Source organism: Carassius auratus, chromosome 18 (assembly GCF_003368295.1).
Source record: "Carassius auratus strain Wakin chromosome 18, ASM336829v1, whole genome shotgun sequence".
In the NCBI taxonomy this organism is placed as follows: Eukaryota; Metazoa; Chordata; class Actinopteri; order Cypriniformes; family Cyprinidae; genus Carassius; species Carassius auratus.
The window spans coordinates 1,721,135-1,793,223 of NC_039260.1; the positions used below are offsets into that span (position 1 = coordinate 1,721,135).

General features: G+C 34.4%; 3 protein-coding genes across 5 annotated transcripts in view; 2 read left to right on the forward strand and 1 right to left on the reverse strand.

Annotated features, from left to right (window-relative positions):
• Positions 1-5,222: 5,222 nt before the first annotated feature.
• LOC113118101 (xaa-Pro dipeptidase-like) lies at positions 5,223-58,025 on the forward strand. The gene is made up of 15 exons (XM_026287012.1): positions 5,223-5,317; positions 7,078-7,264; positions 10,129-10,256; positions 13,491-13,554; positions 21,422-21,469; positions 22,404-22,465; positions 22,757-22,801; positions 25,304-25,379; positions 31,642-31,688; positions 52,006-52,074; positions 52,833-52,910; positions 53,752-53,900; positions 54,888-55,072; positions 56,360-56,551; positions 57,532-58,025. Exons 1-15 carry the CDS (start codon positions 5,301-5,303, stop codon positions 57,673-57,675), a joined length of 1,491 nt encoding a protein of 496 aa, XP_026142797.1. The 5' UTR covers positions 5,223-5,300; the 3' UTR covers positions 57,676-58,025.
• Positions 58,026-67,303: 9,278 nt separating this feature from the next.
• LOC113118762 (calcium homeostasis modulator protein 6) lies at positions 67,304-69,998 on the reverse strand. Its single transcript, XM_026288180.1, has 2 exons — positions 69,122-69,998; positions 67,304-67,847 (listed from the first exon to the last, which is right to left on the reverse strand). The coding sequence occupies exons 1-2, from the start codon at positions 69,584-69,586 to the stop codon at positions 67,716-67,718; spliced, it is 597 nt and encodes a 198-aa protein (XP_026143965.1). The 5' UTR covers positions 69,587-69,998; the 3' UTR covers positions 67,304-67,715.
• Positions 69,999-71,598: 1,600 nt separating this feature from the next.
• Positions 71,599-72,089, forward strand: part of LOC113118102 (neuroplastin-like) — a 33,665-nt gene continuing 33,174 nt past the window's right edge. For 2 of the 3 annotated variants that reach the window (XM_026287014.1, XM_026287015.1), the window contains exon 1: positions 71,599-72,005. In XM_026287014.1, the coding sequence (XP_026142799.1) occupies positions 71,939-72,005 (67 nt within the window). In that variant the 5' untranslated portion in view covers positions 71,599-71,938. The remainder of the gene's footprint in view (positions 72,006-72,089) is intronic. The other variant, XM_026287013.1, reaches the window with a different exon arrangement.

The following is a 72,089-nucleotide window of genomic DNA, read 5'->3' on the forward strand; positions in this document are numbered from 1 at the left end:
TTTTTTTGATTGTGATTTTCTAAGGAAATATTTTTCATATTTGGTCAAATATTTCCATTTAATCAATACAAATAAATATAGACAAAACAAACACATTTTCAAAACATATTTTGAAGGTGCTGCTGTCACTTTGTAACAATTGTGCCACATGCATTCATTAAATTGTTACAAAAATATAAAACGATAAAAAAAATGTATCGTTCATTTTAACAAAAGCAAAGTGCAGTGTAAGTTTCTGAAAGCATAATATTATGTGTCTGGTCTATGAGCACACAGTGTTTCTTTATAAAGTGACACTGCCAACTACAGGCCTGGCATGAATAATACAGTGTTTTTAGTCATTATTTTGTCAATGTTGCCATCTGACCACAAAACCTTGCAAAAGTGCAGAATTAAAAATGTTCCATTGTCATATAAACCATGAATCACTTAAAAAAAAAATCGAACTGAAGTCAAACAAATGATGTTTCCAAGGTCTCTGAGTGATGTGAATCTCCCAAAGTTAAGCTTTTCCTTTGCATTTCTGAAAAGTTTTGACTTCAGATGACAAAAATGAATCCGTTCAAAATGATCTGTGAACATGACAAAAAATGCCAGTTTTATTCACCAGTAAAGAAACACTACGTGCTTATAGACCCAACCTGTAATACCCATGCACACGACGTCACTATTTCACAAACTGGTGATTTTGGAGTTTACATGGAGACAATAATGGTACTGTTTCCAAAACCTGCACTTAGAAACCTGTTCTCTAAAGATAGCATTTTTAGGCTCGCAAAAAGGCTTCGTTGTCATAAATAAATGGCCAATCCGGATTTAATTGGAAATGGTGTCCTGTAAATGTCCCATAGTTTATAAAAGTGCCCTTTTTTGAAGTAAAACACCACACAGTGCAATGCAACATTTCATGCTTTAATCTGAATATGTTCGAACTGAAGTGCCACAAAAAAAAAAAGTAATGTATAGCTCAAACCACGTCGCTGATTGTCAACATTTTATGACATGACTGTAAATTCGATATACTTTCTGCTGGTTTAAGACCTTTTTTTTTTAAGAAAACACTATTAAAGTAAAGTCTTGCCCTTCTCATTGAACATCACATTACTGATGTAAAAAAGGCTGTTCCTTGTCTTTCAAGAAACTCTTTCAGTGCATCGTTTCCTCAGGTCTCTGTCTCTTACAGATGCTGCTGAAATCAGGCTTCAGGCAGACAAATCTACAGCTGTTTTCATGAATCCTCACAGCAGAAACACAGCTGTGCGCTGTGATCCAGAAGCTTTCAAACACCAGACTGATGCTCCTCACAGCAATATCACATGTTTCTATCCTTTTGTCTCTCTATGAGCGTCCAGAGGAGACAGGACTCTTATGCTGCTGAAGATGCTTTAATATCAAAGCAGTCCTTGAGACTCTATTTCAAAGGCAGCATGGCCCTCGTGAGCCGCACTCAACCAGACTGTGTGTGTGTGTGTGTGTGTGTGTGTGTGTGTGTGTGTGTTCTAGTTTTTCTCCAGCAGTTTCCTTGTGATGATGTCTGTTAATAAACATGTTCACGCAGCCATGGGACAGATTGCATAACATCACTGCATCGCTAAAACGAAATTTGGTGTAGAGACAATTTTCACTCAGAAATTGCTGGTAAATTTTACTAACAATTACATAGAAAGGTGCAAGCAACGCATTGAATTATTATTTTCTCCTATAAATGAGTTTTAGAATAAATTTTGTTTTATTTACAACTTTGAAAAATATTTTTTTTTTTACAGTGCACTGACCAAAAAATTGGTTTGGAAACAATTTTCACTCAGAAACTGCTAAATTTCACAATTTATTACAAAGAAATGGCAAGTAACACATTCAATTAAATAAAAAAGTTTGAAGTAGAAATTAATGTCTTGTGAATTTATAAGATTTTCCAAAATGTAAAATAGTTGCAAATTGCCATGAGATGTGGATTACCTATAAACCGAATTTTATTTTTTTATTTTTTCAAATAATAATAATTAAAATGAGGATCGGGTCTCTAAAACTTGTGTTGTACTAACTTTAAACCAAATTCATACTTTTATTTTTTTTTATTTTATTTTTTTCAAATGATGACCTTTCTAAGATTCTGTTGGATTATCTCTAGACCCAAAAATAATTTACAATTTTTTCTAATTTATTTATTTATTTATTTATTTGTTTTTTAAACTAAGTTATCTAAAGATACATTTATTTAACCCCAAATAATAGCCCACACAAGCACTTGTGCTTATATCATGAATTCTAGTGAGGTTTACGCTTAAAACAATGAAAAATTATCATATTAAATAAATCTTTCAATACACAGACACAGTCCAGCAAATATTAAGGCTAGTTTTTAGCCTTTTACTGTTACTTTATCTTGTAGATACACTAAAGAAGACTATTCTACACGAGGCAATATAATCATAGAAATAATCAAGAAAATCATATTCTGTAGAAACAGCCTCTAATAAAGTCTTTTGCATATTGCTCAGTATGCAGTTTACAAAACTATAATGTATTATGCATACTGAAATCAAAACGGCATACTTTGTGTATTCAATGTTGTATATATATATACTGTATATTGCAGAAACAGTGTGGTAGAGCTCAAAGTGTCATCAGTCAGGCTGTATGAGGCTCAGCAGGTGCCGATGACTTTAAGTGAAGCAGAGAAAGAAGTTTATGATGATGAAAGTGCAGCTGGCATCAGGAACACAGCCATGTGCAGAGATGATAAAAGCAGTTTGTTGTGAGCTCATGCACTCAGAGTTCAGAGTTCAGAGTTCAGAGTGTGCTTGGCGTTTTCTAATGCACTGCAGGGTTTAAGCCATAACCTGGTTTGGGTTTGTATCAACCAATATGTGCTTCTCATTGGCTGCTACTGACGACTAATAAATGTGACAGTGGGGAAATTTTTACTGTACTCAAAAAAAAATAAAGAAATTAAAAAATAATAATAATAATTATATATATATATATATATATATATATATATATATATATATATATATATATATATATATATATATATATATATATATATTTATATATATAGACAGTTTTCAAATAAAACATTAACATATATTATGCAATTAGGTTTGTATTTATTATCATGTCATTAAAAAATTACACAAATTATACATTCTTATTATGCAATCTAAAAAATAAAAAATAAATTTGAACAAAACTGAGAAAAAATATGTTTTTAGGAATACTTAAAAAAAAAATTATTTAATGCTTTCTCATGTAACACAATAATGGCTTTAAACAATCTTTTGTGGGTATTTTCTCAGTCAGAGCTATTGATGCATGATAAATTAATTGATACATTGTATAATTAATTGAGTATGTATATATATATATATATATATATATATATATATATATATATATATATATATATATATATATATATATATATATATATATATATATATATATATATATATATATATATATATATATATATATATATATATATAAGATATATATAACAGGGTCACTATTGAGTTCATGTCTAAAAGACTAAAAGCAGAATAAGGCGGTGATCATTACAGCTTTAAAACAGCATACAGTGCTTGATATAAAACAGGGAAGTGATGGACAGTGGCTTGATTACAGACAGACCTAGAGAAAGATGCTCAGATTTAACGTAGAGAAAGAAAGAAGCTAATCAGCAAAATTATGTGGATGAAATTACAACACCAAAGCCACAGGGTTCCTTAAAAACCAGCAGAAAGAAGTCTTTACATGCATATAAGGGTAACTGGATTGCAATTCATCCCTGATGGAGTCATGCGGTTATCTGTCACGAGAAACATTAGACAAAGGAGAGCAGAATGAGCTCGAAAGCATCCGTTTCTTAGACTTTTATTAGACTGGTAATACAACATCCACAGGGACTGTGATACAAACGCAATTGTGTTTTTTACTGCTGTTACCGTGTTATTATTTTAGAGTTTAGGGCTGAACAAAACCGATGATAAGATCCACAAATCTAGCCCTGACGAAAAGGGACACATCCTGAAAGGATTAAATGATAAAAAAAGAGCAAAGGATTGTACTGCAAGGCAGCGTGTGCCGTCTTTTAATTTCCTTGAGGAGAAAAACTTGTAATGATGTTGCTGAAAATACCTCTCTCGGGCTCAAAGTGCCATCGCTGTGTGACGTTCAGAGGAATTATGAAGCAATGAAAGATGAAAATCTCATTTTAACAGATGGGTTTTCTCTCCTTTTCCTTTAATGGCTCAGTTTATAAACGCTTCAGAATGTTTTACACACAACAAAAGACAGAGTACTCAATGTTCATTTTAAATACCACTTCAACAAAGACAACTTATCAAAAATGTCCATGTCGAAGGTCATCCGAGTCGTTTTCAGATGCACGTCTACAGTGGTTTCACAATTTTGCCTTCCTCAAAAAAAAAAAAAAATGTTTCCAAAACTGTTTTAATATCAAATGTGCACTGACAACGTCAACATGAAATGCATTCATAATTCATTTCAGCCTTTATATATATTGTTTCTGTACTCTTTATTAAGTTAAGCAGTATTCTTTTTATTAGAATAAAAAAATAAAACCAGAAACGTACTACATAGAAAATGATTTTAATGTCATGTTGACTGTAAGATATTGTGGTGCTGGTTAAGCAAGTAGGAACTGAAAATATAAGATTAATATAAATGCATTTTCATTTTTTTCCATTTGTACACACATCATTATTATATGAGCACTTGAAATCCCACTTACAGAAACATATATTCAATTAATTATTTAGATTAAAAATTACAGACCACACTGTAAATATCATCTAATTTACACACAGTTTGATACAAAAATGTGAATGCATTGACTTGCATATTGTATAAAATTAAATAAAAACAATATAATGACATTTTGTGGGGATGCATGAGAAAATGAATCTAAAATTCTATTGGAGATATGTCTAATCGGATGAGAAATATAGATTTTACATGGTCGGAATAGGCTACATACAGTAAGATAAACATAATAACGTCGTCATTACTTTTATGAGTTTTTCTTTTTTTGCATGCTATAGTTGCTAAGTAGTGTGATAAAAGTGTGATAAATTACACATAGAACATTCCTTCCACTAAACATGATGAACGTAAATAATAAATGACAAAGTTTTCAGTATGTTTTATGGATCATATCAGTGCAGTGACGTCACTAGTCAGCAGTGGATTCGTGTCGGTCACGTGGTCGAGTGAAGATCAGCTGCTCGTGATCACATGACTCGATCTCTCAGCTGAGCAGCAGCAGCAGCAGCATGGCATCTTCAAAGCAGTGAGATTCTTCTGTTTTATTATACTGAAGATTTATGTTCTTAACCTTAATCGCGAAACAGTTCTTATTAATAAACGCGCGCAGAGGTGTTTCGTATCGCTGCGCATGCGTGGACGCGCTGTGTTTGACGCGTGCTCATAGTCTGATGTTTTGCACAAGTTTGTGTATTTTGTCTTTTTTGATTTGTGTTTATGCGGATAAAATTGTTTTGTGTGGTGTAAATTCCATTACAAAAGCGTACGTGGCGATGTTAGATAGCTAGGTGAAAGTTGATCAAGTATGTCTGAAGTTTAAGGTTACTGAATAGTGAAAGTACTACATTAAATGTGTCTAAATTAGTGTCTTTTTACAGTTATTTTAAACCGTCTTGTGGTGTTTGTACAGTACATTTGTATTTAAGTATAGATATTTCATATAATCTATTAAGATATTGATTAAAGAAGTTATATAAGCCTCAAATATTGCATATCCTGAAGGATTCATGTCAATAACAATCCCATGGTACTGAATTGAAAGCATAGTCTTATAATACAAAACATCATTTGTATGACATCGATACCATGTCCAGAAACCCCTACTTCTAGTTTGCACACTTAATTTAATTCTTCGTAAGTTTAACTGGAGGTTAATTTAGTGCTGTTTATTGCACTTTATGTTTATTGCACTTTTATGTTGCAATTTATTCTCAAAATAATTGTGTAACTCACTATTATATGTGATTTCTGATTGGTCGTTTATGAAATTCAATGATCGAATTTGCATAATAATAGTTATTATTGCAATGGTTGAAATTGAAATCACCAAAGTATTACTCAACTCAAATATTATATCTCATGTTTGACTATTTATTTATTTATTTTGCTAAATAGCTGCATAATAAGCAGGAGAATGTGGCATATGCTGGTGGTTTATTTTGCAGTAATGACCGTCTCACTGTACATTACCTCTGAATTATAGCAGTTTTTATCAGGATGGGTGTAATGTGCAGTGACATGAATCTGGGTGACCTTTGACCACGTACAGACGCCCCTGATGGCTGTTAATCTTTACACACTCTATCGGTGATAAAGCACTCTGCTGATAAAGCAATGTGAGCGTGATTTGAATGTTATGATATCTTATGAGATAGTTACGTCTCAGGGTGTAAAAAGGGTTAAATGAAAAGCAGTCAGAATGGATATCCTCGCCCTCATACAAGATTAGGATGAGTTTGTTTCTTCATCAGATTTGGAGAATGGATGCATTGCAGTGAATGGGTGCCATCAGAATGAGAGTCCAAACAGCTGATAAAAACATCACATTAATCCACACGACTCCAGTACATCGGCACCCATTCACTGCAGCGCATCCACTGGCGATGCAATGCTTAATTTCTCCAAGTTATAGAAACAAAGTGCTGCTATTCAGAAAAGGTTTCAGCAAATGTATTTTTTTTTTTTTTGTGAGCTAAATTTTGCAAAGTTTTCAGCTGTTCTTGCACCGAGATCAGCAGAGCGAATCCTTCCTGTCATCATGTGATCAAATCCAGCTCTTGCATAACATCTGTGTGACTCACAGAGAATTAGTTTCAACTCAGCAGATTTTTTGAAAAAAAATTTATCAAGATGTATGTGCTTATTTGTAATTAGAAAATGATCGACCATTAACACAGTTTGTGTGTATGTTAAATAAAAAGAAAAGGGAAAGAGCAATATAGTCTGCAGTCACAGTGTTTTATGTGTGTGTTGTGAGTAACGTATGTATTGCGTCGTCTGTGACAGGAAGGCAGTGTATTGGCTGGGAAACGATACTCTGAGGGTTTCAGCCGCCCTGTTTGCACAGAACCGAGATCGTTTGTGTCGAGGCCTGAAAGCTGTGAAGGATGTTCCAGCTGGATCTGTGGTGCTTCTTCAGGGAGGAGAACAGAAGCAGAGATACTGCACCGACACCGACGAGCTCTTCAGACAGGTGCTGCACGCAGACGACACGTCAAAAACAGTTCCACACTTACCATGTTTTTCCGGACTATAAGTCGCACTTTTTTTCATAGTTTGGCTGGTCCTGTGACTTATAGTCAGGTGCGACATTTTATCAAAATTAATTTGACATGAACCGAGAGAAATGAACCAAGAGAAATGAACAAATAGAAAACATTACCGTCTCCAGTCGCCAGAGGGCGCTCTATGCTGCTCAGTTCTCCTGTAGTCTACACTGAAGACATAGAGCGCCCTCTCGTGGCTGGAGACGGTAATGTTTTCTATTTGTTCTAAATAAATGTGACTTATATATGTTTTTTTTCCTCATAATGACGTATTTTTGGACTGATGCGACTTATACTCAGGTGCGACTTATAGTCCGAAAAATACTGTAAAGCGACTGAAATCAAATTCAGGAAGATTTTTGAAAGCCCAACAAAGTTTTGGTAACACTTTGCAGTAATGTTCCTTTTGCTAACATGAACTAACAATTAAAAAGAAAGCATTTAAATAAGCATTTAGTAATCTTATTGAATGTTTTTATATTATATTATATTATATTTTTAATTAAGTTAATTGTAATCTTCACAGCAATTAAAATATGAAATTATATTGTACAAATTTTCACTGCATTTAATGAAATCATATAGTACTCGGACCAGGGCTATTATAATTCATTGACCTAAAATTCTATTAATTAAAATAAATATAAATATATTCACACATTGAAATGCAACTCAATTTCTAATCTTTATTTAATGTGTTTTTTTTTTTCTGGATTTTTTGGTTGATATTCTGTTTCTATATGTTAAAATAAACCCACCATAAAATTACAGACCCTTCATTTCTTTGCAAGTGGGCAAACTTACAAAATCAGCAGGGGATCAAATAAATATTTTCCCCACTTTACAAATAAATACACACACAAATAAATAAATAAATATGTACCACACAATGTACTATGTATACAAAAAATTACAAATGCACAACAAAATCGCTAAAATTACATAATAGATGCACTTTTTCTGTGCACCGTCACTACATTACCAAATAAAATATTGCATGCATTGTGCATCATTGTGTATCATGTCGGTGACCTATTTTTTTGTTTCTAAATGATTATTGAGTGCTCGTCTTTCCATTATACTCGTTTGTAAGTGGTGCTCTTGTTTATGCTATGCTAAATGGTAATTTGTGTTGGCAAGAGGCGCGTGAGTTCAGACCTTTTATTTCAGCGCTACGGTTGGGTGTCTGATAGAGCCCCCTAATTTACTGCATTTACATAAGTTGATTGAACATAATGAGCAGCGTGTTTCTCATTCATTAGCTGCAAAAAACAGGCACATCCTGTGTTGTTTGGCAGAGATTGCGCGCCGGTATCTCATGGAGCGAGTCTTGCGATTTAGTTTTGTGATGTTTACTGCTTGAGGGCTTCCTACTTTCATCATGATTTAACTGTAAATAATTCATAACCATTAATTTGCTTGTGTTGTGTTGTGGTTTGTCTTCTTTTTGAAGTGTTAACGTGCACGTTTGTGAATTGAATAAAATGCATGGCACTTTTCTCATTTGTCCTTGTTAAGAAGTGCGTGCGAGTTTGCGCGTGGTGGTTTTATTTTACTGCTTCATTATGCAATCTGTACTGAATGCACGTGAACTCTGCAATGCACTCAAGACAGTAAAATGAGTCGAGCGTGATCGACTCGTCCTCCGTGGATTAGATAGTGTTTGCTTATCTGATCGTGTTAGAAAGCCAAGCGTTCAGCCTCGGCTGGAGATCTCACTGCAGAGAAGACTGACTACGAACAACCTTCTTTTTATTCACGAGTCTGAATATGAATTATATTTGCTGCTTCCTACAAGTTGAGACTGGAATGACAAGATACCGTTACTGAAATGCAATTAAAAGAAATTCAACACAGCCACTCAACAGAGAACGAGGATCCACTTTTCACGTTTTAAATCTATTATTATTTACATTTTTCAATTTTCTTTTTTTTTTATTTTAAAAATATTTTTTTTAAGTTATAAAAAGAAAATTAAAAATAAAAAAAATAAATCATTAAAAAATAATAATATAATCATTACAGTTTGTTTTTACATTAATTTTTTTGTTTTAGAATTTTTTTTTTTTTACTATTACATACTTTTATTTTTAATTCATTTTAAAATTAATTTAAAATTATTAAATTACAAAAAAATAATATTTTATATTTAAAATATTTTTTTACATTTTTATAAAAATATTTATTTATTTTAATATGCGTACACTGGCATTTATTTATATAATCTCTTTTTAAATTATTATAATATTTAATATCTTAATTATTAATGTCTGGAAAATATTTGTAAAACATTAAATGTGTTCTTTAAACATCTACTCTTATGGCACTTATAAGACAATTCTTTGAACTTTTCTTGACATAATTGTATAAATCTTATTTACTTGTTAGTTAGCTCAGCGAGATTCTCTTCAAACTGTCTCTCGATCATGACAGTATTTGACCTGAAAGGAAAACTGACAGTAGAAGTCTTAAAAAGGACTTTGCAATGTGTGGAGTTTGTCGCATTATGAATTGCATTCTGGCAATTTTTTTATGGCACAGAAATGCATAAAATGATGCTTGCATAGTACATATTTACATACTTGCCTAGTGTATGTTTCAAAGCACAGAAAGCAGCTTTCGTAAGGAAAGTCTCAGGGATATGACATGATCAACATCAGTATTAATAACACTGAATCCTCTCTGTTCTGAGTTCATTGCAGGAACACAGTCACAGAAACACGGTTTCTCATGATGGATAGTGTGTGTGCATGGACGTATGGATGTAGCACTAACTCATGTTGTTCTGCAGGAGTCGTTCTTCCACTGGACCTTCGGTGTGACAGAAGCCGACTGCTACGGCGCCATCGATGTCAACTCCAAGAAATCCATCCTGTTTGTTCCCAAGCTGCCGGAGAGCTACGCCACATGGATGGGCGAGTGAGTGTCTCTCATCATCTCACACTCTCTCTGACGTCATCCTCACTGACGTCTGCTGATATGATTGCGTTGAAATTCTCTGGAATCAGCAAACGTTTCCTTCTGAGACCCTCAGTGATAGAGTTTTGTAAATTACAAAGGAACATTCCTGGCTTAATAAGTGAAAAGTGTCATTGTTGATAACATTTTATTTTATTTTATTTTATTATTTTTATAAAACAAAAAATAAAAAAAAGTTGTGGCTAACCTATATAGTAAATATATGTAAATTTTAATGTTTATATGTATATTTTAATAATAATATTATTATAATATATAATGATTTTTTTGTATTTTACATAGTATTTGAAATTAATATATGTAATATATAAAAACAAAAAAATCTAAAAATTAAAAAAATCTATATACACACACAAACATATTTTATATTTTTATATAATAAAATCTAATATTTTATTTTTGTTTTATATATATATATATATATATATAACAAAATATTTTATAACACACACACACACACATAAATATATATATAATTTTTATGACTATATTATAATATGCTTATGACTTATTTTACATAATATAATACATTTATATTTTACATTGTATATTCTTATATTATTACAATTATAAAATAATAATATTTCTATTATTAATGATTATTTATATATTATATATACACACACATTATTTACCTGTCCACATTGCATTGTGATATTAACATGAGAATCCTTTGGCAATCCTCCTCATAATGTGAGAAGAGGTAGACATGAAAGATTTCGGGCCGTGTGAAAGTCTTGTGGTTATGATGTGCTTCTGAAGCAGAGATCTGCTTTCAGACGGACCGTACAGTCAGAGCTTTGAAATCTTCTTCCTGTTCATGGATAATCTGCTCTAATCTAACACACTCACGCCGGTGGTTTCCTCACTTCATCTGCTGCTGAAGGGTCTATGACATGCAGTTATTGGTGTTTTCTTGACATCACAGTGTGTCATGATGTGCAATATTTAATGTCCTTTGAATTGTGAAAATGCGGATGGAATCAGTCATAAAAATGGAATTTACTCTAAAACAAGGAATGTCTCAGAATTTCGGAAAGTTTTTTTTTTGCCTTCACTTGTCTGCCAGAAAAATAAGCAACTTAAAAAAAAAAGAAAATCTAAATATAATAAATAAATAAAAAATACTGTTGTTGTAAGAATAAATAATAAATTTGTTTTTATCAGTTGAGTTAATTACATGTGTCTGATTGATAACATTTAATTAAACCGATAAAAATGCAATCCAGAAATATTAAAAAGGGATAAGCAGGATTTGGTAAAAATAAGGCCCTATTTATATTTATTTATTTATTATTATTATTTTTTTACTTTTGATAAATCGCTCTTAAATTGTAGTAAAAAATTAATAACACAATAATAATAATGTTTTTTCAGTGCATTTATTTTCTGCATAGGGATAAATGCTAATAATTATAAAATTAATATTTATACATTGCGATTTAAGCACTCACAGTTTTTAATAATTGTCTAATGAGGAAATGAATTATCTACTTTGTCAATGACTTGGCCTACAGTTATTGAATCAGCCATGACTTTAAAATACATTAAATACATTCTGATTATTATCAATGTTCAAAACAGTTTTTCTGGAAAACTTGCTACATTTTATAAAGACTCTTTGAATTGAATGGAAAATTCAAAAGAACAGCATTTATTTGAAATAATCTTTTGTAACATTATAAATGTCCTTACTAATGCATCCTTACTGAATAAAAGTATTAATATATTTAAAAATAAAAATCTTTTTGTTACTGGATAGTTACTGGATTAATTGAGTTTCTCTGTGGAGAATATGAATGGGTTATTAGCATAATTAATTTCTGGAAACTTGTCAGTACTTTCTCTCAGCATACGGCAAAACTGAGTGTGTTTGATAACTTTATAGCAATGTTTCTATATTACCACAGCTCTGAAAGTTATTGATGTGCAATTTGGAAATGAGATTGGAGTGTGTTTGCATGAATACTTCACTTCCAAGAACCACAAACACTCGACATCAAGAGTCCATTTACTTGATTATCTGAGGACTGCAGAAACAAAACTGAAGTCCAGTATTTGTCCAACATTCATGCTGATGATTAATCAACGATTGATTAATTATCGATAAGAGATGCAATCGATTGAAGCTGTCGATTGAATTCAACTTGTTAATTTTTGGCCACTGTCCATGTTTCATGAACCTGTTCCCTAGAAAACCCATGATTTAACTCAAACGAGGGAACAAAATAAGTCAGAGGAAAGATTTCTTAATTCATGGCCACGAAATCTTCATTTCCCCTTCATGTTTACAATAGTAGGAGGATGCAAAAGTGGTGATTAAAAGTGAATAACAATAAAATAAACCTGTGAAATTAGGTGTGAGGTCGAGAATTTGGGAAAAGAGACCATAAATATAATTCAATGCGGCACAGAAACCTAGTTTGGGATCATTTTATTTTAAATGCCATAAATCTCAATTGCAAATAGTTTTAAAATACAACATTAAGCACCATGATACCATTTAAAGAGGTGCGTCCAGTGGTCTCATGATGAGATATAACACAGCCAACAAAGTAAAGTAATCCCAAAAGTATCTACGGCGCGCTCGCTTCATTTTATCAAATATGACCCTGGACCACGTAAGGGTCAGTTTTTTTTTTTATTGGGATTTATACACAATCTGAAAGCAGAATAAATGCACTTTCAATTGATGTATGGTTTGTTAAGGTAGGACAATATTTGCCGAGATACAACTATTTGAAAATCTGGAATCGAAATATTGGGAAAATTGCATTTAAATTGTCCAAATGACTTCTTAGCATTGCATATTACGAATCAAAAAATAAGTTTTGATATATTTACAGTAGGAAATTACAAAATATTTTCATGCAACATGATCTTTACTTAATATCCTAATGGTTTTTGGCATAAAATCTATAATTTTGACCCATGCAGTGTATTTTGCTCCAAATATACCTGTGCTGCTTATGACAAGTTTTGTGGTCCAGGGTCACAAATGATGATAATCGCATCGATTCATTTTGCATTCTGCTACGAGGCTTTATTTAGACTGAAACCTCGGGTGAGGAAACTGGATTAATCTGAGCATAATGACAAGAAGGATGTAAATAAAGTGCATCCACTCCACGGGACGTTCTCATTAAAGCTCTTTCTGTCCGTCTGTCTCGACAGGATCTACCCACGTGAACACTTCAAGGAGAAATACGCCGTCGATGAGGTGCATTACACCACTGACGTGAGTGCACTTTCACTTTAAAACATTTAAAGCATTTATTAGTGTGCAGCTTGTTCAGTTGCACTGGTTAGGTTTGTCTTATATTGGCTTAAATAATGCAAATGAGTGTTTATATTGTGATAATGAAACTCCTTTTTTTTGATGCCTTTATTTCATGAAAAGAGTGTTTGTGTTCAGATTTAACTGAATATTTATATTAAAATATTTTGATGCATATTGTTTTTAAATAATAATTTTCATTACCCTAAAATGTATGTGGACTTGGGCTGTTGATTGATTTAACATTTTGAATCTAATTAATTAATCGCATCGAATTTGGTTTAGAAATTACCCGCAAAAGAGCATTCGAAACCATTATTGTGTTACATGAGAAAAGCGTTAGATAAATACAACTAAATATATTTTCAGATTCTTTATTAATATGGAAATATGAAATTTTATTTTAATAAAATTATACTCTAAATAATGAACTAAAACTGCCATTAGGTGGCAATTAGTTTCTTAATAAGCCATTGATTGATTCATTCATTCATTCGATTTGTTCAAACACTGATTCATTCAGGAGTGAAGTAAATGACTCTCTTTATGAATGGATCATTGTTTCCCAATTTTTTTGTGTGTGTTTTTTTTTTAACTCATTTAATTCAGAAATAGATTTTTTGTTGGAATTTTTGATATTTTGCAGCATATTTTCTGAAATTGGGCTCTTGGTTTGCTCTAGTTCATACAGTTTAAACTTTAGTTGCTGTCCTCCAACTTTTATCTGAGCTCATTGCACTGCGTTAGATTTTGGCCAGAATTAGAGGAATTTTGCTGCCTTTTGTAAAGTCCTGAAGGACTAAAATGCTGTCTAGAAAGCTCACTTGGAAGCGTAGCTGTTGACAAGCTAACAGAAATAGAAAACAACTATGAGGGCGTTTAAAACCCTGAATTATTCATAATGTGGAGGACTGGCCCATGGCTATAAGCGCAGATATGCCAGCTAATAACTTACAATTGTACTTAAACTTAAACTGCTGCTGCATCTTAACATGCAGCGTGTGTCTGATACCGCTGGAGAAAAAATAATTAGCTTTCCAGAGTCTGCAGGGATCTAAAGTGATATATGCTCTCATTTCATTTATTCTGATGATCTTCTCATTGCCTTTAGGATTTTAAAATGTGAATTTCCTGTACATGTTTTCACTGAAGTGTGAAATCAAACGCATTGACCCAGGCTCTTAATGCATCGTGTTGCCTTCTTGAGCATCAGTGAATGTTTTCACCTTTTCTAATAGTTGTGTATGTGTAAATATTGATCTCAAAATCATAGTCACTTTTGGAAAGGGTTCAAATATGCAGAAGATGCTGGAAAACCAATGAATATGCATGAGCTGGATCATCCAGGAAATTAAACATAGTAAGATTCATTGAACGCGGTCATTTTTTATAAATTCAGTTATTTTGTCTTGTGGTGTATATGTAAACATCTGAAATAGCTTATTTTGGACAGTACTAAATACATATCCAATTTTCATCATCTTTCTTATTTTGTTTTAATTATTAAGCACATTCTGCAAGGGGTGTGTAAACTTATGAGCACAACTGTAAAAGATGCCAGGGATGCAATGCATGCTGGTCCGGTGGCGCTCATCCCAAGTTGATCATCAAGAGCATAAAAAGATGCACATAAAAGCGACCGGCTCACTCTGTGATAGAGATTTGTGTGTCGAGTTTGACTTCAGCATAACAAAATGTTTTTGTGTTTTCATTGCTCGTTTTTCACGCATCTGCACAAATGCATCACAGTTCCTCCTCGGCTCTTTTCTTCTCGCTCTTTGTGTGCGTGAGCGTTAATGACCTTCTCCTGAGGTTCCTCTCAGCGCTGCTTAAACAGATCATTTGAGAAGGCAAACAGAGCTGCTGGGAGCAGAAACAGAGGGAGATATCTGTAATCTTACAAAACAAATGAAATCTCCAAGGCAAATGCACAAAATGCACACCCACAAACAGACGCGTTTAATCCCGAGCGCTAACAAACCCTAGGACTTTGACATTCAGGAACGTCCCTGTCTTCGGCTGTTGCCCTCAGCTGCTAGATAATGTACTCAAGAATGACTTTGAGAGTCTCCAACTGTGGAGATGTCTTTGCGTTATGTAAACTAAGCCGCATGATGCTGTCGTAGTTTGTTTGTGCTTTGTAAATGAACTTGATGTGGTGCATCTGATGCAAAGTTCAGTTTATTAAGTCATTCAGATGCTGATTTCCCATTGCTTTTGTTTAGTTTGTTTTTGTTTGTTGTTATTGTTTAAAACTGAAAATAAAAGCGTAACATTAATTACTTAATGAAACCAGATCGTCACTTGAAGTGAAATAAAAAAACCTTTTATTTTAGTTAGTTGCCAAGTTAACATTTCTCATTTTCATTTAGTAGAAGTTGAAGTACTAAAATAAATAAAACTAGTTCAGTTGATGAAAATAAAATTAACTGAAATAAAATAAAATATACAAATGAAATGTTTTATTTCAGCTAGTTTGCTTTAGCAGTTTTCTCATTTTTGTTGAGTTTGTGTTAAAATGTCTAAGACGTAGTAAAAATAACGACATTAAAACATATATATTGTTCAGCTAGTTGCAAAAGCAGAACTAAAATAACTAAAACTAAATAAAATAGAAATAAAACCACTAAAACTTTAACTGAAATGTAATAACGTTTAGTAAAATATCAAAATGTACTTACTTCAGCTATTAGAAGAAAAAAAAGCATAATTTATTACTTAATGAAAACAGATCGTCACTTGAAGTAAAATAAAAAAACATTTTATTTTAGTTAGTTGCTAAGTTAACATTTCTCATTTTCATTTAGTTTAAGTTGAAGTCCTAAAAGAAATTAAACTAGTTCAGTTAATGAAAATGTTATTTATTTATATATGTTATTTATAAATAAAATAAAATATGAAAATTAAACCTGTTTTATTTCAGCTAGTTTGCTTTAGCAGTTTTCTCATTTTTGTTGAGTTTGTGTTAAAATGTCTAAGACATAGTATAAATAAAAACATATATATATTGTTCAGCTAGTTGCAAAGGCAGAACTAAAATAACTAAACAAAATAAAAATAAACCACTAAAACTTTAACTGAACTATAGTAAAGTTAAGTAAAATATCAAAATGTACTTACTTTAGCTATTAGGAGAAAAAAAAAATCTGTTTCATCTAATATAATGTTCTAAAACAAAAAAAAAAAATGCAAACAATTCAAACTGAAACTAAAACGTAATTTAAAAAAAATAAGAAAAATTATAAATTATATTATTTAACATACAGAACATAACTCCACGTTTAATCCCCGATTAATGTGAATATTATATGTGATGACCAAACAATTAAAATCTTAATTAAGCAAGAAAACCTTGTGCTTTGTTCATCTGAACAACTTATTTAAACTATTTAATGCGATTATGCACACATTTTCGTAAAGCCAAATCAGTTTAATAAAGACACTAATGCAGCCATCTCTGTTGTGCTTTTTTGCTGCTTGCGTGAGGAGAAAAAACACAGACGTCATAGAGAGGCACCGGAAATTCCATACAAATCTATTACGCAGTCACTCTTTGAAGTATCGATACTAATATATTTAGGAATCGTGACGTTTTTAATTTCCGATAATTGCGATACTTTTGAAGTATCGGTGCACCGTGCAACACTAATTTGAAATTACAAAAACTAGTATATAAAAAATATTCAAATACCACTGGTTTGTTTGAGCATCTTCATTGTTTTGGAGATTTCTGGAAACCTGAAACCCTTTGTTGACGCTAATGGAAATGCTGAGAGGCAATGCACTTGATTTACTTGTTTAATTTAGTTCAGTGATGATTTTCTGTCAATGATCTCCTGGAGTCTGTGACGATCTGTGATCATCCGCAGCTGCTGGATATCTGAGGCTGGTTTCTGCAGGTTTGTCCTGATCTGATCCCGTCTCTCTCACAGCTGCTGGGCGACTCCTAATATTCAATCAGGCTCGTACTGATTGCTTAAATGACCGTCATTTTCCACTTACGCTCAGACGTGTTGCTATTCTGCACAGCAGGCCAGAATGTCAGATGAAAACACTATTGATTTTGTTTTCATCGATCTTGAGACATTTTGAGCCCATTAATCTTGATCACTGATTTCTGCTCATAAAATTAGAATAATTAAGGGTCTATGACACGGCTGCCAGACCCAATTAAGTTTGTTTTTTGGTTAAAATGTTTTAAGAGTCGGTCATTCATCTTGCATGTCATTTTTTTCTCCTCTCCATCTGTCTTGAGCTCTCAGCAATGGATCTGACTAAAAGCTTTCTTTAAAACTTCTCAGTTTTGGTTATTTTTATGTTCTTAGTATTTCAATTCTGTTGTTTAAAACATTGTTACAGTTCTTTTGATCCATTTTATGTTGGATCTAACAGCAGTATTTTTAGTCATTAAACAAGATGACCTACATTTGATTTATTACTGTTTTATCTTATTTTTAAAAACAATTCTGTTTAGGAGATACTAATTAAACGAGATGAGATACATTTTTATTATTATTTTAATTGTGTTATATAAATATATTATCGTATGTAATTAAATATTTCTATATATAGCCTACACACACACACATTCAAACATAAATAATAAAATAAAAATATTTTATAGTGCTAAGAATTAAATTATTCTCGTCTTATTCTCGTTTAATATTAAATGCTAAAACTAAATAAAATAAAAAATAAAACGTAAAACTGTTGACAAAAAATATTTTACAATAAGTAATTATACAATATAATAAAAAATATTAAAATATTTATAAAAATTTAAAAAGGAAAACATTGCTCTCTATAGCAAGGTATGCTTTTGTCATTTATTTTTTAATAACGTTAAAAAGCTTAATTCTTTTGATCTATTAAGGGGAGCAGAAATATATAGAGACAATAATTAAAATTGTATAATTTAAAAAAAATCTATTATTTTGATGCATTTAAGGGCAGGATTTTTTAGATAAGGAACTTTTTATGTTGTTATTTTTATTCTGTTATTTCAAAAATGGTCTTTTGATCTGTAAAAAAGCAGGATTTTATAGTAATATTAATTAAACAAGACTGAGTACATTTTAATTTAATTATTATTTTAATTCTATATCATAATATGACGCTGCAGTTCACACTGATGTGAGAGTTTGCTCATCTTTACCTGAGCTTGGCTTCTTAGTTTGTCAGTTTCATTATTTTCTAATACATATTTAAATATTTAGTTAATAAAGATTAGTAAATGCACCTAATAAGCTGAAGTTAGATAACCACATCTTTATTTTTGCCATGGGTCTCGCCTTTTATTTGCAAACCAGTGTGACTTTCTTTCAGAGTCATAAGTCAAATCTAGTCTGCTAACAAAATAATCAAATATTTATAGCACTGACACGTTAAGATGATGTACAGCTGCTGCTCGCCTCTATTTATTCTGCAGGTACGAGGCGTTTCAGTGAGTAAATCAAAGAAATATTAGTCAGTGCTCAACTTCATAAGGTTATGATAAACATAATACACTTTTATATTATTAGAAAACCACAGAATGCGTTTAAGAACTGAGCTGTTTGTTTGTAGTCTGTCAATGCATAGCAATAATAAATCCATCCATCCACTGAATACTTGTATACATTTTAAATGAATTAGATAATTAATTTTGTGTTATTAAAATATTATTTTTATTTGAAGAAATGTAATAACATATTATAATATATGACAAGAAGTTTTTATTATTATTTTATATAGAAATACTATTGATATATTATATGCAGTTTATGTAATTGGCACTAAAATACAAAATTTTAAGTCCAATTTTAAATCCAATTAAGTTAACAATAAAGATGTCCCAATCGGTCTCTCAGCTCATATTCTGTGGATAATTACATTTGTATTATTCAAATATTATTTTTATTTGAAGAAATTTTATAAATTAAAATATTGTATGACAAGAAGTAATTATTATTATTTTATATCAATGTAATATTGATGTAATATAAACAGTATATGTTGTTGGCCATCTCTTAAAAACACATACGATAAAATTTTATTTACATTTTTTATTTTGGATATTGTGTACTTTTTTTATAAACATTGTTTTGAAAATATACAATACATTTTAAATATGTGTGTGAGTGAGTGAGTGAGCGAGAGAGAGAGAGAGAGTGTGAGAGTGACTGTGAGTGAGTGAGTGTGTGTGTGTGTGAGTGAGATTGAGTGTGAGTGAGTGAGAGAGTGAGTGAGTGTGAGAGAAAGTGAGGGAGTGTGTGTGTGTTAGTGAGAGAGAGAGAGTGTGTGTGTGAGTGAGCTAGTGTGTGTGAGTGAGTGAGTGAGTGAGTGAGAGAGAGAGAGTGTGAGTGTGACTGTGAGAGTGAATGAGTGTGTGTGAGAGTGAGAGTGAGTGTGTGTGAGTGAGTGAGTGAGAGAGTGTGTGAGTGAGCTAGTGTGTGTGAGTGAGTGAGTGAGAGAAAGTGAGAGAGTGTGTGTGTGTGTGTTAGTGAGAGAGAGAGAGAGAGAGAGAGAGAGAGTGTGTGTGTGAGTGAGCTAGTGTGTGTGTGAGTGAGTGAGTGAGTGAGAGAGAGAGTGTGAGTGTGAGAGTGACTGAGAGTGAGTGAGTTAGTTAGTGAGTGTATGTGAGTGTGAGAGTGAGTGAGTGAGAGAGTGAGCTAGTGTGTGTGAGTGAGCTAGTGTGTGTGTGTGAGTGAGTGAGTGAAAGTGAGTGTGTGTGTGTTAGTGAGAGAGAGAGAGTGTGTGTGAGTGAGCTAGTGTATGTGTGTGTGTGTGTGTGTGTGTGTGAGTGAGTGAGAGAGTGAGTGAGTGAGAGAGAGTGTGTGAGTGAGCTAGTGTGTGTGTTTGAGTGAGTGAGTGAGTGAGTGAGAGAGAGAAAGTGAGAGTGTGTGTGAGTGAGCAGCTAGTGTGTGTGTGTTTGTGAGTGAGTGAGTGAGAGAAAGTGAGAGTGTGTGTGTGTGTTAGTGAGAGAGAGAGAGAGAGAGAGTGAACTAGTGTGTGTGTGTGTGTGTGAGTGTGAGTTTTATTTTTGCTGTATGTGTAGTGTATATACAAAATTGTTCATAACTGAAAAATGTAAATATAATAATAAATAATAAAACTCGTAGTAATAGTTGATAATAATAAAGATGGGTCTCTCTTCGGGTGTCAGTGCTGTCTGTGGCTGGGCTCGCGGCGTGTCTGTAATTTGTTGGATAAGGAACGTTAAGCACACGGCCCCCGCGCCGCATTAATCTGCTGTTCTCGCTGGGTTCATTCGTTCATTTACTCCTCAGACTGTCTGTTTCCCTGACAGCTCTGTGAGAACATGATAATAGATCCGGACGCTTCTGCATGAACAAAAGATGTTCAACAGTGTTCTGTGCCGCATACAGGTGTGCACTAACACGAGGTTAAGTAAACAGACCACCGCTTTAGCATTCAGCGCTGGTGTCCTCTGTATGGATTTCTGCAGGATGAAGGATCAGACAGAAATGTGGATTCTGCTCAGAAATCTGCCCTGAGGTGAAATAGTCTGCGTTTGATTCGTCCTGCGGGTTTAAAATGCTGCTTATCCACTCCTGGGAGCACATAAGACAGCTCAGGTGTTCCTTCCCACAATCCTCTGCTCGTTCCGTTCGTGCGGATTATTCTCTCTTCGGTTGACATTTACGCCGTCTGTCTGTCTGTCTTCAGCCACCGCTGGATCTGCTTTTCATGAGGAAATCTCTCCTCAAAGGCCATTTCTGTCGTTCATTAGTGCACCTGTCAGCATGTAGGATTTTCTCTGATATTCCTGCAAAGCCAATGATATTCTGCTGAAATTATCCGCTCTAATGAAAGCTTTTCCTCACAGATTGCTGATGTGCTGACTAAAATGAAGCCGAAGGTCCTGCTCACACTGGTAAGATCCTTCTCATTTACTTGGAATATGATATAAATAGAAAAATTAAGTATAAGAAAAATACAAATAAATGAATAAAATTGCAGTTTATTTATATATACTTATTATTGTACATTAAATAGAAAATAGATTTTTATTTTAATATTTTAATTCAAAATAAAACATATTTTATTAAACACAAAAATTTGTGTGTTTATAAAACATTAATTTATAATGTAAATAAAAAGGTAAATGTATGCATATATAAATTGTTTCTTTGATAAATTATTATATTTTTTAATTGGAGAGAAATATATAATTGAAATGGTAATATATTAAATGAAAAGTATTTTATTTAATAATAATAATAATAATAATAATAGCAACCTGTTAATAATAAATAATAATAGTAAAAATAACTTATTGATTAAATTTTTTATTATTAGTTATTTAATAATATTTATTATTATAATAAAATAAAAAATGCCATTATTAATAGGTCATTGCTACTATTATTAATATAATTATTAATAGATTTTAATAAATAATGAATAGTACAAATAATGCATTGATTTTATTATTATTATTATTATTATTTAGTTTTTTATAATAAAAACATTGATAATAAATAATAAACATAATAATAATTAATAGTAAACATTTTTATTATTAGTTAAATAATAATAATAGTAATAATAATAATAATAATAATAATAATCCATTAATAATAAATTAATAATAGTAAGCACAACACTTTATTGTTTTATTATTTTATTATTTTTAAACTATGAGGAGAATAATGACCTGGTGGGAAATTGAGACATCTGGCCTACATGTGACTTTCGTTCTGTTCTATTCTTTTTGGATAATGGGACATTGAGTAGGTTTAATGTCTGTTTCTCTGTCTCTTTCTCTCTCTCTCTCTCTGTGTGTGTGTGTGTGTGTGTGTGTGTAGCGGGGATTGAACACTGATAGCGGCAGCACCTGTCGCGAAGCGTCCTTTGAAGGCATCAGCCAGTGAGTTTCATCCATTATTCAGAGCTCTGGTCCTAAAACTCATTCCAGGGAAAGTAGCACACACGTCCTCTGTGTGCTCGGATAAAACGACCCACCCATTTAAACCCATCCTAATGAGAAATATTTCTAAATATTAGATATTCACTATTTGATGCATCAGAAAGTATATACAAATGTTGTATTAAATAATAAACTTCAACACCGTTGTCATCTGTTCTGAAGCACTGACAAAGGAGGATTCAGATACTGATGTGAGACATTGTTAATGATGTTTCTTCTTCTCTTCTGCAGGTTTCAGGTGAATAATTCCCTGCTGCACCCAGTGATTGTGGAGTGGTGAGTGTCATTTATATCACACAAATATCTAATCATTTAAACCGTTTTACACCATGCTTTATGCAATTTAGCCGATTGACGTCTTAATAACTAAAGCACAGAACCTTGCTCCAATTAACAAAATCAAAGCAAGTGATCCAGCTCCTCTCATTAGCAAGCGTTTGATGTTTTGATGAAAGCTGGAGCTGCAGTTGAATTGTTTCACACAATATACATTTTTATTTTAATATTTAAATTCAAAATAAAACATATTTTATTAAATATAAAAATATGTGTGTTTATAATACATTAATTTATCATGTAAATAAAAATGTAAATATATGCATATATAAACTGTTTCTTTGATAAATTATTATATTTTTAAATTGGAGAGAAAATATATAATTGAAATGGTAATATATTAAATGAAAAATAAACATTATTATTTTATTTAATAATCATAATAATAATAATAATAATAATAATAATAGCAACCTGTTAATAATTAATAATAATGGTAAAAATAACTTATTGATTTTATTTTTTATTATTAGTTATTTAATAATAATAATTATAATAAAATCAAAAAGAAAATTGTCATTTATTAATAGGTCATTGCTGCTATTATTAGTAGTATTATTAATAGATTTAAAAAAATAATTAATAGTACAAATAATGCATTGATTTTATTATTATTATTTCGTTTTTTAATTAAAAAAAACTAAAGCACAGAACCTTGCTCCAATTAACAAAATCAAAGCATGTGATCCAGCTCCTCCAATTAGCAAGCGTTTGATGTTTTGATGAAAGCTGGAGCTGCAGTTGAATTGTTTAATCTTTTTCTGTTTTGATTGTCATAGTTTGAGCAGGTCAGCTCGTTTAATCTGCTTGTATTTATGCATTCAGACACTATATCACTTCATAGAACGGGAGTTTTGTTGGGGAAAATGACATTCAGACAAAGTGCTCTTCTCGTCGCTCCGGCTAATTTGAGCAGAATGACTCCGTCATGACTGAGAGCTCTTCACTCTCACGTCGACAGCTCAGCCACATTACAAACAATCTGCTATCAATCGCTCTTTCGCTCTCAAGCCTCCTGCGTGGGTCTGTACGGCCGGTGTTTGTCTCTAATGGTCTGCGTGCTTCTCTCGCTGGCGTGTGCATTAGGTTTTCTCTTCTATTACTCGAAGGAAAGCGGCTCATTACGGTTTCCCATCGCTCGCCTGCAAACTTTGTTGTTTCCTTCGCTTCCTCCCCTTCGCTTATTACCTTGAGATTTCCAGAGAGAGTCTGCTGCTTGCTTCTCCGTGATGAGGCAGATATTAAAAACCTGCACACAAAGCACAGATACACTTGCATCGTTTAAAAAAAACGACTGAAGCCAGGTTAAGATGAGAAGATGGTCCACAAAACTGCTCAAAACCAGCGCAAACCAGACTTTTTTGCTAATATGGCTGGTGAAATATACTTTATAAAAGAACAGTTCACGCATAAATGAAAATATACTCAACCTCAAGATGTAGATGAGTTTGTTTCATCATCAGATTTGGAGAAATGTAGCATTGCATCACTTGCTCCCCAATGGATGCTCTGCTGTGAATGGGTGCCGTCAGAATCAGAGTTCAAACAGCAGTTGCTTCCAGTTTAAATACAGTACTTTTATGGAGTCATATTGTGAAAAAGCAATCAAATGGCAGATCATAACCATGGGTTACTGCTGTGTTTGTGTGTGTGTGTGTGTGTGCACGCAGTGATATATTTAGACGTGTTGTTAGAAAGCTGGCACATTCACACTGAGTCATAGGAGGTTATGTCAAGATGCTTCAGTACTGCAGGCAACATCATTAAGACATAATCGAAGACGCTCGACCAGGAATAGATGGAGGTGAAGAATAAAACACTAACTAGAGGCAAAGTGCTGATTTCTCTGACATCAGTCCTGCTGGGTTTGGGCTAAGTTTAGGATTTCAAGTTTAACAGAGAAGTTTGTTCTGCTTTAAACTTTCTGGCCAGTAAATTTGAAAAGTGATTGTAAAGGCATTTATGATGTTACATTTCGAATAAATGCAGTTCTTTTGAACTTTCTAATCATCAAAGAATACGTTTAGAATCAAATAGTATCACAGTTTCCACAAAAATATTCAGGACATGTTTCTTGAGCAGCAAATCATCATATTAGACTGATTTCTGAAGGTCATGTGACACTGAAGACTGGAGGAATGATGCTGAAAATTCAGCAGCGCATCACAGAAATAAATTACAGGTTAACACATATTCACATAGAAAACTGTTGTATTAAATTGTAAAAATATTTCATATTTTTACTGTATTTTGATTAAATAAATGCATCTTTGGTGAGCGACTCTTACTGACCTCAGCAGTGCATGAGCATCAGTAAAATCACTGCATGCTGTTAAATTCACTTATACACACAGCCTCTTGTAACTTCTTGATTTATATGATATTATATCTTCATATTTATATTCATTAGCTCTCTCTCTCTCTGTGTCTCTGTGTTTGCAGTCGTTTGTTGAAGACTGACATGGAGCTGGAAGTCCTGCGCTACACCAACCGCATTTCCAGCGAAGCCCACAAAGAGGTAAAGCTAGCTTTTTAGGGCAGATTTCTTCCCTCAGTTTTCTCATTTAAAAACAGTTACCCTAAACTATGCCCTAAAGAATTAAATTGAAAGTAGTACGATCTAATAATGATTACTCTGTGAGACCAGGACTGCATTTCTCGAAAGCATCCCAAGCTTTCTGCGATCTCCTTGGGCTTATGATGCTTTTGCAGAGTGTTTTTCGCAGCTCTCCTGAGACACAGACAGTTGAGTTCGGGTCATGAGATGTGCGTTTGGCACAGATTTTGTGTGAATGACAATTTCGGGGATGTTTCAGGGGAATAAAAACTCATCAAGTCTCTCTTAAAAACACTATTGGGCTCAAATTTCAGCCTCTGTTTTTCTGTTGTAAAGCATTTTAAGTCGGATCTGTACTGTATTCTCTTGATTTAAAGCTACCAAATTGTTATACCTCGCTTAATCAGTATCTAGGCCAGCATTGCATCTATCCTTCACAGATACAAGACAATACCAGAATACTAAACGGATGATATTTCAGCACAAAACCTGAATTACAATTACAACCTGAATTTTTTGAGCCATTAAGGCCTTAGCAAATGTGAATGGGTTGTTAAAATAATACAAATGTTCATGCTCTTCGTAATGGCTTTTTAATCAAATCTAAAGTACAGATCTGGATCATCAACGTCTAACATATGGACGCAGACTCTTGATATGTGCGCTATCAGACAGTATTTATTAAAGGAACATGATGTTTGAAATGTTTAATAATGCACAGCTCTCAATCAGCCAATGTGAGGAAACTCCGATTAATTTAATAATCAGATTGATGGTGCTGCTTTGTGGTAGAATAAGTTGCTGATTCTTTTAATGGATGAAAAGCCTTTTTAAGAGTGTTGGATATTAATGGGCTTGTGCATGAATTAATACTGTGTGTTTGAACTGGGATCATATTTATCATAGTGACTGCTATAGCTGTAACGATTATTGTTAGGTTGTTGAACATCAGTTCATGTCACAGTTATTAAGAGATTTCCACACAGCCCTATTTTCGATATATAGGTGCCTACTTTTTAATCTGCATTGGTATTTTCTTTTTTTAAAAGTCTCCATTAAAGCATTATATGCTGGGAATCAAACCTGGTACGAGAAGAATTATCGTTTATGAAACACTATAAACTTTGATTTGAATCAAAAACATTTGAAAATTTGACAAAGATTAGCATGAGGAAAATAACTATGGAGAAATATACAAACTTGATTCCAAAAAAAGTTGGGACATCATAGATGACGTGTATAATTTTTAGGGAAAAATAAGTTGATTTTAAATTTCATGGCATCAACACATCTCAGAAAAGTTGGGACAAGGCCATGTTTAGCACTGTGTGACATCACGTCGTCTTTTTATAACAGTTTGCAAACATCTGGGGACTGAGGAGACAAGTTGCTCAAGTTTATGAACAGGAATGTTGTCCCACGCTTGTCTAACACATGCTTCTAGTTGCTCAACTGTCTTAGGTCTTCTTTGTCACATCTTCCTCTTTATGATGCGCCAAATGTTTTCTATGGGTGAAAGATCTGGACTTCAGGCTGGTCATTTCAGTACCCGCATCCTTCTTCTACGCAGCCATGATGTTGTAATTGATGCAGTATGTGGTCCGACATTGTCATGTTGGAAAATAAAAGGTCTTCCCTGAAAGAGACGATGTCTGGATGGGAGCATATGTTGTTCTAGAACTTGGATATACCTTTCAGCATTGATGGAGCTCATCTTTCCAGAAGTGTAAGCTGCCCATGCCACACACACTCATGCAACCCCATACAATCAGAGACACAGGCCTCTGAACTGAGCGCTGATAACAACTTGGGTTGTCCTCTTTAGTCCGGATGACATGGTGTCCCAGTTTTACAAACCGAACTTCAAATTTTGATTCGTCTTACCACAGAACAGTTTTCCACTTTGCCACAGTCCGACCTTGACCCTTACACACAGAGATTGTTCCAGATTCTCTGAATTTTTGGATGATATTATGCACTGTAGATGATGATAACTTCAAACTCTTTTCCATTTTTCTCTGAGAAACTTCTTTCTGACATTGCTCCACTATTTTTCGCCGCAGCATTGGGGGAATTGGTGATCCTCTGCCCATCTTGACTTCTGATAGACACTGACACTCTGAGAGGCTCTTTTTAAACCCAATCATGTTGCCAATTGACCTAATAAGTTGAAAATTGGTCCTCCAGCTGTTCCTTATATGTACATTTTACTTTTCCGGCTTCTTATTGCTACCTGTCCCAACTTTTCTGGAACGTGTAGATCTCATGAAATCCAAAATGAGCCAATATTTGGCATGAGATTTCACAATGTCTCACTTTCAACATTTGATATGTTATCTATATTCTATTGTGAATAAAATATAAGGTTAAGAGATTTGTAAATTATCCCATTCATTTTTTTTCCTCACAATTTGTACAGTGTCCCAACTTTTTTGGAATCGGGTTTGTAAAACTATCCATTCAAAGTTTTAGATTTTTTTATATAGTTTTTATATACGTCTGTTGCAAAATATGCACATTTATCAAATATCAAAGTGTTTTGAGAGAGTAGGGGGAGACTGAGTGGAGTGGGAGGAGCTCTTACTGGATGTAACTCTCATTGGTTGGAATTTTCTGTAGAGCATTATGGGTAATGTAGTTTTAAACCACAAATTCTGCTATTAAACAAGACGATTTAAAACGTAACTTGAAATAATGGGAACCGATGGCTTCAACAAAAGCATATACCATTCATTATTTAGCTCAGAGCTCACAGTGGGTCTGTCTTTAAAGATAACTATGTTATCATTAAAAATCTGTTTCCCCTTTGGTGATAATTAGCAGCATTTTTACTTCTGGAACCTGACTGTTGCACAAGGAATATTTCATAACAATATCTGTCATTATTTACTATATTTACCCATGATTCCAAAATCCAAAGGACAAATTTCTCTTTATTCTATATTTATACTTTCATCCATGTGTGCAGTCGTCATTGGAAAAGCACAGTCAATGTTTATCCTCACGTTATCTAAAGGAAATAGCCCCAGCACTTCATCAATTGGAGAATGACCTTGACAGACCGGGTCGATCTTCAGTTGAGGGTCTGAAGGACATGTTTGGAGGCCCTTTTGATCTCTCGTTTCCAGCAATAAAGGCCTAGGCACATATTAACACCCATAGGTCTTCATAAGTGCCAGTCATAGCCAGAGCTCATCTAGACAAACGTCTGGCGGCTGTAACCTCTCGTCTTCTGTTATTGCTGGATATTCAGTTTAAGAGGGACATGAGTCACGGCCACAATGGAAACAAATTGTTCTTTGAATGTCGAAATGAGGAACAAGGGGTTTTGAGGGGTTCACTGTAGGGTCACGGGAATCCGTTGAGCGGGAAGAGGGGTGAGAATCCAAATTGAGTTCTTATTCACAGAATCACTTCCATTTTTTTTATGACTTTCCATTCCGTTAATGGATTTGAACTTCTCTATCTTTGCACCGATGAGAATGGAAAGTATTCCCAAACATAATTCTTCCTCAAAAATACAGAAAGATTCATTGATAGAAATCAGAATTAATAGAATTATCAAGCGCAATCAGAATCTTCCAAACCAAGCAGTGTTCCAACTTCACCTAGTCCTTTTATTATTATTATTTTTTATGCATGGTTCAGTTTGGGCTCCATTAACATATCTCAAAACGCTTGTTGGCTTGATTTAATCTGGTGGCATTTTTGGGAGAAGATCTCAGCCAGAGGTTGGAACTAACAGAACAGATTCTGGAGGATTTTTCTCCTCTTTTTGAGATATTTCACCCCAAAACGCACATTACACCATTATATCATGTTTGCTGAAAAAAACCCAATACCTGTTTCTTACAAATTTTAGGTTGACGATTCCAAAAATAGTGATAGAAGATTTCCTCGAAGACACTTTCCCCCAAAATATGATGTATTTGGTAGCATTTTTTATTTTGATGACCATTTGTACAGTGAAGGAGTCTTCTATTCTTCCTTAATCAGAAGAAAAACACCATAAACACACGATTCATGTCTAACTTTATTCACTACTTTATGCATGATTTCCACTTTTTCTGTCCCTTTGCAGACTGTAAGTTAAATAATACAGTTTGAATACTACTTTTTGTTATTAAAAAAAATATTGCATTAAAAAAATGCATTTGCTGTCTTGAGAAATGCATTAAAGTTATATGTATTCTATATGATATTTGCAAATCTGCAGATTTTAATAATGTCCATCTTTATTTTTGGTGTGACGTGACCTGCTCCTGGTTTCGTGAGATTCCTCTGAATGTGCCGTGGTCTGTCCGGGATGCTTACAGCAGCAGGTTTTGCTAGTTTGAAATGTAAATGACTGTAAATGCTGATTTTGTCTTTGCGGTGAGGAGAGCTGAGACGAAGGTCAGTTTCAGTCGAGCAGCGATTAAGAGTTCAGCTCCAGTCCAGAGATTTTTAAGGTTTCATTGAGTTTGACAGGAGCGGACGACCTTTGATTCTCCCGGATATGAATAATGGACTAGATGTACATGCAAATGTAGTTGGAAGCATTTATATTGACGTGTAGGGAATGCAACTAGCCTTGCCAGAGTCAGCAGTTCGATTCCTGGCTTTCATATGCTGCAAGTCACCCAGGATAGATACATAATGCCAAATGCATAAATGTTAAGATCGGAGTAGTTACTGAAGTCATGATATTGTGCATCAGTTCAAAGATGCATGTTTTATATTTCTTCAAATAACATTTGTTGTCTTAATCAATCATGCATTTATTTATTTGATCTTAACTGTAGCTCATTTAGAAAACCTTTCCCCTCTGAATAGTGCTAACAGACTTCATTTTAAATAGACTAGAACAATTCAGTTGTATTTCTACTTGCAGCACTGAGTTACTTTATGTATTCTGTTGGGTTTCCTGTAACTTGTCACTTGTCAGTGTTTTTTTGTAGTTTATTTTTTTGCATTCCTGTAAACCTTTTTATGTTGGTAGTATTGAGAAATATTATTACAATTTTAAATGACACACTAAACGGGCTACTTACAAGTTGGAGATAATTACCATTAAAAGTTAGATTTTTAAAATTTTCTGCTTGCATTTACTTGATAGAGTAAAAACATTGTAAATTTTTTAAAAAAAATTAATTAATTGCTGTAATGTGCAGCTGTATTTTCAGCATTATTCCTCTAGTCTCCAGTGTCACACAATCCTTCAGAAATCAATCTAATATGCTGATTTGCTGCTCAGGAGTCATTTTTGTTAATATAAAAAGACATTTTTTATAGTATAACTGCATAATGTTTTTTCAATTTTTTGTGGAAACCATGTTTCAATTTTGAAGGCTTTTTTGGTGAATAGAATATTCAGATGCATACTTTAATTTTAGTTTTGACCTCTTTTTAAAAAGCATTTAGTTGAAATAGAAATCTTTTGTAACAATATAAATGCCTTTCCTTTCAGTTTTGATCAACACATTGATTTTTGTTAAATATAAAAATGTTCATTTGTTCATTTTTTTTTTTTTTTTGGTGTTCTTTGTAGAACAAAACACTGCCGCATGAATTATTGGAACATCCAAAAACATTTATCATTTTTGCTAAATATGACACTTTTTTTTTTTTTTTATTAAGTTTTCTTTTGCATAGAAAGTTCAAAAACAGCATATTTTTTTAAAATGATTTTTTTTGTCTCTTTAAAACAATTAAATGAGTCCTTGCTGAATAAAAATAAACATTTCTTTAAAAAAAAATCGTACTTTTGAACAGTACAGTACTATAAATTCTAGCAACGTTTTATTCACACAAGTATCATATTAACTCTGTCACCCAACATACTAACATTACCTACATCTCCGCAATCTCCCGGGGATCCTCCAGCGCCGCTGTACAGTGTGACTCATGATTCTGGATTGAAATAAAAGCATCCTAACCTACAATCATCAAACAGCCCTCGACACTGGCTCTCCCTCATTTCTCTCCGCCGCGTCTCAAATGACTGTTATCTCATCAAATGGATGAGTCGTTCTTTAATTTGAAGGCAATTGCTGGTCATTTTCAGAGCCGTTGTGCAGCTCTCGTCTGTGTCTGTGTCTGTGTCTGCCGGCGAGAGTTCATTGAGATTATTAGGCTTTATCTGGAGAGGGAAGGGAAGCCCTCGGCTGATGACTGAGGTGGAAGACTAATTGAATATTTTGTAAAGCGCACTTATCTGATTACTGCGTGTGTTTCCTTGTAGGTGATGAAACGTGTGAAGCCGGGGGTGAAAGAGTACGAGATGGAGAGGTGAGTACTGATCGATCGATTGATTTGATTGATAGATTGATTAAATCCTCTCACCTAAATGAAGCTTAATGAAGTTAACATGGTGGTGGTGTTTTTTTTAATAGTCAAATTTTATAGTTTATTGCTGTTGATCTGTTTTAGATTATTTTAAGTAAAAAGAAGTTAAATATAAATAAATTCTGTTATTGGAATTTTAGTATTTCGTGCTCATTTCTTAGGTTTCTTTTTATTTTATTATACATTTTTACTATTTTGACACCATTTTCTCGTTAGGTCAATAGAGCCTGTTTTCTTTTGAATTTCAATATAACTTAAATCATATATAATATATAATATATATAATTGTGTTATTGTGTTGGTATGGATATCAGAGTGTGATTTGTATGTACTGAGAAATATGTGTGTTTGAGTGATATTTTATTTTTTTTTATCTGACACAGCAAAAAAATGGCATCATGTAAAATTAATGTAGTTTCTAATCAATGACTTTTTTATAAGACTGTAATAATCCTAAAAAAAAAATATATATATATATATATATATATATATATATATATATATATATATATATATATATATTTATTATTATTATTACTATTACTATTATCATTATTATATATATATATATATATATATATATATATATATATATATATATATATATATATATATATATATATATATATATATATCTCTTTTTATTTATTTATTTATTTATTCTATTCAAAAAACAACAGTGGGCATTTCATTAAAATCGTGAAAATAAATGCATTTTAATTAGTTATCATCAGGGCTGACGATGGTGAATTAAAATACAAATCTTAATAATCATAAATGTTTCTTGAGCAGCAAATCATCATATTACACTGATTTCTGAAGGTCATGTGACACTGAAGACTGGAGGAATGATGCTGAAAATACAGCTGTGCATCACAGAAATAAATTACACTTTAACATCTACTCACAAAGAAAACAGCTATTTTAAATCATAATAATATTTCCCTATTTTTAGTGCATTTCTAATCAAATAAATGCATCCTTGGTGAACAGAAGAGACTTTCGAAAACTTTTGAGTGTCACTTTCTTCTTATATAGTCAAGCTCTACCAGATGCAGTTGTGGTTCCTCAGGACGTGCACTTATCTGTCAGGAAGCAGTAATAGTTTATGCACGCTCTTACAGCACCTTTAACTATGTTACATGATGAGTATCTAGTGTTCTGTGTTTCATCTGCGTGAGGTGTTAGTGTTTTTGTGTCTGATAACACCCTCCGACCTGTTCTCTGCTCACCAAACAAAAGCTCTGATAAGCTGCAGCTTTTTCCAGGGATTTTCTCTCCATATCTACTGCTGGAGAAGTGTAAGATAAGACGACTCCCTCCATTCGTTTTGTCCTCTAAAGCAACGCTGCTGTGGCGTCCGGACCGTGCAACACTGGCTTTGTCCAGACCTTTAGAGATTGTGATGCATGATCTACTTCCTCTAATGATACCGTCCCTCTCAGCTCTGGCCGCCCAAGTGCATGCTGGGATGTGACCTCTGCATTCATCTCTCCTCCTCTGTGCGGTCAGGAGAAGCTAATTTCCATCCCGTTTTCTTCTAACTTTCTTTTTATGAATGTCAGTCTCCTGCAGGGATCATGAGGGTTTTTAATGTTGAGCTCCTTTGTGTCTGCTAGAGAATATACAGTCGCATTAGGCCGTAATGAGAGAGGCTGCGGCAAACAGGTGTGTGTGTGTGTGTGTGTGTGTGTGTGTGTGTGTGTGTGTGTGTGAGACAGACCCGCAGGCAAGGTCACGCCATGCAGCAACTCGCTAGAAACACATCAGTTCAGCAGCAGTCAGATTTACTCACACACACTCACTAGAGACCAGTGCGAAAGATTTGAAACTTCTTCACAGAAACAAATACATTGTAAGTTTATAAGTTTGTACTGGCTCAGGTTTGCAAAGAACCACATTAACGTTCAGAAGTTTGAGGTTGGTGTGATTCTGAAAGGAGACTCTTCTGCTCACCAAGGATGCATTTATTTGATCAAAAATACAGTAAAAATTGTGAAATATTATTATGATTTAAAAAGACTGTTTTCTATGTGTAAATGTGTTCAAATGTAATTTATTTCTGTGATGTGCATCTGAATTTTTTTTAGCGACATTACTTCAGTCTTCAGTGTCACATGATCTTCAGAAATCATTCTAATATGATGATTTGTTGCCCAAGAAACATTTCTGATTATTATCAATGTTGAAAACAGTTGTGCTGCTTAACATTTCCAAATATTTACCGTATTTTTCGGACTATAAGTCACACCTGAGTATAAGTCGCATCAGTCCAAAAATACGTCATGATGAGGAAAAAAACAGATGTAAGTCCCATGTATTTAGAACAAAGAGAAAACATTACCGTCTCCAGCCACGAGAGGGCGCTCTATGTCTTCAGTATAGACTACAGGAGCAGCATAGAGCGCCCTCTGGTGGCTGGAGACAGAAATGTTCATTTCTCTTGGTTCATTTCTCTCGGTTCATGTCAAATTAATTTTGATAAATAAGTCGCACCTGACTATAAGTCGCAGGACCAGCCAAACTATGAAAAAAAGTGTGACTTATAGTCTGGAAAATACGGTAAGTATTTTAAAAGTATTATAAAGTATTTTTTTCAGGATACTTTGAAAGTTCAAAAGAACAGCATTTATTTGAGTGGCAATAATGGCATAGAAATCGACTGCTGAAATTAATTTATGGCTTTTTTAAATAAATAAAAATAGGATTGCTAAAAATATATATATATATATTTTAAGATCACTGCATGGCTTTTCGACAGATCAGTATTTTAGGACTCATGTGTGTCAGTATCAGCAGCTGCGTCTGATAGAAACTCTTATTGAATGTGCATTAGTGTCCAGACACAGGCTCCTGTGTCCCACGGGAAACACCCTCCAGGATTTAAGGCACAGAATCGATTTAAACAGAGTTTTGTTGCAGGAGTCAGAGGATCCTCTCACCGTTGCACAATGCTGGAAACTTCATTATTTATTTTTAACTCTTTACTTCTCTGAATCGTGTGTGTGTGTGTGTTTGTGGGATAGTTTGGTTAGTTAGTAAGACGCACTTAGTGCTGATGTCAGATTTATAGGTGCTTTCAGGACATTTGGAGAACATGAGTTTACTGAAAACATAGGAAACATGAGACGATATCAGCAGGACAAGCCATTGATTACCTTCTTTTTAAAGCAGCAAATCTCCTCTGTTTTGTTTTCAGAACGTATTTTGTACATTTTATTTCGAGCTGTAAATAATCCTAGATTCTGTTAATACGTCGTCTTCATCTGGATCGCAAAGGCAAGAAGACATTAGAGGAACACCATCAATCATGAACTCGACTGACACTTTCACTTCGTCTGGAAGCTACAGAAAACTTTTAGCTCCAACCCTAATCAAACTCAGCTACCTGTGGTTTACTAGCGATCCTGAATTACACACAGCAGTGATTCTAAAGCTTGTGCAGCTGAATGTATGCAGTACAGACGCCACATTTGTATTCGCTCACGTAGCATTAAAGTAGGACAAACGTGAACGTTAGGAACAGAAACTCCAGGACTTTCTCTCTCAGATTGATGATACTTCCTCTTATCCCCGCAGGCTGATGAATGTCTCTCTTAACTTCGTGTGTTGTTATGAAGTTTAGTTTTGTTCCTCAAGGACTGAGTTTTTTTTTTTTTGTTCTCGTATCCTGCAGACATTTTCAAGAGCAAATAATGAAGGTGTTAAAAATGAAACTCAAACTCGGCCTTGTCCCCAGGCAGCAGATGATGAAGATATTCAGAGGTGAAAGAAATGAAGCGGAGGCTTTGAGAAGCATCTGTCTTCACGGCGAGCTGATGATGGGTTTTCTGTGTCATGAGCTTTGAAGCAATGAAGAATTGAACGCTGTAGCAGAGTTGATCTTCCTAAAAGTTCACATAGAGTGCGGTCAATGTGGCCAAACAGAGCTTTGCATTACGGACCTTTCTGACACTTTCACAAATGCAAAGTGGATTTTAGGTTGCTGATGCTGCACCATGAATCATAGTTTTATCTCAGATTAGAGTTAAAACGTTGATTTAGTAAGCATCGTCGTTTGCAATTTTCATCTGCTGATTCTTTATCCTAAAAAAAAAAATTGCGGTTGCCAGATGTCAAGAGTTCAAATCCCCCAATCTCATCTCTCTCTCTCTCTCTCTCTCTCTCTCTCTCTCTCTCTCTCTCTCTCTCTCTCTCTCTCTCTCTCTCTCTCTCTCTCTCTCTCTCTCTCTCTCTCTCTCTCTCTCTCTCTATATATATATATATATAAACGTTTTCTATAAATAAATATTTTTAGCAAATAATCAATTTAAAAGTATATAAAAAATTAGTTAATCAAAAATATTTCTGTAAATTTATTATTCATTAATTGTTTGTTAGATATTCAAAAGTTTAAAATGCATATTTGCTGAATGTCGACAGCATATGAGAGAGCATAACTAAGTAATTTCTTTATTTTATAAAAGTACATAATTTAAAATGTTTTTTTTTTTTATACCTGGAATTTCCCAGACCCAAATAAATATAATTACATTAATTATATATTTATATAAGTTATTTATATTTTTAAAATTTATTTGTATTCAGTTATTCACTTTATTTTTTTCATTAAACTTTATTTAAACTTTATTTTAACTTTAATTAAAATGTATTCATTTACATGAATTAAATTACACTTCTAAAATAAGTCTTCCTCTTATATCAAGTTTTTCCAAGTCCAATAAAAGCATTATTATAGTAAACCAAATACCAAAAAAAAAACATTGTTACTTAAAAAAATGTAAAAGAAAATTTTTATTAAATATATGAAAACGTATTATAGAGTTTGACTTTGTTATTAGACAGAGAGAATAAACCAAAGAAGATTTAGAAAGGGAGTTAATTAAATACTGGATTAAATAGGCTACTGGAATAATTAAACGTATTATTTTGATTTCAGATTGTAATCCTGAAAGGATAATGTATTTATGAAACACATGTGAATTAAATTAAATTATACTCCAGTTTTAAATGTGCTCTGATTACAGAAACAAACAGGTTTTCAAACAGAGATAATGACAGAGAGGCAAAACCTACGGACTGCTAATGATAATAATGTTAATATTGGCTGATAATATTCCCAAACATGAAAATATTACCTTTTATGGTTATATTTCCAAACATATCTGGGCTGTTCATAGAGACTCAAAATATATTCCAATTTTATAAATGTCCCTTTTAAGGTCTATATATATATATTAAAAAAAAGATCTGGGAAAATATATATGTTTACATTAATTATGAATAATTTACTGTTATGTTTTATTATTTCATTTAATATTATGTATATTAGCAAATATATCACTCTGTAATTATTAACAGACGAGGCATGTTTAAATACATTTTTAATTTGTGAAAGTTCTATAAAAGAAAACACAATATATTATTAAAATGTAATACTATTATATTAAAAAATATACTTTTGAATTATAATGATAGAAATTATTTTAATAATTTTAAATATTTGTTTAATTTTTCTGAACCTTTCAAAATGACATGTTTTTAACGCATCACTAGTTAAAAATCTTAGTTGTTGTTTTTTTCATTAACTTAAATTAATACAATTATTGATTTAATTTGTACCAAATTATAGATATGCATGCTTTTCCAATTTTTTTTTTTCAATTAGTGCATGCATATGTACATGGAATATAACGAAATAATTTCGGTATTAATGTTTTAATATGCATGCACACATATTCAGACACATTCTCTGTCAGAATCCAGTGTTTGCACTTGTGTGGCGAGGTTTCTTCTTTAGTGTAATCCGGTTTCTCTGTGTTTTTGATGTCTGGTGCTTCTTCTGCAAGCACGAGAGAGTTTTTGGGAGTAAAACAAAAAGATATATTCACTTTTTCTACAGTATCTTCCAGACGAAGTGTAAGTGTCAGTCGAGCTCCTGATTTATGGTGCTCCTCTAATGTCTCCTGCTTCTGCGATCCAGAAGAAGAAGACGTAAACATGATTTCCCGCTCTCTGACAGCGATTCTCTTATATTTGTAAAGCAATGCAGCTGTGGTCATGGTTACTTGTTATAAATAGACTGCACAGGTGACAAGGGAACCGTCGATATGGGATGAAAGATGCTGCAGAAATCTATCCCACAATTCCCTGCTCCTCGCTGAGTGCATTTCTAGTTTGCTTTTACTAAATGTGAATGCATGACCTTCTTGTCTGAATTAATAACACGCATTAGTCAAGACCGGCCGCCTCTTGTGTATCAGTACAGCAGTAACTCTTAATTGATTTAATTAAATCTGCAAGAGAATAATCACGCGCAGATGTGTTTTCTGTGTTATAAATATGCTGGAGATGAAGTCTGCGTGTTATTTATGTTGCTGCGGTGGCGTTTGTCTCTCTCTCTTTCTCTCAAGCCTCGGAAAACTTCAGATACAGCTGCAATTAAATCAGTTTGAGGATTTCATTAGGACTCTCTTGTGATGGCCACTGGCTGAGACTTCAAAGCGGCTGATATGTGCAGCATCACAGAAAAGAGATAACGCTGCTGCATGAGGAAAACAGAGCTTCTCTGCTCTCGGGGCATGCAAACGACCTCGCTGACTCCTGCACTGTCAGTTTGATAGCAGTTTTCTGATTTCATGATTCTAGATGCCAATTTCACTCCAGCAAAACTTTTTTTTCCACTGGAGAAATTCACGAAGTGTTGGTTTGCATTAAAGCACGCAGCCAGACTGAAGCAAATGCTGAGACTCGGAGCAGGCCGGTTGTGATTTATTGATTTATCACCTTGCTGCGGTTATTTGATTTAATCAGAATTATCTGAGATAACCGCTATGATTGTGTAGTTTACATTACCCTCACATTTAACAGATTTATATCAAATAAATGCGTGTAAATCTCTCATTATGATTATTATGCATCGCAGTTTTTGAGTGAAAAAGAAAGCATTACTTATGGGCATTCTTGGCAAAATATCTAGTTTTTGAGTAAAAAAAAAAAAAAAAAGCATTTTTGTTTAGAATTTTGTAATTTTTTTGGTAAAAGCAGCATTTTTTGATAATTTTGGCAATATTCAATTTTTTGTGACATGCATTATTTGTGGATAATTTGGACAGTACTTTTAGGTTTTAAGTAAAAACAAATGTTATTTAGAAATTATTAAATTTAAGTGGATAGAAGTGTTTGTTGATAATTTTGACAATATTTAGTTTTTAAGTAAAAAAAAGCAACAACATTATTTGTGGATAAATTTGGCAATATCCAGTTTTGAGAGGGAAAAAAAGTTCATTATTTATGGTTATTATTGTCAAAATTATAATTTTTGAGTGGCTTATTTTGGCAATATTCCGTTTTTGAGAGGAAAAGAAACAATTGCGGATAATTTTGGCAATAGTTTTAGGTTTTAAGTAAAAACCTAAAAACAAATGTTACTTTTGGCATTATTCAGTTTGAGTGGAAAGAAGCATTTGTTGATAATTCTAGCAAAACAGAGGCATATGATCAGTCAGAAACACAAATAAATACAAAACTTGTTTGAACTGAAAGAAAACAAGTTGAAAAGATTGAATCCGAGATGAAAAGCATAATGGGAGATTTCCAGGCAAGTTGTGTGCATGTGTGACGAGGTGGGAAAAAACCCTAAAAAAAGGATTAAAATGATCAAAACATTTTTGGGAAGTTGTTCTATTCTGTGTGAGTGAAGTCAGTAGGTTTTATCCTGGTGCAATGACATTAACGAGCCTTTTCAGGAAAAATAAATCAAAGAATGGCCAGAACACAACACGAAGGCTGTAGAGAAATCAAATCAAATGTGCACAGCATTAAAGAAAACCATTCGGGTATGTTTGAAAGTAAAAAATCGAAATGCATTAGGCTTGCACTTGTAAGAGGACACAACCAAGACACGATGATTTGCACAACAGTTACTCGTCTGCACAAAATGCACGAACACGCAAAATGTGTTCCAAGTGCTAGTGAAATTAAAAAAATGCAATTGCAATTATTTGCATGCAGTATAAAAATATTTACACATTTATTTCACCCAGTTTGGGTGTAGTTTGCTCAAACTTGTGCACAATTAAAAAAAATGCAATGGCGTGATACAGAGTCAGCTTCCTCTTGGATTGTGAATATTCTGCTGTTGGTGTCCCTGATGAAATCACACGCAGAACGAGCAGGATTTTTTTATCTCCACACTCTCTTGAAGTCTCACGTCATGCCTTGATGTGCTTTGATACGAGTCTGCGATTGCAGACAAGTTTCACTGTGTGATATTAAACTTCCTGGCTTAGATGAAACTGTGGAATAAACAAAAATAGCTTCACTTTGAATCCGCTCTGTATTTTTAGAACCACTGAGGTTTTTCAGTGAAGCTTTGAGAGTTCTTTATCACTCTCTTTTACACCTTGATTGATTGCATATCACCTGCTTAATTAGAGTCGTTTTTATAACGCTGTTATGCATCTGTTATTTGATAATTCTGCTTGCAACGGGATTTCAGTGAGATGGGACTCAATATGATTGATTGGAGGGTGAAAGAGTTAAATATTCACACGAGGTTCAATTTTATGTACCAGCCAGAACATGATCTGAGACGATTTCTAAAACTGATTACAAAGCAATGGATGCTCTGCAGTGAATGGGTGCCGTCAGAATGAGAGTCCAGACAGCTGATAAAAACATCACAATAATCCACATCACTCCAGTCCATCAGATAACATCTAGAGACAAAAGATGTATGTTTATCTGATGGATTGGAGTGATGTGGATTATTGTGAGGTTTTTATCAGCTGTTTAGACTCTCGTTCTGACGGCACCCATTCACTGCAGAGGAACCATTGGTGAGACACTGATGCAATGCTAAATTTCTCCAAATCTGATGAAGAAACAAACTCATCTTGGATTTCCTGAGGGTGAGAAACTACTTTAAAAAGTCAACATAAAATAAAATTGATGTTGCCAATCTTATTATGAACCATTAGTCAGTGCATGTTTCATTTTCGGCTTGTCTCAGGTAGATTATTGCTTCATATTGGTCCAGGGAACATTTCAGTTGCATTGCTGTCTATGGAGGGTCAGAGAGCTCTCAGATTTTATTAGAAATATCTTATTTTGTCTTCTGAAGATGTCTTAGGTCTTACGGGTTTGGCACGGCATGAGGGTGAGTTATTAATGACAGAGTTTTCATTTTGGTGTGAACTGTCCCTTTAATGAAGGTCACCGCACTGATAGCAGATATTGAGAGAAGTGTTGAGGTTGGGCGGTATGATCAGGGTTAGAGATGACCTGCGTCATGTGATTATATTTACTGTGGCTGCAGGCAAATCCAGCTTCTGAGACTCTCATTCCGCTGAGAGGCTTCCAGCCGTGTGTGTGTGTGTGTGTGTGTGTGTGTGTGTGTGTGTGTGTGGAGACACACAGACCTCATCGATCAGGGATTGAGTCACATTAATGATGCCTGCAGCTGAAGCTCGGGTCCTGTGTGTGTCTGAGAGCATCAACAGGGGAGAAAAACAACTATTCTCTCAATGTCTCGTTCTTCTAAAAGCCCCAACGCTAGCCCTGCAGAGAGAGCACTGCTGAAGGATTTCAGGACACAAACACATGCACACAGGCTTGAAAGTACACTGGAGTTCACTAGTTTGTCATCATATTGTTAGAATGATGTGCAAATCTTTTTTATTTTATTTTATTTTTTTACTTAATTTCTCAAACAATGAAAATATGAGTAAAAGTCAAATAACTATCAACTTCAAAAATGTGATCCAGCAGTGATCTGTGTTAGTTTAGTATTTACACTATAGGATACTTTAGAGTTCATTCTGAATTGTTTTTTGTTTCCCATTTTCATTTTAGTTCGTGTTTTATGATTTTTTTTTCTCATTTTTATTAGTTTTTGTTGCTTTTATTTATATATATATATATATATATATATATATATATATAGCTTTATATTTTTAGTTTTTTATATTTAAGTTTTAGTTTTTTATATTTTTTTATTTTAGTGCTTAAACTTTTTATTTTATTTCAGTTAGTTGACAAAGCAACATCTAATTTACAGTTAAGTATATATATATATATATATTTTTTTTTTTTTTTTTAAGTTTATCTGATATTTATGTTATGTAGTTTGAGCTTCGTTTTATTTAGGAAATACTATTTTAAAACAAATAGATTTAGTTTAAGTTATGTGCTTTTCATTTAAAAATATATTTTTTTTAATTATTATTTTTTTTTATTTTAATAGTTTTAGTACTTCAACCTAAACTAAAATAAAAATAAAATAGTTTAAATATATATATATATTTTTTAAACTAATAGTTTCAGTTTAGGTTTTATAATGTGATTTTATTTAATATTTATTGAAATTTAAATGTTAATTTATGTTAAATGCATGTTACTTTCACATGCAAAGTGTTACCAATACTGTCTTTTTCTTCTTTTTTTTTTTTTGTACGTTCTTAAATCAGTTGCTAGGTATCAGGTGAAGTTTAAAGTAAATGATTTAAAATTTAGAACAGAAGAGTCTTTGTTTATTATTCAATATTTTGTAATAAGGAAAATTAAGAACTTGAACGACTTTCCTTTTCGTATGACATCACTAATCCCTCTCACTTTTAGCCCCGCCCCTTCTAGCACCTGACTCTCAAACGCTTTCACAAGACAATCAGTTCCTGCTCTACCTTGTCTCTTAGTTCAATACCCTCAGAATTAAATCAGGAGTAGCATGGGTTGTGAGTCTCTTTTAAAGTCAGAATCCTGTAAATCATCAGTGGGTTATTCTCAGACGGCACCTGGGCTCCGTTTTCGGTCGTTATTCTAATTTATTCTTCTCATGTCATCCGATGTGTTCACTGACCTCTCATTAAAACTCCATCCCTCATTAACTTTAATTGCAGTTTGTGTGAATATAAAGACGTCTTGTTAAAGTGGCCTTTTAAAGCACATATTTAAGGGTGATTTAAGTGTGCTGAAGTTCTTGTGAAATGAAGACGAAGCCGCTCATTACAGCGTGACCCCACTGTATATACTGTAGCCACTCTCACAGGAACATCCCAGAAAAGAGGGAAAGAAAGAGAGGATCATCATTAGAAAGCACAGGAGAAGACACATAATGACTGTTTGCACGATCACAATCTCATTTATTTTGGTTAATGCAATGCATGAAAGAAACTAAATTCATGTAATATTTGGGTTTGATCATAATTTCTTTGTGAAATATATACACAATTGTTAAAAAGTTTGGGCTCACTAAGATTTTCATTAAAGTATTTTTATTAAAATATTATTTTATTTTAATATTTTTGTTTATTTTTGTGAAAACTGCATGTATATATTCAAATTTTTTATATTTATTAAAATGCACCAGAGAACAGGATTCTTAATTATATATAATATTGCTCACAATTTATGAAAATAATATTAAAATCTTCATTTGTGAATGTTTTTATGTCAGTCCTCATTTTAATGTGTGCACATACATTTAAATTCTAATTAGAAATAATTAAATCATAAAAATGTAAAACTAAAATTATTTTTAAATGTTTTTTAATCATAGAAATGTAAAATGTAAATATTTTACAAAGCATTTTGACTTCTATAATAATTTTGTGAACTTAATCTTAAATGCATAATATGTAAAAAGGCTTTTTCAATCCTCATTTTAATGTGTACATATAAATGCACTTAGGTGTTTTTTTTTTTTGCATTTAGTGCCTTAAAAAATAAATTACATCATACAGGTGGAAAATCAGATCCACTCCAAATTAAACAAATTGTTGCATACCTTCATGCCTGCTTGTTGAAATATTAATAGCATTGACCTGAATGAATTGCATGCATGCGTTAATGTTTTGTTTACAACACTTGGACTGATGCTCATCATTTGAAATATTCTCATCTCAGAGTTTGACGGACAGGTCTGTGCATGACAGAAACTGTGTTTTGCTGTAATTATCATGTTGAGGTTCAGTTGCATGTTCAGTGAAATGAATTTATGCGATTGAAACGTGGGTTTATCTCTGAAAATAAGACTGACCATGGATAAATCCAGATGAAATTTGAGTGAAGGACGGCACGGCTTGTCCTAAAAATGAGAATCCGAGTGATAACAAGCAGCTGTCCCGGGTTACCGATGGGAAATGTCACTCTAACCGGCCACAAACACGGCATTTGATTGGGATTTACTGCACTGAGATCAGATTATCCAGCTTGATCCGCTCCACCATCTGCTGCACTTTCCGTGTTTGTGTTTCAGTTTTTAAGCACATGTACGTCTTAGTGTTGAAATGAGCGTTCGACCTTGGTGTGGATGCTGACAGCAAAGCATCATGGGATTGAGTGAGTGGGTTTGTGGGGGTCATCGACTCTGTTTGTTGCTATAGACATTCAAGCATTTGATCTTTCACAGTGAAGGTTATGATTTAACGGATTATTGAAATATGATGATTATTTAAAATCTAAATGTCAAATGTAATTCATTTTAAATTAAAATGATACAAATCATAAAAATGTAAAACAAAAATAATTTAACATGAAAATAAATAGAACACTAAAAGAGAAAACTTGTTTATATATAAAAACATAAATAATTAAATGCGTATTAAAAAATATAAAATAAAATGTATATTAAAATATAATAATCAAAATAAAACACTTGCTAAATTGTATGACATCATAATATAAAATTGCATAATCTTAAAATAAAAACACTTCATAAAAATATTAAATTCATAAGTAATTTTTAAGTAAATTAACATTTTTTTTTTCAGAATTTATTTTCAAATTAAGTCCTAATGTAAAAGTAACTTAAAAATAATAACACTTAAAATAAAAAAAATGAAAATTATTTAAAATGAAGCACTTCATTAAAAATATTTGTCAAAAGAAATCTTAAATAAAACAGATCCAAAACGATTACTAAAAATCTTATTTAATCACAATATTATAATAATTATTATAATATATTATAATATGGGAAAATTAAAATAAAATAAATAACACTTAATATTTAAATCATAAAATGTGCAATTAAAATCTAATAGTAATGTTAATATAATATTAATATGAATATAATATTAATATAATGTTAAAAATGTCACCACTGCAGAAAATCATTTGGGTTTGAAACCACACAAGTGTGAGAAATGTACTTTATTCAGTGTTTATATACAGGAACTGTGCACAGACATTTCTGTAAATGCACCAGTTGAGCCTAAAACAAGGCATTGTGATGTGAGGATGCAGTGTTTATTTTTGGGTCATTACACATGTGCATGAAGAATGAATTATGCATCATCACACCTGAGTGAGATGAACTTCTGTTGTTTCTGTATCTGGAGCAGCTCTGTTTGAACAGATGAACTTGGGCGGAACTGAACAACAGAAAGGGAGTTAAAATCAGAACGGTCCCGATGTTGAAGTGCTCAGTACTTGTGAAAACTGCTGCGTGATTGTTTATTTCAAGAGGAGCTGCAGATGGTCAGACTGCGTAATGCACAGCCGAGATGTTCTTCCAGGTGCACCACAGCCCCAAAACACCAGAGCATGATGGGATATCGGTCCTCATGTTGTTTGTTTTTGTGGTACATCGTCATTCCTCTAAAGCAGGGAGGAACTACAGGGGTTTGTGAGTGGATGAAAAGCTAAGAATTCATTAAAACATAAATGTGTCAAAGTCAAGTCATTTTAAAAGACGAAATAAAACGCTTTCTAAAAATTAAATCATAAAAATGTAATATCTTCAAATAAAAATAAAAATGCTCACTAAAAATTCAATCATAAAATGTAAAATATTTTTAAATGTAAATAAATTAAAGAATTAAATCATGTATATGTAAGGTTACTTTATTTTTAAATAAAAACAATCACAATAAAACACTAAACATTAATTAGGTCATAAATGCAAATAATTTAAAACCACTAAAAAATATATTTATTAAAATAAAAACACTTATTAGAAATTAATTAAATCATAAATACATAAAGTTACTTATTTTAAAATATACCCTAAACATTAGTTCAGTTGTAAAAATATAAATTTAGGTTTAACACTTACTAGAAATTAATCAAATCCTAAATAAGTTAAAGTAATTCTGAAATAAAACCAAATATAATGGGAAAAAAATAATTAAACCATAAAAATGGAAATTGTATTAAAATAATGTAAAATTAATAAAAGCAATTAGTTAAGTCATAAAAAATGTGAAGAAAAATAAATAAGTAAAAATAGTAAAAAAAACTATGCATTCATTAAGTCATACATGTGCAAACTAAAAAGAAAAAAAAGAAACTTAAATCATAAACAAAAATAAATTCTTTAATATAGAATTAATTTAATTATAAATTATTTGCATTTCATTTGATTAGTAACTGTGAATGTGCTGATGAAATGTAAAATATATAGAGAAGCTCAAAGAAAAAAAAGTTTGTATCTACACTGAAAAAAATGCTTATTTTATCTCTTAGTTATTTATTTTTCATTTGCTCTAGTAAAAAAAAATATATATGTGAATCATTACCCTACATTTTTTAATTGGATGAATGAAATATTTTTTTCAGTGTACTACTAAAAAAATGGTCACATTCACAAATGGATAATTTCCACATGGTTGTGTACCATGCATGTTAGTGCACATTAGAGGATGCTCCCAGCGCAGACAATCCCAAATCAGTGTGTAGATGTCAGAAAGAGCAGTTGAGGTTCTCCCACACGTGAGTCTCGTTTCTCGACAGTCTATCGTAAGACTTTGATTCTAAGAAAGCTGGAAGTGTCCCTGAGCCCTGCGGCAAGCCGGCGTGTTGGACGGAGATCAGTGCGGTGTTTGGCGAGCCGTACCGATGCTAGCGCTGAGGGAGATCCCGCTGCAGAGGAGGAGTCTGGGATGCCGGAGGAATGGAAGCATTTCAAAGAAAAAGCATCTCGGTTTCAGGCTAAATCAGCCCACTCAGACTCTAACTGGGCTTTTTCTGTCCTCTGGGTGTGTGTGAGCTATTCTGAGCCGCTGTTTCCACATGAAGTGCTGCGTAAGATATAATATCAACGCAGCCTTACGAGCAGAACAAATGTGTGGCTCCTACTGTTAGTATATGTGGTTATTTTGAAGTGTGATCTACTTAGTTTTTTTGGTTCAGAATATATGCATTGTGCATCGGTTTGTTAATTGGTGTTGTCATTTGAGAGGAGTTTTCAGCACTTAATACTAATTTTAAGACGTCTGTAGTTTGTTTTGATTTTAGGGCCTGTATTAACACATTGCAGTTTGTGATCAGCGCACAGTCACAGGCTGTTTTACTGCGTGTTGCTAGCTGAAAAGCTTAAGTTAGTTTAGACATGGATGGATCTATTTAACCTTTTCTCAAATTCATGCTAAATATAAACTACTGTTAAAATGTTTGGAGTCAGTAAGGTTTTTAAAAAATATATATAAATGTGAAAAGGCTGGTCTGCTCACCAAGGCTGCATCTGTTTGATTAAAATATATATATATTATTGTGATTCAAAAAAAAAAATTCTATGTAAATATATGTTAAAATGTAATTTATTTCTGTGATCAAAGCTGAAATTTCAGCATCATTCTTTTAACGTTATAAATGATCAGTTTAATGCATCCTTGCTGAATAATAATAAGTATACATTTTCTTCTTTAAAAAACATGCGTGATTTAATCTAGCGTAACTGAATCATACAATCTATAATAAACAGTCACCGTGATCAAACCCTGAAGGAAGCGTTTCCCTGATCGCCGACTTAATTTCCTCATAATGGGAAAGAAACCAAGCATAATTTTCATGACCGTCAAAAAGAGTCTTCTGAAATCAGCCAATTTAACATCACACGACCTTTCATGTTCTGATGGATGCTGTGAACTTTCATTCTGCATCTGAGTGATTTCTGTTTGGCGAGAGCTGAAATTAATTATAGCTCCATCAATTATTGTTTGCATTTTCTCAAGAGAACAACAAGAAATGGCTTCATGTGCAATATTCATTCTGTTGGTTCATAATTTCTGTAACTCTTTTATAACCTGGTTTACAGCTAGGGATGGGTATCGTTAAGATTTTAGCTGGTATTACTACTCTTACCGATACTGCTTAACGGTCCGGTACTTTAACGGTATTCTTATCGGTACTTTGTGTTGTGTTACACAGCCGAAAACTTTGCATTTCTCTGTCTGCACATAATGCACTTTTGAAAGATGCTTTGACAGATTGCTTGTGTTTCCGCCCTTACATGCAAAAATGTTTTTGCACTTATGACAACCAGCGTTGTCTGCATCAACTCTAGTGAAGTATAACCACACTTTGGAACGTTTAACTGTCTCCGCCTTCATCACTCTTTGTATTAAGCAGGAGTTTTCGTACTGTAAGTGGCCATTCACATATCGCGTCTAAAAACGCGTGGAAAATGCTAGGCACAATGCGGTGCAGATGCGTCGCGACAGCGTCGTTTCCATTATGAGCATGCATACCGCGCGCCTACATTTGAAATAACGAACTTGAGTGCGCAAAAGACGTGATATGTGAACGGCCCCTTTTGCGTGTGTGTGCGCATGAGATTTCGCAGATATCACAGACAAACGTCTTAATATGATCGCACATTAGAAATGTTTGGTGAGATAAAAAGTGAACGATAACATAATTAAGCAAAAATACATAGTACCTTAATTTTTTCCCCTACAGTACTGAAAGCAGAACCGATACGTCAGATCTTACTGATACCGGTCTTTCATAATTTAGCCCCGAGGCCATTTTAATACCTGGTTTCGGTACCCATCCCTATTTACAGCCACATTTAATTTGGGGTTAGGTAACGTATTATACGTTTGTTAGTAACAGTGTAGTCCAGAGTGATGAAGCTCACTTCCTGCGATACAATGTTATGCTAGAATGTAGTGCCATATCATTGAATATTAATGAGCTTTCAGCAGTTGCAGAAATAATCACATGCTGTTTAGTTTCAGCATCTGAGGGGAATTAGGTCATTGAAGTCATGAAGATACTATTTAATTTTATTATTTTAATACGAAAAGTCAGTTTTAGATGGACAACTGTTAAAACATTGGTTATTAGTTATGCTTTAGATTAAAACAGCTGTCACATCTTAAATGTGATTGAATCACTCGGAAAATAGACTTGACAGTTGGCCGCTTCTTTATTTATTTATTTGTTTGTTTGTTTTGGGTGGGGGTGGGGGGGGGGGGGTTCTTTTGAAAGCATATCTGTGCTGATCACAGGAGAAACCCCCAAACAGAGCAGAGTCGAGAGACGCTCCATTAGAGGATGAGAGCGTCGCTGTGATTCAGAGCCCGTCCTCTGATGATCTGATGTGTCATGATGGTTTGTTTCATGTGGCGGCAGCATGAGTCCCGATCACTGACATCCTGATGGCAACGGGTGATGCTTTAATTAAAACACAATCAGATAAATGGACTGTAGCAATTTCAGAAATCCATTTCACGTCCTCTTTGCTCAAATTGGGAGAAGGATGTTTGATGCTTCTGCCTTCTCTCTCTCTCTCTCTCTCTCTCTCTCTCTATCTCTCTTTCTCATATTTAGTTTTAAAAATATATATTTTGAGCAGAGTAGATTTTGCATTTTATGGAGGGAACTTGTTGCCATGATGCTGAGGTGTTGTTTGTAGTTGTTTGTGATTGTGATTGAGTGTTTCTGAGTGATTGTAAGTCTGTCTCTGTGGTGCTTGACTGGTTGTTATGTGTTGCTAGGTTGTTTGAGTGGTTGTTACTGTGTTGTTAGGGTGTTTGAGTGGCTGTTAGGGTGTTTTTAGGGTGTTAGAGTGGCTATTAGTGTGTTGCTAGGGCGTTTGAGTGGCTGTTAGTGTGTTGCTAGGGCGTTTGAGGGGCTGTTAATGTGTTGCTAGGGCGTTAGAGTGGCTGTTAGTGTGTTGCTAGGGCGTTTGAGGGGCTGTTAGTGTGTTGCTAGGGCGTTTGAGTGGCTGTTAGTGTGTTGCTAGGGCGTTTGAGTGGCTGTTAGTGTGTTGCTAGGGCGTTAGAGTGGCTGTTAGTGTGTTGCTAGGGCGTTTGAGGGGCTGTTAATGTGTTGCTAGGGCGTTAGAGTGGCTGTTAGTGTGTTGCTAGGGCGTTTGAGGGGCTGTTAGTGTGTTGCTAGGGCGTTTGAGTGGCTGTTAGTGTGTTGCTAGGGCGTTTGAGTGGCTGTTAGTGTGTTGCTAGGGCGTTAGAGTGGCTGTTAGTGTGTTGCTAGGGCGTTTGAGGGGCTGTTAATGTGTTGCTAGGGCGTTAGAGTGGCCGTTAGTGTGTTGCTAGGGCGTTTGAGGGGCTGTTAATGTGTTGCTATGGCGTTTGAGTGGCTGTTAGTGTGTTGTTAGGGCGTTTGAGGGGCTGTTAGTGTGTTGTTAGGGCGTTTGAGGGGCTGTTAATGTGTTGCTATGGCATTTGAGTGGCTGTTAGTGTGTTGCTAGGGCGTTTGAGTGACTGTTAATGTGTTGCTATGGCGTTTGAGTGGCTGTTAGTGTGTTGCTAGGGCGTTTGAGGGGCTGTTAGTGTGTTGCTAGGGCATTAGAGTGGCTGTTAGTGTGTTGCTAGGGCGTTTGAGGGGCTGTTAATGTGTTGCTAGGGCGTTAGAGTGGCTGTTAGTGTGTTGCTAGGGCGTTTGAGTGACTGTTAATGTGTTGCTATGGCGTTTGAGTGGCTGTTAGTGTGTTGCTAGGGCGTTTGAGGGGCTGTTAGTATGTTGCTAGGGCATTAGAGTGGCTGTTAGTGTGTTGCTAGGGCGTTAGAGTGGCTGTTAGTGTGTTGCTAGGGCGTTTGAGTGACTGTTAATGTGTTGCTATGGCGTTTGAGTGGCTGTTAGTGTGTTGCTAGGGCGTTTGAGGGGCTGTTAGTGTGTTGCTAGGGCGTTTGAGTGGCTGTTAGTGTGTTGCTAGGGCGTTTGAGTGGCTGTTAGTGTGTTGCTAGGGCGTTTGAGTGGCTGTTAGTGTGTTGCTAGGGCGTTTGAGTGGATGTTAGTGTGTTGCTAGGGCGTTTGAGTGGCTGTTAGTGTGTTGTTAGGGCGTTTGAGTGGCTGTTAGTTTGTTGTTAGGGCGTTTGAAAGGCTGTTAGTGTGTTGCTAGGGCGTTTGAGTGGTTGTTAGTGTGTTGCTAGGGCATTTGAGGGGCTGTTAGTGTGTTGCTAGGGCGTTTGAGTGGTTGTTAGTGTGTTGCTAGGGCGTTTGAGGGACTGTTAGTGTGTTGTTAGGGTGTTTGAGTGATTGTTAGTGTGTTGCTAGGGTTTTTTAGTGGCTGTTAGTGTGTTGCTAGGGCGTTTGAGTGGCTGTTAGTGTGTTGCTAGGGCGTTTGAGTGGCTGTTAGTGTGTTGCTAGGGCGTTTGAGTGGCTGTTAGTGTGTTGCTAGGGCGTTTGAGTGGCTGTTAGGGTGTTTGAGTGGTTTGAAAGGCTGTTAGTGTGTTGCTAGGGCGTTTGAGTGGTTTTTATGGCGTTTGGCTTGTTGTTGGTGTGTTGCTGTGTTGTTTGCTGATCATGTTTCTCTGATCTCCCAGTATCTGTATGTTTTGGGTCTCTCCTTCACTGTGTCTGTAGGTTTTATCGCACAGCAGATGAAAATCTCTCGTCTCTTTGCTTGACATCAGTGTGTTATCTGTGTTCTGTTGATCTGGAGTTATGAAGTTATCACTCAAGGTTTTCTGAGGCTGCCACTTTTTTCAATCTATAGGCCAGAACACACCAAGCTGACTTCAAAGAACTAGCGGCGATGAAAGCCGAGGGGAAACCGAAACAAAGATATACAAGAATAACGCAGCTATACGAATCGTAAACAAAGCAGCGCTTGCTTACCATTACGAATATCAGTAACATTGATAACTTTAATCATTTTAAGCAGCTTTTGTTGTTATGAAAACATTCATGTATTAGAATGATTGTGAAAGATCACGTAAAATTTAAACAGCCTTCTTAAACAGTCTGTACCGCCTTGTTTTCATCACTTTTGCTTTAAATCTCTGGCGCTGACTCGTTATTACTCTCTCCGATAGCCCCTTTCGGGCAAACTGCTGGCGACGTGAGCCTGACGAGAGCCGACGAGTGGAACACACTAAACAAACTAGTAATTGTAGTGCAGGTCAATGTGGAAAAATGAAAGCGCTGCTGTTTTCTTTTAAATTTTCTCATTGAAAATTGTTCATGCAATGCAAACCATTTGTATAGTTGCATCATTTTCTTTCATGCAAAATTCAATTTCTTATGATTTGTTTTGATTTTGAGTAAAGTCTGATACTCGTGTGTGTTTCAGTCTGTTCCAGCATTACTGTTACGCTCGTGGAGGGATGCGACACACCTCATACACCTGCATCTGTGGAAGGTAAACACACCACTAACAAACACAAACCATTAGAAAAGTCACGAATCAGCCACGTACAGAAAACGAAATGTTCTGGTCAGCAGCACAGAGACTGTTGCTGTAATTACTGATGTTCTTAAGGAGTGTTACACAAACAGCACAAGAACTTACAGTGCAATAACAGACCAGAGGAAATCATTACCGCTGTGTGTGTGTTCCCTGAGAAGCTCTTAGTGTCAGATATCATTTTGTCTCCAGAGCAAAAGCACGTCTTGGATTACAAAGTTAAATCACACCAAACATCTGGATGAATAAATATATTTCAGATGTGTTTTGGACTTGATCTTAAATGCATAGTTTACTTAAAAAAGTTTGTTAACCTGCAAAAATGTAAAACACACTATAACAGTGTTGTGCAAGTGAAGTGCATTATTTTCAAGTGTTTTGCAATCATATGATTGTGTGATGAACAGACTCTTATTTGAATCCTTTTTTTTTCCTTTGCGGATCTTAAATACTTTTCATGCATATTCAGACCTGGCACATCACGATCAGTTATAATAAATAACCTAAATTTGAGGTTTTGTCGCACAATTTGTTTTCTGTGGAAGTCGAGTGTAATTTCATGTCTGAAAATACAAATCCAATAGGAGGTTCAGTACTTATGCAACCATTATTGAACATAGAAGCATTGCAAAACTTCACTGTACCACTAATGCATTTCTCACTGTGACTGAGTTTTTTGGGTTTTATGTTAATAACATATAAATTTTGTTCAGTGGGAATAACTCCTCCATCCTGCATTACGGACACGCCGGGGCTCCCAATGACAAAACCATCCAGGATGGAGACATGTGGTGAGTTGTTTCTTGATTACTTCAGTCAGATTGGTTCTGTTGTTGATTGTTGCTGGTTTTGCAGACAGTGTAGTGTTGGATATTTCTCTCTTCAGTAGTTCAGGCTGCATCATCTCTTTATGAGCAGTCGCACACTGACCCCTGCTGGACAGGAACTAGAAACACATTTTTCATTTTTGCAAGCACGTTTAAGATATAATGAGAAAATCATGAATTATTAACAGTAGCAGCTAATTAACTACAACCAGAGCATTCAATTTTATATTCACATCCAGTGTAATCTATTTTATATTAAATTTTAAAATAATAATAATAATAATATAATTTTAAAAACCAAAACAGGTTTCTGTAAGTTTGATTTTTTTTCCCCGTAATTTAAAATTATATATCCGTACAAATAATAATTAAAGCAATACTTAGATGAGCAAAATTTCTTTCATATATTTAGTATTACACTTCAGTTTTTTAAAGAAATTATAATGATTTTTTCCTTTTATAACTTGTATATTTTAAAGTATGCTTTCTAGGTTTTTTTTCCTTTGCATTCTATTAAACTTTTTTTGTAATATCCTGTGCATTGAGTTCTATTAAATTGTTTCTTCAAATCATAAATGTTTGTTGAAATCTGTAGTAATAAAAAAAAATGCAATGTAAAAATTTTATCTAATTAAATTTTAATTTTAATAGAACAAGAATAGAAACCTCAGTATTTGATGATTGTCACCAAATCATTAAACTAAATCCAAATCATAGAAGTGGTTTAGATGTGATCTCAGGCTGGTGTGGAGGGATGGTTTCCTGTAAGAACTCTTCTCTTCCTGTCTGATTGTTTTCCTGGCAGTCTGTTTGACATGGGCGGTGAATATTACTGCTACTCCTCCGACATCACCTGCTCTTTCCCGGTCAACGGCAAGTTCACCGCAGACCAGAGAGCCATTTATGAAGCCGTGCTGAAGTCCTCCAGGGCAGTGTTGGCTGCCATTAAACCAGGTACAAACACAGAAGAATCCCAGCCGAAACTGCTTTCAGACTACAGAGACAAACAAATGACATGTTCACAGTATGGAGGAACTGCTCTGATTCTGTTTTGACACATACTGTATTTTTCAGCCTATAAGTCGCACCTGAAAAAAAACATGTATAAGTTGCACTGGACTATAAGTCCCATTTATTTAGAACCAAGAACCAAAAGAAAACATTACCGTCTCCAGCCGCGAGAGGGCGCTCTATGTGTTCAGTGTAGACTACAGGAGCAGTGAGCAGCATAGAGCGCCCTCTGGTGGCTCGAGACGGTAATGTTTTCTATTGGTTCATTTCTCTCGGTTCATTTCTCCTGGTTCATGTCAAATTAATTTTTATAAACCTGACTATAAGTCACAGGACCAGCCAAACTATGAAAAAAGTGCGACATATAGTCCGGAAAATACGGTAGTTAGTCCTTTCTGTTGACAAAAGCGGCATTTATTTGATCAAAAATGCAGGAGATTTGTGAAATATTATTGCAATTTCAAAAAACTTTTCTATGTGATATTTATAGCGAGATTGAATTTGTTTTATTGTGATCAAAGCTGAATTTTTTAGCATCAATACTCTGTCACATGATCTTTCAGAAATCATTCTAAGATGCTGATTTGCTGCCCAAGAAACATTTCTGATCATTAGTAGTTAAAAACGGCTGTGCTGCTTCATATTTTTGTGGAAATTGATGCATGGTTATTTTTCAGGATTCTTTAATTAGATCAAAAGAACAACATTTTTTTTGAAATAGAAGTGTTCCTGTAACATTATGAATGTCTTCACTGTCACTTTTGATCAATATAGTTGATCCCAGCTGAATAAAAAGTCAATTTCTCAATTTCCAAACTTATTATTTAAGAATGCTCTTCCTGAAGAACAAACAGACCCCGTCTTTGATTGAGCGCTGAATCCTCAGCTGTGAAATGACCTCTGACCTCTGACCTCTGACCTGATGCTCAGGTGTGAAGTGGACAGACATGCATCGTCTGGCGGACCGGGTTCACCTGGAGGAGCTGGTGAAGATCGGGATCCTGCGTGGGAGCGTGGAGGAGATGCTGAAGGTTCACCTGGGCTCTGTGTTCATGCCACACGGTCTGGGTCACCTGCTGGGCATCGACGTCCACGACGTGGGAGGATATCCAGAGGTCAGTTCTGATCACAACAAAACTCCATAGCGTTGGAAACAAAAACTCAAGCGATATGCATATGCATTTTATTACTGGAAGTTAAGACACATCAGCTAATTATAATTATGTGTCACTACATCACAATCTTAGAGCCCTGGTTGAATTTTAATCAAAGATAAATCTTAAAATGTATCCAATAAAGCTGGATATCTTTTTTTTTTTTTTTTTTTTTTTTTTTGGTTGACAAATATTTGGGTGACAAATATAATGTAACAAATAAACACCAAAATGTTATAAATTGAAACCATTCATCAATTTAAGTAACAGATGTTACACATACTAAATGTGATGTTATAAATCAGAGAGTTCCGGTCCTTGATTCTGATTGGCTGAGCTGCGTTTGTTGCTGTTGTAAATCTCACTATAAACACACACCTTTGTTTACTTTTGAGTGTTGCTCGGCAACCACTTTGTTGGAACCACAAATGTTTCTGAGAACTACATTGTTTGGTGAAAGAATACTGTTTTTATTAATATCATTTATCTATATTTTTTATCTGATTTATTTTATGAAACCTTACTGTATATATGGAATAAACATTTTATTAAAGCAGTAAGCCCCAAGAAGTCATGGTTTACAGTGAATTTATAACAGTTAAAAGAGTTTTAGGCACTCCGCTTCGTGTTATGCCTAACAACGGCCCTTAGCTGTTATAAATTCACTGTAAACCACGGCTTCTTGTGGTTTATTGCTTTTTTACCACACGCATAAAAAGTGGGTCACATAAAGCCATATACTGTACTGTACTGTACTGTAGAGCAAATCTCAGTTGCTTGATAGTTTTTATCATCGTCACATGGAAGCTAGATTATTGTCCAGTTCTAAACTGCTAAATGCAACTATAAGACACTATTATAATAAATATTAACATTATACATTTCTGAAAAACTGCAGCCATGTTTATTTTGGAAAGCATTATACAAATGGAATGTCCGTGTGCTAATATTTTAGAAAACAATCATTTTGTTTTCATTTTATATGAAACTATAAATGACGTTTTCATAGTGATCAAACTTGTTTGTTTCAAAAGATCAAGGGAAATATTTTCCTGACTTTGTAAAGCTATTTTTTAAGGGCCAAAATAAAGCTTAAGATTATATCCAAATATCCAACTACATTTATATTAAAATGTATTACAATATTTTTTTTTTATTAAATGAACTACATTTCAATGCAAAAACACTGTCTCTGATGTCTGATTAAATCAAATACAGCAGCAGCTGAAGTGTGTGTGTGTGTTTCAGGGCATCGAGCGCATTGACGAGCCGGGGCTGAAGAGTCTGCGGATGGGCCGTGTGGTGCAGGAGCGCATGGTCCTCACGGTGGAGCCGGGAATCTATTTCATCAACCACCTGCTGGATACAGCACTCAACTCCCCGGCGCAGTGCGGCTTCATCAATAATGGCGTCCTGACGCGCTTCCGCGGCTTCGGCGGGGTCAGATCACACCACACTTATCACACACAAACCACTTACTGTATATGCTCCAGCAGATGCACATCAATGCTATTACAAAGAAACTAATGACAGATTTCTTGATCAGTCCATAACTGGGCCTTATTTTCTAAAACACCACATGATTTTGTACTGGTTGATGATATGTCTGTGTATAATATGCTATTGTTTATGCATAATCACACATAAATTATATCCATATATTATTAATTTATCAAAAGCACTAAAGCTCAGATGTTTGAAACAATACTGAATATATAATATTAAATGCTGTAATTTGTATACAATTAAACATATCATTAATTATATAAATATATAATGCACATAAAAACATTATATAAGCATGTGTGTGTGTGTGTGTGTGTGTGTGTGTGTGTGTGTGTGTGTGTGTGTGTGTGTGTGTGTGTGTGTGTGTTTATATATATATGTGACCCTGCAGCACAAAAGCAGTTTGAAGTCTCTGGGGTATATTTGTAGCAATAGCTAAAAAAAAAAAAACATTGCATGTGTCAAAATTATACATTTTTCTTTTATGCCAAAAATCATTAGGATATTAAGGAAAGATCATGTTCCATGAAGATATTTTGAACTTTTCCTTCCGTAATTATATCAAAACTTAATTTCGATTAGTAATATGCATTGCTAAGAACTTCATTGGAACAACTTTAAAGGTGATTTTCTCAATATTAAAATTTTTTTGCACACTCAGATTCCAGATTTTAAAATAGTTCTATCTCAAACAAATATCGTCTGATCCTAATAAACCAGACATCACTGGAAAGCTTTGAAAATGGACACTTAAGACTGGTTTTGTGCTCTAGGGTCACATACAGTGTTTTATCCTCATATAACGTTTTAATCAAAAGCACTAAAGTTCTATTGTTTCAAATACATTTCTGAAAGTCCAGACATTATTTTTGTGAGTATTGATCATCGTGTGTGTGTGTGTGTCTCTGTCTCAGGTGCGTATTGAGGATGATATCGCGGTGACAGCTGACGGCGTGGAGCTGCTGACCTGCGTTCCTCGAACCGTGGAGGAGATCGAGGCCTTCATGGCGGATGAAACGTCCAAACCCTTCAGTCCCATCAGCAGCCAGAAACTCTGAAGAGATGATGACATCACGACACTCCTTTTCTTCAACATATCAGACTTACACATGTATCTGAGTAAAGGAATGGCTTTGATATTTCACATTATAAAGGGAAATCAATCAATCACGTGACAGCTGTTCTTTGACTTCTTTGATGTGAGTCAGTGAATTAATTTACAGGATCATTTATGCTTTCATGTAGCAGCCGTGTAACACTTTGTGTTTTAATCGTCAGAGCTTGATATTCTTAATAACAGCAGCTCTGAACTTTACTCAATTCATTCGCATCATTCTGTATGCCTTTTGCAAGTTTGTAAGACAATGCAATGCTTATTTTTAATAAAGGTCTGATTTTTCTAGCATCATTTAGAATCGTGTGTGAATTGATATTTACTCGTTCTGAAAATAACGTCAGTCAAACCTCAAATAATAAACTCAAACTGAAATTGATGGAATAGCAGAGAGCAAAGATCCAGACGCTCAATGTGACAGTAGGAATGAAGTGCTGTGTTGCAGTGAGACAAACATTTTTTTAATTAACCGTTAATATATGATTTCACCTAAAGAACCGTATTATTGTCAGATTAGAAATGTTGCTGAAGTAAGTATTGCCTTAGATGCATGCATATAAACCAATAGATTGAGTGTGTTACAGTACAAAGATAGCTGTTTAATCACCTGACTTCCTTTAAATGAACTTCTTTCCGGTAAATCAGAGGGTGCATCATTGATCGTGTTCACATCATAGCAATGGTGCAAGTCATTTTGGCATCCACAGAAAGGAGTGTCTTAAATATAACTCACTCAATGTTACCTTCTGGGTAATTGTTGTTTGTCTAAAATAACCATCAGTTGAGTGACGTTGGATAATGTTAGCTCGCATATCGTTAGATCAATTCTAGAATTCTACTTCTAATGCTACTTCTATTTTGAATTCTATTTTGGTCTCACGCATGTCATCATGTAACGTTTTTTTTCTGTAGATTGTTTCCAGCCGTTCAGTTGTGGTTCTCGTGAAAGCTCAGCTCTTCTCTGAAATCTTCCAGATGACGTGGTTTCATTTTTTAAATAAGGGCGGGCACTCTTAGGTGTGTTGTTGTAGGTCTGGTCGTGTGAGATGTTGAATGATTTTCATTCCTGAATGAGTCATATTTGCATACTGGTGCATTTATATTATCAAACCATCTAAACCAGATGTGCACCGCTTCTGCAGGAGTGAAGAAGAGAGAGACGTTTGTTTGTGCAATTATGGTCCAAAAATATTAACATTAACTCAGGGTTTATGAAAGTACAGTGTGAAACTTCGAAACCTAACAATCAGGATTCACTCGTATAAAACTGAATAGTTTAGTACCGTGGTTTCAGTTTCAGATTCATATGGACAAACCAGTCTGGAGATACGTGTTCATCTGTGTAGTGAATCAATAATGTGCAGAACTATGGTTTGCACAATCACAAGGGTTTATAAGGATGAGGAGGTTAACTATCTTCACACAAGCACTGACTAGAAATGGCTGATGAAGGACAGAGTGCTGACATTTCAGGTGAACATGGAGCAAGACATCTTGAAGAAAGAACTGATGGTCTGGAAGATAAAGATCTGGAAAACAAAACGGAAGACGCAAAAGTAGATCTGAGAAAGAAAGCAGAAAAGAACAAACTAAAAGGTCGGAGAATTAAAAGAAGAGCCAGAAACAGAAAACGAAGCTCTAGAAAAAGAAGAAACAGAAAACGAAAACGAAGCTCTAGAAAAAGAAGAGCTGCGAGAAGAAGAGAAGTTCTGCCAAAAACAAAAAGGCCTGAAAAAACTGATCTGGAGGAAGGGTTTGGAAATCTGGAAATCACTGGTCAGCAAGACTAGAAAAGAAGAGCATGTGAGGTACAACATTCAATAAACCTTCATTCTTCCAAAATAGCTATCAGTAGAAATGGTTTCAAATGAATGAATCATTATAATAGCCTTATATATATATATATATATATATATATATATATATATATAATTACCTTCATCTTCCATCTTTAAAAATGATTTAACTGTATTTACCACAACATGGATTTGGTCATCAATAAACAAAATATAGGAATACATACATTTTTTATTTATTTATTCATGCTGTGTTTATGCATGTAAGAGGTTGAATTTCATCATCTAATAGCAGCTGATGTGCTTTATTTGTGTATATTTGTTTACTCTTGAAATCATGGATATAACAGCAGTTTGTGTTTTGTCTCTTTCACACAGAGCTCAAGCCGTGAAGAGCTCGAGATCTGTATATCGCCTGACCAGACTTTAATGAATTTCTTAGATTTCTCTTCTCGGTCATATTGATGCCAGACTGTGATCTGACTCATTACATTATTATGATGTATATATGTCAGTGGGGTTTAACTGTGTTCTGTCTTTTACCAACAACTTACAGTAATTGCCTGTAACTAGCCAAAAAAACCTCCTGCAAAAATCAACCATATAAGCTGTCCGGTCTATGTCCAGCGTCCTCTTGTGGACCGAGTTTGTACATTTTACAGGAAAATTTACAGGATAGTTTTTTTTCTTCTTCTTCTTGCAATTTCTGAATGAAAATGGATTAAAGTAAATCCTGTGCACTATTTTTAGCAGTATACATTGTGTTTCTACCAATGGTCAGATAGTTGTACATTAGAAAGTATATAAAAAAGAAAACTTGCGATACGCCAGTACTCTCTCTCCAGTGTCCTCTGTTTGTTCAGTATATTCAAAGAATGGTTAGACAGACTTCTGTTAACATCCAAATCTAAATGTAATAGTATATTAGGAGTATGAGATGAGCGCATCATATACGGTGCATCATAAAACGAATGGTACAAACACAGCAAGCTGATTCTTCTTTGAACTTGAGGTTAATTTCAAGTAGACCTCCTTCAGAAATCTTAAATATATTTCCTTCATCTTTAGGCAAAATACTTTAAAACAAAACTATGATGATGTTTTTTTTCGGTATACCTTGTGTACTGCAATTCAGTGCTACAGGTAATATACATCAACATATGGTCTTTATATCATTGTCTTTATTGAATTTTATAATGTATATCTTTGTCATTTTGTATAGGCTTAACATTTGTCCTTTATTTTATTTTTTGTCTATTTGCCATAATATGTTTTGGAACTGTGTGCACGGGGTTTAACTTATTGTTGTATGATATGACAGTGGGGGGAAAAGAACAAGAAGTAAAACACATGCTATTGGTTCCAGTGATTAAAACTATAATTTATAAGCTGTATGAATTGTTTATTTGTTTGTGTGAATTGTATGCACATGGATTTCTGCATATGCCTGCATTGCAGTCCGGTGTATAGAAATGTATTAATTAATTTATTTGTTTATAGAGTGTTGTAAGCTGTTATTGTGCACTGAATGAAACATATAGCTCATAAAATCTGAGAGAAACAATAGGAGATGGTAGAGCAACATACAAGATCTGGAAGAAAGAAAACGTCATCTCAAATTAGAGAACAGAAGACGGAGACAGCAATGACTCAATTCAAAGGTACGACTTTCATAAAATCACATAACAGCAAATATTGTAGAACTTTATCTGAATACATAAGCATTAAAAATCAAAAGAAATGCTGGTAAAGCTCACATCATGAGCCTGCTGTTGTCACACTGTATGCTGTCATTTGTCATGCTGAAATCTGCAATTAATGTATTATAATGAATGCATGTTTGTTCTTGCATGCAATTACATTTAATGTTGCTGATACTTACACTTTTAGACAACTTGTTCTGTTTTGTACTTGTGCTTATGTTATGCATTCTAATGCATCTTATGCATTTTCTTTGCAGAATTTGCACATTTTTTAAAAAAGTCACATGCAATTCCAATGCATGAGGGGATTAAATGGTAATAGTTAAACAGAGAACAGAAAAAATATTAAATATCTGTAATGTTTGCTTGCAGATGTGGTTAGTTGTCACATGTTTTACTCCAATCAATATTTCTCAGGATGAGTTAAGTCTTTATATTTTCCTATAGATGTGAACATTTCAGTAACACTTTATATTAAAAAACAATTCTCACTATTAAATAGTTGCTTACTAGGATGCATAGCTTGTCTTGACTGTTTATTACTATTTATGTATAGCACATATTAATGACCATATTTTAAAACCCTTAATCATTAAACCTCATTCCTAAACTTGACCACTACTTTACTAACTATTAATTTTTAAGTTTATTTGTATAGCGCTTTTTACAATACAAAATCGTTACAAAGCAACTTTACAGAAAATTAGGAGTTTATTGAGCCAATAGTGAATATGTGTTCCCAAGTCAAAAGTGTTAACAATATTTTCACCATTATTAGCCTGAAGCCACAAGTTTTTTTTCTAACTAGCTTGCTAACAGAACTTTTAATTAAAACTGTATAAAATTAAAACATAAATTATGTCTTGCCGCAATACAATTCAAAGAGACATTCAAATTCAGTTCAAATCTACCTTCATTATTGTGAATCTTAAAGGTACAGGTTGTAGGTCCTGCCACTAGAGGGCGCACTACCAAAACAATAACAATCGCTTGGTTTGATGACGCTAAGAAGCAGCGTGGAATGATGGGATTTGTTGTCTTCTACCCATGGCCATCAATGAAACGGATGAGATCAAGTTTTATAAATGTTGTGTTTGATGTCATAATACATCAAACACAAGTTAAACGAGTTAAACGATTTGCGCGAGTAGATTACAAACAAAGTCAATGCAAAGACGCGATCAGACTATGGATAAGACGTGTCTTCGCGTGGGTCTAGAGATGCGATGCTCCGCATTTGGCGTGTATGACCCATAATACTAATCTTGCTGATCGTTATAATAGCATATGTTTTCTGTAAAGATAAGAATCAAAACAACTCACCTATCGAGTAAAACACAAGCGAGATCGGCATCACTTTCTAGTTGAAGTTTACCGAGAAGCTCTCTCCATCTAGAAAATGCAACCATGGTATTATTATTAACCCTCTCTCTTTCTCTACTCTTGTCCCAAACTCTTCTTGGTTCGTTTGGTTGGCCTGTACGCTGACGTTTACGGGAGCTGTCCTTGTCGACAGAATCAGCGGCAGAAGGTAAAAAAATAATTATGTACCATAAATAAGTAACACAATCCACCATAAAACATGCAAGAAGAAGTAAATAAGGAACTGCTTGAAGCAAGCTAGTGGTTTGCCGGATGCTAGACACTACTTCCACATTCGTCCAAGAAAGCTGTTGTCATGTGGTTTCTACATCAGTAAAGACAGTAACAAAGGGAAACTAACGTCATTGACAGGCGACTGCACTGCCCCGTGTCACTGTTAAGAATGGGATTTTTCTCATGATTTACAAGTAGTTGAAAACATTAGAAATATTGTTAGTCATCAGCTGGACAAAATATATAACACTAGCCCAGTGGTTTTTGGATATTTTACTGCAAATATCTTATAAATTGTACCTTTAATGTCAACATGGTTTTATTGTGTTCACTTCCCGCCATACGGATATCGGAAAAATATCAAATTAGAGTTTAGTTTTAGATTTTAGAGTAAAAAAAAAACAAAAACGAATGTGCTAAAACCAATTATGACAGTTGGTATAAACAAAATAAAGCTGGGTCACACTTTATTTTAAGGTTTCCTTAATGTTACAGTGTAATTTTAGATTTAAGTACAGAGTAATATTAATGAACTATATGGTTAGGGTTAGGATTAGTGTTTGGCTCAAGGTTACTTGCATGTAATTATGCATAATTTATTCTTATTACTTATAGTAAGTAACGTGTAACAAGGACACCTTAAAATAAAAGTTACTGGTAGCTTCCTTGAACTTAAAATTCCTTCATAGGTACTCTTTGAAAATAATATTCGATTTTTTTCTTCATCTTTTGGTAGTTACTGTTTGTTTCTGTGTTTGTTTGATCTTTCTTTACTGTATTGTATGATGTTATGTGCGCTGACTGAATTTATTTATTGCTTATGAATAGTAATGCTAGTACTGACGCTCCAAGACAGTATCCAATCACCACGGAGATGGCCTAATTAATATTCATGAGCTCGGCCTCCTTGCATCCAATCAGAGAAGCGGGTCTCACTAGCTCACTGCTAAATTGTTGTCACTCTCTGTTCACAAAAGCATTGCTGGTAAGTTCGCTGATTTAATTTGTTCAAAAAACAAGATTTTACACACATCCAAGAGAGGACAAACTTAGTGTTGGATCGTGATTATTAGAAAAAAAATAATCGTGTGATCTGAAATGAGCTTCCATGTTTCTCAGCCTCTCCAAACAGGATTCAGTGTGCTGAAGGATTTGATTTCTTTCTCATGCAGAAACTTATATATACAATAAGGCCGAGAAACGTCAGCAAGTAATGGATGAAATCGTTTGTAAAGTAAAATCTGATTCTTATATAATTATATAATTGTGCTGTGCATCTTGAATTCAAAGTGGAATGATTATTGCTTTTAAATGTAGTATTCTGTCACCTTGAACCTTCATTTAAAATTACTTTATATAAAATTTTAATTAGTTTTCTCTTAATGTTTTAAACTCTGCCATAGTTAAAGCACATTCCATGGGAATCAATAAAAATTAATTTGATTATTATTAATACGTATGATGGATCCGGACATTATTTAAAGCACTTTTATTTGCTATTTTTCTTCAAAGAAATTACATAATGACATGACACAGCTTAAAAATCTCAGTATTTATTTTTAGATTTAAATTTCATTTTTACCACATTTTTAGGTAATTTCTGTAAAATTAAGTTATTCAAATACACTGAACTCTGACAATCTTGCATTGGAGAGCAAAAACTTGAAAATGATGAACATTTCTTATGTCTTACAGACCTTTCAAATGTTTGTGCTCCTCATAACGATGGATTTTATCTTTATTTTCTCAAGCATCATTCTAAACCCTGACCTTCCCAGTGCATTGTGGGAAAATAACATATAACATATAATGTGTTGTTTGACACCATTCAGTGTTTCCTTTACAAGTGCATCGTTGGTCTTCATTACAGCGCTTTGTGCAACCGATATTTTAAGTTTTACCAAGCAGCTGATATTTGGCTCATGATGGGGGATTTTGTCGTTGTATTTCCTTACCTGACTATGCCAAAAGTCATTTACGTTGGCGGTTTCCAATGCAAACCTGCAAAAGAGTTTCAGAGGGATCTTGGGGTCTTTCTTCAAAGCCCTGCTGGAGAACATGGTGTTATTATTATTATGTCTCTAGAAACATTAGTTGGCAAAATTCCTCTTGACATTGCTGATGAAATATCAGCTGCATTTTCTCAGCATCCCCGAAAAGTGATTTGGATATGCACAGGAGCGTAGCCGTCGACTTTGGGCATCAACACTTTACTGGTTACCACAGAATGATCTCTTAGGACATGCAAAGACCAAGGTTTTTGTGTCTCATGGAGGAACTAATGGTATTTTTAAAGCCATTTATCATGGCGTTCCTAAAGTCGGATTACTGCTTGTTTTTGATCATGGTGAGACTTCCATACCAGAATCTATTTAACTTAATGTTAAGTTTAAGATTGAAGTGATTTCTTCCGGTATTGTCCCTTCCAGAAACCATTAGCACATCATTAGCAGGGTTTTGTGGCGTCTGTAATTACGCTGATGTATTCGAGTGACCTGCAGGACTCTGGTTTAATAGAAGTGACACTCAAGCTACTAGTGCTGCTGTTACTGTGTGTAATGACAAGAAGAGCTTTAATCGCTACACCATGTCTTCAAAGCAATTACAGCTTGATTCGAAGATAACAGAGCTTTAAAATAGAACATAAGTCTCGTGGACAGTCAATTAAAGAGTCGTTTAGCACACGAAGAAGCACTACATAAATTTATTTTAAAAATGGTTTTATTTGTTTTGTGCAGTTCACACTCCTGATAAAAAACATAACATCTACAGACTTGTACATGGAGGCTAGTGTCAAATTAAAATATAGGAAATCACTCAGATGTACTGTAGTATAAAAATAAAATGACATGCAAAGAATTCTTCTGGCCGATCCCTTTCAGAAAGACTTTGTGAGGCCCGTTTATATTGTTGTAATTGCATGATGGGTGAGCTGAGATGAAAATTGTGGAAGCTTTTTTTTTTTTTTTAGTGAAGTGACATTCAGCCAAGTATGGTGACCCATACTCAGAATTTGTGCTCTGCATTTAACCCATCCGAAATGCACACACACAGAGCAGTGAACACACACACACACACTGTGAGCACACACCCGGAGCAGTGTTCATCATTTATGCTGCGGCGCCCGGGGAGCAGTTGGGGGTTTGATGCCTTGCTCAAGGGCACCTAAGTTGTGGTATTGAAGGTGGAGAGAGAACTGTACATGCACTACCCTCACCCACAATTCCGTCCGGCCCGAGACTAGAACCCACAACCCTTCGATTGGGAGTCCAACCCTCTAACCATTAGGCCACGACTTCCCCGATTTTTGCCATGGGATAAAAAAATTCAACAACAAAAAAAAAACAATTAAGTGTGTGTAAACACAACCAGTTTATGTCTAAAAGGTAATTGCAAGTAGGGCTATTTCATCTTTTTTCTCTCTGAATTGTGAGTTTACATCCTGCAGTTGTTTTTTCCCCCACCCTTTAAGGTTATCTCACAAATCAGAATATTGTTTTATTTATTTATATTTTTGTGTCTCATAATTCACACTTTTTTGGTCACTATTCAAGTTTCCATCTTGCATTTATTTTTCTGAATTCTAAATTTATATTTCAGAAAATGCAGAATTACGTGATATGAACCCCCCATATTTGCCAATTTTTTCTCTCAATTTAGAGACAAAAAGATACAATTCTCAGATAATATATATATATAATTTTTTTTTTTTTTTTCAAGCTTCGATAGAAAATTTGCTAATGAAGGTTGCATCTGGCTGGGATATGGAAAAGCAGGATTTCAATATTGTTCTTTGATAGTCTCTTTTACATTTTAGTTTCTTTCCTGAATCCTTACGCAACTACATTGTAACTCTGTTTTGTTGTGCTGGTGCATGAATTATGACTGAAAAATGACCCGTTTTCAAGTTACTACTTCCTAGTTATAAAACAGGCACTTAATAACAGCAATGATCATGTCAGCTGCTGTTTGTTCTGGTTGAACTTCAGTCAGACAGTGATAGCTGATCGTGAATGTCCATTCATCAAAGACGTTTAGGAGGAAAGGAGCATTAGTGGTGGAGATGATCATCAGCCTGTCATTCATGTAACACAGGGTAACACTTTACATTACAGTGCTCATATTACACATTTCAGCCACCTCAGTGTCACCTTTTGAAAGGACAATTTTGCACTTTTAAATCTAAATCTAATTAATTGCAACGGCACTAACCAAATGTGTTTTCATCTCAAAATACCACATCTGTGACATGCTGCAAACAAAACAAAAATGATAGTATTTACTGTATTTTTAAATGTTAACATTTCATTATATATTTTTTATACATTTAAAATGTATGTCGAATTTCGAATGCACTATTGTTCATTATTTTTATATATATTTTAAATAATGTGTAGAATATATATAAAAAAATTGCATTACAGTACTTCATTGGTATAATTTCTCTATAAATTTTTTTTTTTTTTTTTCTAAAATACATAGGCTGTATGTTTAACTTCATTTGAAATAATCCTTTAAAGTGTAAGCCATGCAATTACAGTGAAGGAAAGGTTTCAAGCTTTAAAAATGGCACAAAAGCACCAAAAAAGCAGTCCTAACTTTGAGGAATAGACTGAAATCATCATTACTCACTGACAATTTTACCCTTCTGTTAACGTTTGCCATCAGATCTGATTCATGGGGGAATCATTCAGACCAGTTTTGGGGAAAGTTTCAGTCCACATTTATTCAGCTGAAGCACTGGCTTCAGAATCGGTCCTTCATTCTTCCACTGAAGAAAGAAGATCATACGCGTCTGGAACAGCATGAGGGTGATGAGATGAGATGAGATGTTATTCTTGTGTGCTGTACATGAACACTGTACTGTATCGGCTGAGGAAGAGCGTCTATCAGCTGGAGCTGTAGAGCGTCATCTCTGCTACATTGGCATCTTGAGTTTCCGGCTCCTGCTTGCAGCTTTCTCTGACCACATACACGACCAGTCCCAAACAGATAAAAATGAGCAGCACTATGCCGATCACCTGTTAATGACAGAAAAACTAACATGTAAACAATTATTTAACACAAACATCCATGACATGAAAAAAAATGATATGCATTAATATGCCATTGCCACTACTCGTTCTCCTTGCATCCTATTGAAATGGACTTTAACACATTATATACATTATCAATTTAGTGCAGTGTAATACATTGTTTTATACTTTTAAAACAAATACATCATTGTCATAATTTCTCAATGCAAAAAAAAAAAAAAAAAAAAAATCACCTTAATGGTCTAAAAATGGACTTCATTTGTCTTAAATAGTGCTATTTTAGTATCACTGAGATACTTTTGTAGTTTTTATTGATTTTTATGTATTTGTTTTCATTTAAATGTAACAAAAATGTTAAAGTTTTGTTAATTTTGTTTCTGGAAAGTGGGCTTTTGTCTTTTTTTATTAAAATGTGCTTTTTTATAAATAAATAAATAAATTTAATTTAGTAAGTAGATGAAGTTAAACTAGATTAAAATGATAAACAGTAAAAACATTTAATAAAATGTTTGTATTTTTTTAAGTTTAACCCCCCCCCCCCCCCCCCCCACACACACACACGGTTTTAACTATGCTTAAATATAATAACCCTGGTCTTTAAAAAAAAAGTTTTATTTTATTTTGAGGTGAAATTTGACCTAAGTGCAGTTTTGTGCAAATCACTCATTAAATGGTCGATACATAAAAAAAAGAAAAATACATTAAAAAAAATTTAATGGACATGGAAATTAATTATTGGGTTACAGAAGAAGTAAATGTAATGAAAAAGATTTATTAGTGGACTGGATCTCAAGAATCTATAGTCAAAGACAGGAACAAATCTATAAATGTGACTCACTCATAAGTAACAATACATTGTATTTATTCCAAAAATCATTAGGATATTAAGTAAAGATCATGATCCATGGAGATATTTTGTAAATGTACTACCGTTAATATATCAAAACTTAATTTAATGATTTTCTCAATATTTAGATTTTTTGCACCCTCAGATTCCTGATTTTCGAATAGCTGTATCTCAGCCACATCTTGTCTGATCCTAACAAACCATACATTAATGGAAAGCTTATGTATTCATCTGTATTCAATTTTATTACTGGTTTTGTGCTCCAGGGTCACAAAAGTTTACTGATGACATCAAAGTTCTATGTAAGTTCTCAGAATTCCACAAATGTATCACTGTATCTGTGAAGTTCTAAATATGCATGGCTTCATCTGCAGTGTTCTAAAAGGCCTACTGAAACAGCAGCGGATCTCACCTGAGACTCCACAAACAGTCGCTGTGAGCGCAGCATGAGTTCCTGAGGAGTGACGCTCTCCTCTTGAATGGGTTCGCACCATTTCTGCGGAGCGGCTTTGTCCACGATCACGAACCGGCCGTGCCAGTCTGTCATCGCACAGGCGAAATACTGACCGTCCAGGAAGAGCAGGATCAGCCAGACCACGGCGGGAACGAAGCTGGACAGGGACACGGTCCTCCTGCACCAGGCGTCACACCTGCATCCCTGAATGATCATCATGAGCGCGAAGGCCATGACGGCAGGAATGATGAAGAACGCGGAGGAAAACAGCCCGTTCCAGGCCGGATTGCACGGACACTCAAACTCCAGCTCCACCAGCTTCTCCAGTCCCATCAGGATGAAGCCGAAGGCCACGTTGGACACCAGAGGACTGTTGCTCAGCTCATTCTTCAGTCTCGTGAGCCATTGTTGTCGACTTCCCATACTAACAACACCTGAAAGTCAGAGGAGAGCTGGCCAAATTCCTCCACACATTTGCAGAAGGTCACTGATGCGAGACGAATTGATCCCGGGGTAAGTTTCCCCCCTCCTGACCTGTGCATTGCCATTGGCTGAGAGCAAAGGTGGGTGTGTTGTTCCTCAGCTCCGGGCTGCAGATCATTGGCTCGTGGAGGGCGGCAGGTGTGGCTTCTGATTTAAATGTTTCTTTCATTGCTTGAGTAAAGTGGAGGGAAAATCAACTTGACTGGAGATTTCAACGTGCTGTGTCATCAGAATCCCTCTAAACTCGTAAGCTTTGTTTAGGATTGCCTTTACTCCTGGACTGGGAGCTTTCTTTCAAACCATCATTAGACATGCAAGCACAAGTAGGCAAGAGTTTGGAAGCAACGTTTTCCTTGTGACCCTAAAACCTTACATCCAATATCTCTAAACTAAAAACCTGAATGTTTTTAAGGAAGACATATAAATTGTCTATGAATGAAATTCTGTCCACTTTTTTGTCATTGGATTGTAGTTGACAGAGAAGCAAAAGCGTCATCAGAAGTGTATCATGTCTGTTCCTCCTTCAGTAGTGATTTAAACATCCCATAATGCACCTTGTGAACACGTCTTTAAAATTAATAAACAAAGACATCTTTTTTATGCATTAAGATATTAATTGTAAGTACAACAGTTAATCAAATTAACAATTAAATGCAGATCATAAAAAAAATGTATTTGATGTCTGTGGTATTTATTTAATAGGCCACCACTGTATTTATATATCATAATGAGTAATGTTAGAGGACTGGAAGCAATAATAAACAAGCAAATAATTCTTACTGAGCAAAACAGACTTAATTTATGCTCCTATGACCTTAAAAATTTCTGCTTAAATCCTTAGATCATTTAACAAAAAGAAAGTTTGCTTGCATTTGAATTGATTTTTAAATGCTAAAGAGGAAGAACATCAAAACTTTTCACTTATATTGCACATATGCATTTAAGAAAAGAAAAAACTATATAAATAAACAGAACATTCAATCATCAAAAGCAGATCATAAAAGATGTTTGATATCATAATATTTTCTCTTTTTTATTCAACTCCACAATAGTTTGTTTCATCAAACAACAAATAATGTATACACAGTACAGTAGTTGTATTAGTAAGTTGCTCCAGCAGATGGCGCTGTGTGTATGTGAGCGGCGCAGACAGAGGTCATGACTGTGCTCGTGTCTGTTAATCCTGACTGTGCTCGCGCTGTGTGGATAACATGCACTTTCTGGGAAGAAAATCTCTTGTGTCCTTTAGATAAATATCCTGTGGAGACCCTAACACATTAAACTGCCATCAACATTTGTGAAGGACTTGATCTGGAGATGCATGTAAAAAATAATTGTAAAAAAGTTTTTTTGTAATCAAGGATGTATATTATTTATTGTAAATTCTGTCATTTGAACTAAAATTCTTCATATTTTTGTAATAATTGTTGGGTAACAAAAAACCACAACCACAAGTCCCTATATAGGCTATAGTATAAAAAGTAGACTTGAACTGTTTAAGGACAGGTCAGATATTAGTTATAGCTACAAGTCAGCTTAAGGCAAGTTGGCATGTTTTTTTAATACATTTTAAAAGTTGCAATTTAATAGAATATGTTCACTAAAAGTTATATTATGTTCTATTCAATTGTATCAGAAACAACAGATATTTTTTACTTTTAAAATTTTGGTGTCCCTAATTTTTCATTTCCAAATTCAGTATGTTTCTACTGATTTTCTATGTATTATATATTAGATAAAAATAAAACCGAATAGAAAAAAAAAGAGAGCTAGTGTTTTTATAAATAAAAAACAACAACAACAAGCAGTTAGAAAACAAATAGAGTCTTAAACGATCATGTTTGTTTATATGTATAAATTCTCTTTAATTTCACTTTGTTTTGCTGTGGAGTAATGCTACTTTTAAATGTTAAATCGCCTGCGCGGTCGTTGCGCAGAACTGACGCGCACGAGGTCCCCACGGGAGCGCGCGCGCGCCGACAGCTGATGATGCGCGCGAATGATCCGCGGGGTGCGCGCACTGACAGCTGAAGGTTCTCCGCGATGACGGACACTCCGATGGCCCATCATCATCATCATCATATCCAGCAGCATCAGCATCCGTGTCCCTGAGCTCCGGACAGCATCAGCATCCTCCTCATCCTCATCCGTCCTCCATGCAGCAGAGCCGCCGCGCAGCGCCTGTCGCGTTTCTCGCCGTCTGTCCGCGCTCCTCCTCCGCCATCCTCTGCGTCTGAAGTCGCTCCGCGTCCATCACCTGCTCGCCGTGTCCCGTCTCCATCCTCCCGCAGGATGCTGTCCTACACCGGGATGCTCGCGCTGCTCCTCGCGATGCTCCCATATGTATCATCTCAGAACGGTAAGAACGCGCTCGTGCGGGATCTGTGTGTAATCTGCTTTAGAGGTCGATGCCATCTTTCTGATGACAGACACCCCGCTGCAT

Excerpts from the sequence above, each read along its gene's own strand:
- LOC113118101 (XM_026287012.1), top strand. Across the intron at positions 21,470-22,403 it reads CGAAGGTCCTGCTCACACTG|CGGGGATTGAACACTGATAG; the intron begins GTAAGATCCTTC and ends GTGTGTGTGTAG. Across the intron at positions 31,689-52,005 it reads AAAGAGTACGAGATGGAGAG|TCTGTTCCAGCATTACTGTT; the intron begins GTGAGTACTGAT and ends TGTGTGTTTCAG.
- LOC113118762 (XM_026288180.1), bottom strand. The coding sequence starts at position 69,586 with ATGGGAAGTCGACAACAATGGCTCACGAGACTGAAGAATGAGCTGAGC. Across the intron at positions 67,848-69,121 it reads GACTGTTTGTGGAGTCTCAG|GTGATCGGCATAGTGCTGCT; the intron begins GTGAGATCCGCT and ends TGTCATTAACAG.